The sequence below is a fragment of the Alligator mississippiensis genome, chromosome 1 (genome assembly GCF_030867095.1).
Source record: "Alligator mississippiensis isolate rAllMis1 chromosome 1, rAllMis1, whole genome shotgun sequence".
Classification (NCBI taxonomy): Eukaryota; Metazoa; Chordata; order Crocodylia; family Alligatoridae; genus Alligator; species Alligator mississippiensis.
The window spans coordinates 298,520,350-298,582,160 of NC_081824.1; the positions used below are offsets into that span (position 1 = coordinate 298,520,350).

The 61,811-nt window shown below is 43.2% G+C and overlaps 1 long non-coding RNA gene across 2 annotated transcripts; it reads left to right on the forward strand.

Annotated features, from left to right (window-relative positions):
• Positions 1-227: 227 nt before the first annotated feature.
• On the forward strand, positions 228-44,932 carry LOC109280402 (uncharacterized). 2 transcript variants are annotated; one of them, XR_009459089.1, is made up of 3 exons: positions 228-651; positions 28,055-28,196; positions 43,598-44,932. It is a non-coding gene; the product is annotated as an uncharacterized LOC109280402 (long non-coding RNA). The 2 variants fall into 2 exon arrangements; XR_009459088.1 differs by lacking the exon at positions 228-651 and adding an exon at positions 1,017-1,371.
• Positions 44,933-61,811: the final 16,879 nt, after the last annotated feature.

Below are 61,811 nucleotides of genomic sequence, written 5' to 3' on the forward strand. Positions count from 1 at the left end.
TTTAAAAACAACACCATAATAAAAATAATTCTAGGCTAAATTAATTACAAGTTGAATGAAAAAAATGTGATCTGTACATGTTAATGTCTTTTTCTGCACACCTGAATACCAATGAAACTGATATAGTGCAGTAATAAATACCATGGAAACAGAAATGGCTCTGGAACCCTAACATATTTATTTCCATCAAGAGAGCATTACTGGAAAACTTATTTACAGCTGCAAGGCAGAAAACCTGGTATAGAAAGGTCCATCTAAAGAACAGAGGAGTTCTAGTTGAACAGATTCTGTTTTACATTTGCAAACTTCCCAACTCATGTTACAACTCACATTACAAACTCACGTTACTCACTCCTGTATTGAACGTGAACTAGCTTTGGCCTCCATACTGCAAAAACCTGAGCATGTCTCATTGAAACTGGTAGATTTGTGTACGGAGGTAAAGTAACATGTTGAAAGGTTCAGGAATTATAATATTGTGGATCCCAGTCACCAAAATGCACATGCACCTTTTTAACTTCATACATATCAATATTCCCATTGATGTCACCGAGACTTCTCACATGATTGTACCTATGCACTCATTTACATATTAACAGAATGAGGTTCTGAATGCTTGGTAAAGAAAAGAAAACACTTTCTAGGCTAAAGGTAAGAAAGTACTTTACTTGACTGATATCTTGTGAAAAAGCTTATAATCTCACAGGCACCTGCTGCTAGAGAAGATTAAAATGGAGGAAAAGAATTGATTTTTGTCCCCAACCTGTTATTAACAGCTAATGAATATACATCCGGGAAAGTGCTTGTGGGCTTTTATTCCTGGCTTTGTTCTCATATTAACAGTATTACCTTTTATCTTCACCCTTGTACATGCAGTCTGTGGTTACTTGAATAATATTTAACTGTACACTCAAAGGAAGTTTTTAGCCATTATTTACATGGTGCATTTAATGTCTTAATTTTTAGAATAACGATTTATAGAAACTGTTAAAATGTTATATGGATGAAATGTGGACATATCGTCTTACATAAGCTGGAAAGTATTATAGAAGTTAAGCCTACAAATCTGTTTTTCCCTTGTAAAAAAGGAGCTTACTTTTTTCCCCCTATGGGCGTGTGAAGAAAATTGGATTTTAGAGAGTTAGCCAAATACTGCCCTGATTCACATCTATGCAGCCTCAGAGAAATCTGAAATTGCCACTTCTTGGAAATTACTCGGCTTTATAGGGGCTTTTCCTTGCATACTAGTTTTGCAGAAGGCATGGCAGGCTGGCACCTTATAGACCAGTGGTCACCAACCAGCAATCTCAATCATCTGGTCGATCGTGGAGCCTCTGACAGTCAACTTCCCTTCCACCCGGGCTGGGCTGGGTGAGTGAGGTCAGAGTCTGGGCAGCTTGTCCAGGAAGCAGTGGGGCAGGGCAGGGGTTGGGGGTGGCCAGGAGTGAGATAGGGGGCAGTGCAGGGAGGGGGGGCGCAGTAGATCATGGGGTGCCAAAAAGTGATCTTCACCATAAAAAGGTTGGAGGCCACTGTTATAGACTAACTCATTCAGTGTGTCATGAGCTATGCAGGGGTACTAAATAGAAAGAAATAAGGTCATTTTAAAAAAAAGGATAGGGAAATGGGGGTGAGAGAAGGGGGCACAGTTGAGTTTTACTTATATGAGCAATTCTTTATTGAATTCAGTAGGAATTCTTACACAGCCAGAGATGTTATAACACTTAAGTGATTGGAGGTTCAGAAGATTGTGCCTGATATTTCTTGCCCCCTGCCCTTCTCCTCCCCACTTTCCTCCCCCCCTTCCCCTCCTCTGCCTTCTATCAGTAGACTTAAAGGTGATTGGTTTTTCTGAGAATCAGGCTCTTATGTCTACTGAAGCAAATACCTGTGCTGTGTGTTTTGCCTTGAAACCTATTTAAGCATGACACTGACTCACTTCATTAACTCCCAAAGAGGTTAAATAAACTTTTAGTTCAGCAGGCAGAATGGGGGGAAAGTTGCATAGTTATAATGAGAAATGCATGTTTATTAGCATACAACCTACTTTTACCTTTTACTTGAAAGTAAAAGTCTGTAGCTCTTAGGCCTCCACCTCTCTGGAAGAGTCAGAAGTTAAAAGTGGAGAATGGCATGAATGGATTTTTAAAACCTGTTATCCATTAATACTAATTTATCCAAGGTCTCTGGAAAAAAAAATCACATCTGTAAATACCAGATCAAATGACACTGTAAACCATGCTGCTCCCCTAATGTGGTTCCATTGATGCTGGTGCAGCAGGTATGCCCGGGATTCATTTGGACCATTATGTGGTATGCATGACTTTATTAGTCCCTCCTATATGTCTTAACACGGGGGTGCCAAACTCACCTGCGTCCCCAAGCCAAATCTGGACCATGGAGTTCCTCATGGGCTGGATCTGGACTGTAAGAAGCCTCACAGGCCAGAGCTGGGTCCAGAAGTGGTGGCAGAGTGAGCAGCAAGGCGGTGGTTAGCAGGGTTTGAAATACGGGGGCGCTCAGGAGGGGCTGAGCCCCCCCCCCCCCCATAAGAGATGAGAGCCCTTAAACCCCCCCACCCCACAAAAGACAAGAGCCCCCGGCCCACCCCACACCTTTCTAAGCAGCTCAGGCAGTGGCAGCAGCAGCTCCTTCCAGCTTCCACCGCCGCAGACCCCCTGCAAGAGTCCAAGTGTAACTCAAAACCTGGCAATTAGTGGTAACTCAGGTTCTGCAGTGACTGAGTTCTCTGTGTGTGTCCCACACTAAGGATTGTTTGGTTACCGCATCCCATGATGCCTTCTCTCTCTTGCCTACCCAAAGCACCTGTTTTTTGGGGTCAAGAATTCAGTTTCTGTTCCTTATGCAATCTGTTTTAACCCCTGTTTCAGGTCAATGAGCCTGTCTGTTGACTTTAGTTAGATTTGGATTATGCTTCCAGTCAGGTTGTAGAGTGTTACTGCAGAGATGGCACAAGGCCTAACTAGCCAGTTGGTCAAGTGCTCTGAGATTTTTATAGGCAGTAGATGAGCAACCTGCTTGTTGTTTACTTACAATACGGTCAATGCTTAAGCCCCCAAATAGTGAGTTTTGCAAACAGTTATAAAAGGGAGGAAAAAAAGGAGACTTCTCTGGATGTGTACTTGATTGCTCAAGAGCCTGCTGGAAGATGACAGAGGACAGTGATGCTTGCAGAGATCAGGCTGCATATTTTGACATGAAAATTAATTACAGGTTTCCCTCGCTTTATGCTGTACATGTGTTCCTGGAAAACAGCGCATAACTCGAATTTGCATAAAGGGAACCCACTTTACAATGTTACAAGTAGGGATATGTTCCAACACCTTGACTGTACTGACCCCCCCAGACCCATTTCTACCACTTTTACAAGAAAATTTTGGTACTCATCAGCAACAGAAAGGTGGCTGCCGCTGCGTGCTGCACTTTGTGCACAGGAGCAGCTGCTCCGGGAGCAGTGCCGCTGGGCTGCACCGCACCCCCTGCCTGCCTGGTTGCAGGATGCACGTGGTGTCGCGCTGCTCCTCAGGCAGCTGCAGCTCCAGAAGCATGGGCACTGGCTGCCCTAAGTGGTGGGCTTCCACCATACCGATCACATAAAAGTGAATTTATGCCACATATAACGAATTTTTGCTATAAAAAGGGTCATCGCATAAGAGCGAATTCACACACAAAGAACCTGCATAAAGCAAGGGAAACCTGTTACTTATAATGCCAGGGTCAGCAACATAGGGCATTTTTACAAGTGCTCTTGGGTGAGGGTGGGAGGCACTTTAATTGGAGTGGCTCTTGGGAGCCGCTCTAGTTAAAGCATGCAGCGTCTCGGGTATTCAGTGTCCCGTGCTTCAAAATGATGATGGGGTGCTTTAACTAAAGCTTGTTCAATGAGCGGTGACACTGAATACACATGGCACCAAGGCTGCTGAAGCATGCTAATTAGCACGCTCCAGCAGACCATTAATCAGAGCATGCATTGGGCAAGTAACTAGAATGCATTGGAGCAGGTGTCTGGCATGTGTATAGGTACTGATAGAGTCTGTGAAGTCACTTGGCCTGCAGAGTACCAGGACTTTGCCTACACCTGTACCCATGCTGAGGCCAGGCCACTTCCAGCTGTGTCCTTGCCACTGCTGTTTCTCCATCCTGCCTCCTAGCCTCCCCAAGCTGCAGTATGGGCACAGCTAACAGCTGGCAGGGAGCTGTGGTGGATGCTGAAAACTGCATCCAAGTTGATACCCTTTCTCTCCACACCCCAGCTGCAGCACAAAAGTGGCAGCAGTGTAGACACAACTGTCAGCTTCCTTCTCCTCGCTGTTGACATGCCATGGAAACCACCTGGCCCATGTTGGACTGGAGTTGTGTTGTTCCAACCTGTGCCTGGCAAATGTTACCATCTGCTGTCATAATGCACCTGAACCCAGGATCTAAGCAATAGCATTTTCTTCGCTACTTGATTACCAGTATGATACCTCTTAAGTCTGACAGTGTTACAGTAATTAATCACCCAACTGCATTCCTCCTTAGTTATAGCCTAGACAGTAGGCATCTTGCCAACTACTTGCATTTTTTTCTTCTTTCTTGCCCTGTAGGCAGAAATTACACTTCACATCATCTGACAGTAAAAAATAATGTGCCCTAAAACCAGGGGTAAAGCTAAGGACTGGGTTATAGACAGTTTGGTCTAGTGGGTAGGCCATCAAGGGAAGGGCTACGGTCAGGAACTGGTGGAGCCAGAAAGCCAAAGTCAGAGCAGACCTTCAGACAGGACTGTTGTCTGGCCTACAGCATAATGCATAGTGGGACTTAAATGAGAAGACTGCTTTCCTCAGCAGCCAATTAGGAGGCCCTAGTAGTGACCATTTGGTTCATCAACTGGGGTAGGGCCAGTGGTGGATTAAGATTTATTGGGGCCCTGGGGAAACAGAAAATTGGAGGCCCCCCAAATCCAATTATAAACATGAATGTATCAAAAAGCATTAATAATTAGACCCATTAAATGTTTCCATGGTGCATTAATAAATAAAGCACAACATGCAATGTCAAAAGTAACTATACAATTTTGCTACACACAAAACTGAATGAAACAATTATCAGGGGCCCCTGGGCACAAGCCTTCTGGGCCTGCACATTAATCTGCCCCTGGATAGGGCTGCCAGTTAGAGCCTCAGGCAAGTTTGGCTGACTGTAATTAGTCCTGGCTGCCTCTTAGGTCCCCCAATACAAAGGTAGCCTTTTTTGGCCATGGACTGGAAAGACCACCAGGCAGGTGACCACCACCAGCATTTGTCCCCATAGCAGCATGAGGAGAGCACATGCACCTAAAGCACTCTTCAGCCGAACGCCACTGAAGCCCCACGTCTGCAGGCCAGATCCAAAAGTTCTGTGGGCCAGATCCAGCCCACAGACTGTAGGTTGCCTCTTCTAAACAGCCAGGGCCTGATTCTCATGTGCGTGAATGCTCTAGTATAAAGGATGATTTGGTTCTTTATATATTCAAGTGAGTTCTAGAAATAAATACATACTATTGAATCATAAACATATCATACCATGTGCTAGACTCCTGGGCCACTTCTAGACTACTAGTCTGTCCTGCCCACCTACAGCACTCTTGAATGTGATGTATTGCTCTCCACCTTCCAGTGGAAGCAGCATAGCTGTGCATACCCAGTGAACTAATTAGCTGTATCATTTAAGCATTAATAAACCCACCCTTGGCACCACATGCATGTAGCTGCACTGCTCCTCATTGGGAAGGTATTTCTCTTAGTGTGCAGAGAGTGCTGCTTAGTGTTTTGTGGTCTAGAAATAGGCTTGGAGATTCATAAGCAACGTGTCCTGTGGTATCCTGTAACTTCCTACACCGTCTCGTCAGTCTAGATTCCTCTGTTTGCCACAATTTTTCATGTTCTTCCTACTTAAAAATATGTAAGTGAAAAAAAACATGCAACAAGAGTCTCTAGAAGGAAGGAAATGTCTGGGCAGCAGAACAAGAATGTTCCAGGATGAGTTCTCTGCCTTGGTGAGACCTTGTGTCAATGTCATGTTCCGCTGTGGACAGACCTAGAGTTGTGAAAAGGGGGGGTGCAGATGGTGAAGCTGTTAGGCCCCAGCTCAAGTCTGGGTTCGTGCCCAGTATGCAAAGGCCAATAAAGATACCAGGGGTGAAAGTATAAAGAAGATTTATTGCTAGCAATAAAAGGTGCAAGCGGAATAATCTCACAGAACAAGCACACCAGATATGCAATACTAAGCCCCTTATATACAGGGGTTTGAACCTTCATAAGCATCCTTGTTTGCTAATTGGCTATAAAGGAGTGACGCAAGGAGTTCTTTACTGAGCATGTCTCTATACCCGTGTTTTAGCTATGTAGCTCATTAACATACATATATGTTTCATTAGCATATTTCTTCCCCACCTAGGGGTGTGATTTTTAGTATTTTAATGAGCTCTTTGTCCCAGTACTTCTGATTCTGCTTTTGTTTTCAAGCCTCCTCTATCTAAGACTGTCTGCTCCTTATCATTGCAGATGGGCATTTGTCACATAGCATTCACTTTTGCTTAGGCTTTGCATAGTAGTTTCTAGGTCAAACCTCACAAAGTGAGTCATCACATATAAAACAACACATATTTTTCTCCAGTTAAAATAAACTAGAAGCCAGGGGCCTAGGTCCGTATTAGTTAGTTTAAGATTGAAGCAAAAACAAATATAACTTAATTGGAATGAGTTAAAAACAGTCTACAGGACTATGAAATAGGAGCTTCACTGCCAGGAGCAGCTAACAGACAGCAGAATTACAGAACAAACGATAGCTTGATGGGTGGAACATCAAGAGCAATAAACAGAAGAGAGGGTGGTTAACACCTACGGCATGAAGTGTTTAGAAAGGATCGGGTAGATTATGAGCCACAAAGTCAAGTGACTCCCTCGGCACTGACTGACTAGAAATGCTGTTGCCACCCCCAGGCAGGTGATTTTAAACTTTGGGCAGAACAAAAATCAAAGCGGGGTGCAAGTGCACCAGTATACCTGCCCCCCTGGATCCACCCCTGTGTTGCCACAGACCTTATATATGACTTGAGTAAAATCCTAAGAGTGCAAACCTTTGCAACATAAGGCATTGTGGTACCTAACTTCTAGTGCATTGCCACCCACTGGAAGTCTGAGACCCAGATCAAGCGTCTCTGTACAATGCAGAGAGAGACTGTGATACCTATGAATGGGATTTTCAAACACCAGCATGCTAACAGGGGAGCAACCTATGCTAGGCAGAAGGAAGTGCCAAGAAGAGGGACTTGAGTACCAAACTGAGTTTGGAGTTAGATACCTTCTTTTTTGGGGTAGAGCAACTGCCTCCCCCTTTATATTCAATAGTCCAGTGATTCGAGCGCTCTCCTTGGAAGTGAAAAACCTGCTTTCTCCCAGATCATCACTCTGTTTTGACTTGGAGCAGGAGCACAAATCCAGGCCTTCTACAAGGATGCCCTAATAACCTGTTGAAAGTGTTTTCCTTTATAATTTAAATATTCATAAAACCAGAAAATGTAAGAGAGTGATTCTTGATTTTATACAAAGTAGAACAGCTCTAAGTCACGGACTGAAAGAGATCTACCTCAAAATAGTTAATAGCCTGGGGTCTGAGCACTCTCCTGGCCCATTGACTTCAAGTCTTTGCTCCAAATTGAGGATATTAGAGATTCAAACTGGCTGAGCTTTTGGAAGAAATGGGAACACCACCCCATATGATGTGCTGATATCTAGATATCTTTTGAGTGAGTCTTGATTCAATAGGCATGCTGTGAAAGCACCGGCTGGATTGGGCCTCACAGGTCAGACAGACAGACAGGGAACACCTGCTATGAGAATACTGCCAAAATTTACCATGGGGTAGGGTTCAAGTCAGCTCAGTAGCATCAGGCTGTAGGAAACTTGGATGCCATTGCCTAGGTACTTCAGACACGTGTTAATCTAGGCAGCACCTGACCAGGGATTGGAAGGGTCTCTGTAACACCTAAATGTTGGACTTTGGCACCTAATTCCCGCTGTGGATCTATACCTTGCCTCAGTTCCTGATCTGTAAAATGGTGAGGAAGATGGGATGTTGTGATGGCAAAGGCTTCTCAGAGGGCTCCAAGTCTGGTGCCTCCTCTAAGTCAGCACTCAGGGCTGGTGCCACCCTTGTCCACCCTTAGTCACTCTACTGACTCCCTGCGTGTTTGTGGAGCAATTATACAAGAGCCTTTTGCTATGCTGTTAGCATGGGAATGTACTAAGGCATTATGAAAATTGAACTATTGTTATAGTATTTGAAATTTAGTAGAAGCTGGAGCTTATCCATGAAGACAGAGTAGCCTGGAACAGCTTGGATCTTCAGCTAGAGTAATGAGGGATAGTTCCTTTGAAGTCAGTTGATCTGAGCCGACTTAACCCAGCTGAGGTTTTGACCCATGCTGTGTGTTAGAGCAAATACATAAAACTGAAGTTCTGTTCTGTAAAAAAACAGAACGCATCACAGGAAAGCAGTGGCCACTACCACATTCACATAGTTTTGGAGTTAAAATCCATTTTGTGTTTTAAATTACATCAGAGAACTGAATATCAGAACTGTTGGTGCTCACGCAAATTCTCTTTAAAGACATAAAATGGTTGTGGGGGTGTGGGGAGAGTTGAAAGTAAGAGTTATTTTAAGAAAACTAATTTTATTCATACATTATGATAAGGTGAGGAAAGTGTAAGTATAAGAAGCCAAAGGTCACCTTTAACAACATGTGTAAAGGTGGCTGATGAATATTATGGAATGATGTTCAACTTCTTCATGGACAGCAGACTGTAGGACGTAACCTGAGAGAATTACTCTTCAGGGAACAACATGCTGTTCATCGTCAGACATCTCTCATCTCATCTGGAATGCTGCTGGTACAGCATTCTTAGGATGACAGACTACAAATTCAATTTCTCTTTCCCCCTATTTTAATTCAACCATGGAAAAGATGCTTCTTAGAGAGGCTGGTGGTATATTTGTAATGATTTTTCATTTTATTAATATTGTTGGCACCGGTCTTTATAGAACCGTTCTATTTTCTTTATTTCGTGTTGAGACTGAATATAGTGCAATTGATGGAAATTAATATTGCAGTGAATAGCCTATGAAGAGAAAAAAATAGTAGAGCTTATTAGCTTAAACTGTGGTTCTGCTCTGAAAAGTAGTAGTTTAAAAGCAGCAATTTTGTATACATCAGCTATGTATCCTCCACGTATTCACCATGTTGTCACCCCCCATGTAGTCACTAAATTAAATAGCTATGACAGAAATAAGGCTCCACTATACTAAAATATTCATGTATGTGTTTATAAGATCAGGTCCTAAGCTTTTATTATTATTTCTGTCAAATCAGGAGAGCCATTACAGCAAAGAAAGGCTCATTCTATTACAAATTACATATGATCAACATAATTACATTTCCTATTTTAAGACTAAATCCTGCCTTCTGTTCTATCTGGGCACAGCTACATGAGATACTTAACTCTACATGAGTATAGTTTACTGCAAAGTAAGCATGTGTGTCTACACGTGCATATGCTTACTACACACTAAACCTCCCTAATCCCAAGTAAATTTGCTACCTGCAAATGCAAGTAGAAAATTTACTTGAGATTAGTAATGGCACAGTAGCACTCGTGTAGATACCTGACCAAGAGCAAAATCTGCTCCTGGTCAAGGGTCCACCGGGGGCAAGAGATAGCTCCCTGCTGCCAGGGCAGGGTCCACCACAGGAGTCCAGGTGGGGACTATATCCTCATGCCCTGGCAGCAGGGAGCTCCAAGCCTCCTGCTCTAAGATCATGATTGGGGAGCGGAGGACTGGGAGACCTTTATCTCCCAGCACCCGCTCCACAACCATGGAGCCGGTACTGGGAGATAAGAGTCTCCCAGCACTGGCCCCAGTCATGGAGCTGGCACTGGGAAACAAGGATCTTCCAGCACTGGCCCCACGATTGCAGAGCTGGCTTTGGGAGATAAGGGTCTCCCAGCACTGGCCTTGTGGTTGTGAAGCTGGTGCTAGGAGCTCCCTGCTGGTGGGGGCAGAGGAGTCTGTTCCCTGACCAGTTCCATGAGCACGGAGCTGGGCGAGGAACAGGCTGAGGAGCTTGTTCCTTGTTTAGCTCCACACTCACAGAGGTGGTCGGGGAACAAGCCCCCCAACCTGTTCCCTCTCCAGCTCCAGGCTTGCAGAGCTGAGCGGGTAACAAGCTCCCCATCCTCTGGTACGCAGGGCAGGGGCTGGGACCTGTCATGGTCAGTGATGGGTCCCATCCCTATGCCCCAATGAGGTGACTGAGGCATGGTGATTGGAAAGAGCTGCATGGGTGCGATAGGTCCCAGCCCCCTGGCCCAATTACCAGTGGGGCAGCTAGCAGTGAGCTAGCTGCTAGCTGCCCCACTGACAGATTGGGGCAGGGGGCTGGGACCTGCCGCTCCCCTGCAACTCTTTCCAAGTCCCCTGCCCCTGATCAGGCAGCCAGGGCCAGGAGCTCCCTGATGCTGGGGCAGGCGGACATAGTCCCCACCTCAGCAGCAGGCAGCCCCCTGGGGCCAGGAGTCAGCTGTCTCCTGGCCCCGAGCTCCCTGCCAGTCTCTGGGCTAGCACTCAAGGGGAGCTTGGAGCTCCCCCCAGTGGCAGTAGGTGCTCATTGCAGGACTGCAGGAAACCTGGTGCACAGAGCAGCAAATCTGCTCCCTAATTCCCACATGTGTAGATGCCTGCCTGTAAGCACTACCCCCAGAGTAGCCTACACCAGAGTAAACTTAAGCCAGATCAAATGCATGTGTAGACATGTCCACTATGTAACCTCTTCTTCCTCAGAGCTGGTCAGAAAAAGTGCTTGAATAGCAAAATATGGGTTTTTTTAATTCAACTATTTTTCACCAAAATGTTGTGGGGGTGGGGGGAGCTACTTATTTTTAGCTTTTGTTGTTTTGTTTTGTTTTTTTCAAATTTTCAGACCAGAGTGAAGTCTTGAACAAGAACAATGGGGGTTGCATAGATGTGACTGAAGGAAGAATTCAGTCTGCAGTATCTTTATGCTGGTGCTGATAAAGAGGTCAATTTTACAATGAAACTTTAGAAAATTACTTGCAGGAATTATTTGGAAAAGTATTATCTGCACCCATTGGTGTAAATACATCCATAGTTTTAACCCCTATACTGTTCAGGTTCAGTCAGCACCTTCGCTGATCCAATATTTGGTCAGTCGCATTAAATGTAAAACCCAGACTATCACTGTTACCTATAATTATTCAGTTTGGGGATATCTTGGCAGGTTTTAGTTTCTGGGCTGTAGGACTGGAAGCCACTTGAGCAACCAAAAGGGCAGAATCAGAAAATTAGAGCTGGAAGGGACCTCAGGAGGGATCTAGTCTAACCCCCTGTTCAGAGGAGGGCCAGCCCCAACTAAATCATCCCAGCCAAACCTTTGTCTAGCCAGGTATTGAAAACCTCCAAGGATGGCGATTCCACCACCTCTCTGAGTAACCTGCTCCAGTATTTTACTACTCTCCTAGTAAGAAAGTTTTTCCTAATATCTAACTTAACCTCACCTTACTGCAACTTGAAACCATTGGTCCTTGTTCTGTCATGCTGACCTCTGAATTAATCTGTGTAAGGATCTGTTTTCTTTGCATTTAACTTCAGAATTTCCATTACCACAAATAAGAAAACCTATGGCTATTTCTCAACGCGCTGCACTGAAAATGGATCTTAAGTAATAAATGAATTCATTATAAAAGCGCCTCTGGATATGTACACAATTTAATCTCCGCTTAAGCAAACACTGCAGTTGTGTGACTTTCTGTAAGACTGGAGGAGGGTATTTTTCCACTGGACAATTCTGTAAAGCTAATTTAGTGCTTGCATTTTGGAGATCACAGTAGTGGTCAGATTTTCTTGCCCACAACTGTAACCTTGCTGGCACAGGTATCTTCTGTCCCTCTTTTTTTGTTCATACACAGAAATAGCAGTCCTGTGACAGGTTAAAGCAGACTCTTTGGATTCAGGAAGAAGAGAGCCACTTTTTGCAGTAACCTATATGAGGGGCAAAGCCAATGTCTTTGCCTCAGAATATTGAGGGTGATGAGACACATTGCTGACTGACTACACTTCCCAATACAATTATATGTATCAAATTAACTGCAGTTTCCCCAGCCCGGAACCCCTCAGGGGTTGACTTCACCTCAGAGTTAAAGGCCCAGTGTACAGCAGATTCCTGGACCAGCTCCAATGCAGAAGGACAGGGAGAGTCTGGGGTTGGAGGCAGGGGAGACTGGGTTGTAGCTAAAGGGGAAGGGTGGATGCTTACCAGGAGTGAGAAGCAGAAAATGACAGCAGGAAACTGGAAGCTGGACAAGTCAATGGGGAGGCCAAGTCAGAAGTGTATCCTGAAGGTCAGAGAGGGTTCTCATAGAAAAGTAGGGTTGGAAGGGTCATCAGGATGTCATCTAATCCAACCCCTGCTCAAAGCAGGACCATCCCCAACTAAATCATCCCAGCCAAAGGCTTTGTTTAGCTCAAGGCAGGCAATTATTTCAGGCGGAGGGCCGCTTACTGAGTTTTAGCAAGCCATCAAGGGCCACATGGCAGGCAGCCAGGGGCAGATAAATATTAATTTTCTAAATGTTTTATGGTCCCCGCGGGCCAGATAGAATGGCCTGGCGGGCCACATCTGGCCCATGGGCCGCATTTTGCCCACCCCTGGTCTAGCTGGTTCTTAAAAACCTCCAAGGATGGAGATTTTACAACCTCTCTGGGTAATCTGTACTAGTGCTTTACTATCCTCCTAGTGAGAAAGTTTTTCCTAATATGTAACTTAAACTTCCCTTGCTGCATCTTGAGACCATTGCTCCTTTTTTGTCATCTGCCACCAATGAGAGTAGTCTAACTCAGTAGTTTTCAACCATTTTTCATTTGGAGACCCCTAAAACATTTCAAATGGAGCTGCGGACCCCTTTGGAAATTTCAAATGGCAGTGTGGACCCTTTTGAATTTTAATGTGTGTATTCACATACTTTTGATTAATCATAGTCATCTTTCCTGGACCACTTAGACATAGTCTGTGGCCCCCCAGGGCATAGGCACTGACTTTTATTTTTGCTGGGGGGGTGGGGAGGAGCTAAGATGATGGACATGTGGAAAGTTATATGCATTTCAGGTAACAGCCCTCTTCCTGAGGGGGGCCAGGGGCCTGAACGCGCTACACACACAGCACCTCTGCCCAGAGGTCTGTGGACCACAAGTTGAAAACCACCAGTCTAACTCTATCCTCTTTGTAACTATTGAAAGCTGCTGCTAAATCCCCTGTCAGTCATCTCTGCTCCATACTAAAAGAGCAGGTGGATTACTTGATCAGGTGGAGCAGAACTTGTTGCAAGTGGTCATGAAGAGGCAGTCTAGAAACTGGAGTAGTAAAGGAGACAGAAGCCCAAAAGTAAGCACTGCCGGTAACTGAGCTTCTGTGAAGAGATGTAAGATAGGAGGAAACGACAAGTTAAAATGAAGGCTAGTTGAAAGGGAGGTACCAGGAAGCAGGGTTGTAGCAAGAGGGCCAAACTAGGCTCAATAGCCTGGGTTGGAATAAAAATGGCAGTTACTGGGAGCATCTACACAAGACATTTACTGTGGAGTAGACTAATTAACTCCACAGTAAACATCTTGTGTCTACACGTGCAGGGCTATTAGGCCACAGAAAATTAATGAAATCTGCCGCAGGGTAGTAATTGTAAATGCAAGTACTATCCTACTGTGAAGTTATTTACTGTGCAGCAACACACATGTAGATGCTGACCCAGGAGTAAATTGCTCCCGGTCAGGCTAGCCAGCAGGAGGCCACACATGTGGCCCTGCCTAAACATGTGGCTCAGCAGCTACAGGAGCCTCATGGTCCAGCCAGCTCCTCCACTGCCTGATGCAGCCACTCACTGCCCTGGCCTGACCCCCTGTGGCCCCTGCCAGCCCAGGGCTGCCCCCAGGACCCCAAGTCACACTGCCACTGCCAGCCAGAGCCCAGGGCTGACCCCTGTGCCCCTGGCAGCTGGGGACCAACACCCAGTCAGCTACAGCCAGAGCCTGGAGCTCCCCCTGACTGCTGCAGGGAGGCAGAGCAGGGCAGGAGCACCCATGGCTTAAACCTGTTTCTCAACCCATGGGTCATGCCCCAAAATGGATCACAAGAATGTATGAAAGAGCCATGAACAAACTTTAAAAAATGATTCTCCTTTAAAGGAAAAAAATGTAGGAAACCATGGGTTTTCCTTTGCAAGCTGGCAGAGTTCCAGCCTGCAAGGGGCTACTTGGAGCCCCCCATGTCCCACACACCCACCCTCTGCCCCACACATTGGGGGGCAGGGGCCTACGAGTGAGGGACAGCAGGTTAGGAGTGAGGGGCACCAGCAGGGGTAGGTAGTTGATTTATACTGAAACTATTTACTGAGTCAGGACTGGCCATCAAAGTTTACAAATGGGTCCTGGTTCAAAAAAGGTTGAGAACCACTGGCCTAAACTGCTGTCCTGGGCACACATGTAGATGCTGAACCTAGGAATAGTTAATTGCAAAGCAAATTGCTCTGCAGTTTATTCATGCACATTAATTGCATGTGTAGATGCAACCAGACATGTTGCAACCCTTTGACCTAGGGAAGGCATCTAGGGTACAGGCACGGCTGGTGAACTCAGACTGGTGGGGTGGGTGGAGCATCCCATGGGAGTTGAGGGGGTGTTTTGTAGCCAGCCAGCAGCAGGGGGTGGGGGTTGCAACTCCCCCCCCACTCCCGGCCACCTGCAAACCCCACCCCGCTCTCAGACAGCTGCAAACCCACCCACCCCACCCCCCAACCACTAGGGTATCAGTGCCAAAATATTGGTCCAGATACTTACACAGTGCCAGCGATACTTCCAGGCAAAAAAAAAAGTTCAAAACAGGCTTTGACAGGTGACCTCTAAAAAGCATGTCTACATGAGACATTTACTGTGCGGTTGACTAAATAGCAGCACAGTAAACATCTTGGCATCTACACATGCACCCCTATTAGGGTAAAGTAAACTAATTTACTCTGCAGCAGGATAGTACCTGTAAATACAAATACTATCCTGCTGTGGAATAAAAAATTCTGCAGCAGCGCCCATGTAGAAGCTGCCCTAGCTGGCTGAGACATGAGGGTGCTTTGGTGCAGGGGCTGCTTGCTGGCTAGCCCCACACTGAAGCTCCCTTGTGCCCCAGCCAGCCCCTCCACAGCACAATGAGCTAGGTCAGAGCAGCCCTGGGCTGGCAGGCTGATCCCTTGGATCCCATGCCAGTTGGGGCTGCTCCAACCCAGCTCCTCATGTTGTGCATGGATAAACTCTGAAGGTCATTGCTCTGGAGTTAATTCCTCCCAGGCTCACATTCAAACAGTACACCCATAAGCAATTAACTCCAGAGCAATAAGCTCCTCAGTTTATTCAGGTGCCATAACTGCACATGTAGACATGCCCAAAGTGTATTTATTTACTGCTATGAAGTGTATTCTTCTAGTACACTGCCTTGCATTGTGCTTACCACCATTCTGCTCAGGCGTTTAGAAAGCATTTCGGTTCACATTTGAGTACCACGTTCATTGAGAAGATTCTATTTTGTGTGCATATCTCCACTTCCTTTAAGATTTGCTGAAAGTTAGGGCATGAATTCTGATGCCACTTTAGACCAGTCATTCCCCATGGGAATTCCTAGATCTGGAGTTCTATGTGATACCAAAGCATTCTTTAGACTTCCATGGGGGACTCCTTCCTTCTAGTCCAGGGACAGGCAAAATACAGCCTGCAGGCCATATCCAGCCTGCCAGGCAATTTTATCCAGCCCGTGGGTGCCCACCAACTAATTGTATCCAATCCAGCCCACCAGCCTCGCTCTCACCCTTGTGCACAGAGGGCACAGCCGGGCCAGCGCACAGTTTCTGGGCAGGGCTGCTGCGGTCACTGATGCAGCCGCCGGAGGACCTGCTTGGCTTCCCTGGCATCCCACTCACTCCAGGCAGCAGGTAGGGAAGCAGCGGGGCTTGAGGGGGAACTGCAGCTGGGTGGGAGTGTAGAGCATGGGGCTGGGGCTGATGGCAGCATGGAGTCCGCACCCAGGGGGGCAGCAGGAGAGCAGACCTTGGGTGGGCAGGGTGTGGGTGTGAGGGAGGGTAGGGGGTGTGCCCCCCCCACACACATTCCCCACCCATGGCACACAGCCCTCGCTGGCTGCAGCAACAGGCAGGGGTGCTTGGGGAGCTCCTGGCCCATGCAGGTGCTGCTGCCTGCCAGCGTGTAGTTCCAGCCAGTGCTGCACATGGCATCAAGGAGTGCAGCCCAGATGGTCCACCTCTATCACATGGGACTCCGTGCGGCACACATGAAGCTCAGTGCCACCAGGGGAAGCCTACATGATGGAGCCAACTGCCTTCATCACTCCCTGCCATGCAGGTCCTAGGACTCTGCTGGAAAGCAGGAGGCAGGGCTCCTCTCCACTTCTGGCAGAATCCCAACCACATCCCACACCCCCCCACACAATATACAAGAGTAAGACTTTATTTTTGAGTTATTATGCAGTCACATCTATATACACTATGTAAACACAAATCATGACAAAAATATGTTTTTAAATAAAATTAAAATATGTTATAGTAGGTGTTTCCAGTGGCAAAGGTCAGGGGTTAGGGATGGGACTTCCAGTCCCAAGATGGGGACCAGTAGGTGGGGCTACCCTTGTGGCCCTCAAAAGCTCACCAAAACTCATTAAGAGGCCCTCCAACCAAAATAATTGCCTGACCCTCTTCTAGTCCATCTCTTTACAGTGGTGGCATGAACTGGGCCAGGCTTTCAGGAAATCAGCATGGATCCCAGGGCAGGACTGTGGAGGGAGAAGCAGGATATTAATGGTGTGGTCATGCCCCAGTCGTACTTTCTGCTGAGCCTGGAACACCTCTGAAAAGCCAATAGCACTGAAGACTCCTCCAAGGACTAAGAATAAAATTACAGTTGCTGCCTCTGTGTCAATGAGGAAGAGCCCCTGCACCAGGAATATTCCCTGGTAGAGACTTAAGGGATTTGCAGCTACCTGGAGCTGACAGAACCAGCACAGAGTGGATGCAGTGACCCTGCAATCCATCCCCATTGTGACTATAACAGCCTCTCAAGTCTTCCTGGCCACAAGATGCCATTACAGTAATTCCCCTACCATCCCACACACCCAAATTGTCCTTTCAGGGTCTCCCCACCATACAGGACCTGTCAACATACTAGTGATACTGCAAAAAAAACCCAAATAGTGTGAATGAGAACAACTTTTATTTATCTGAATGTGGGTCTGCAGGTGGACAGTCTCTTATTTTTAAATACATGTGGTTAAAGCTGGTTTAGCCAAACGCAATTATTTAGCTAAGCCTGGTACTCAGAGCTGGTCTTAGGGAAAATGGCACCCTGGGTCAACTTGTATTTTGGCACCCTTCTCCCGCCTGAAGTCAGTGGTGCAGCTGCAGGCAGAGGCAAAGGCAGAGACAGGTGGGGTGCAGTCCGGCGGGGAGGAGGAGCAGCATGGTGCACCAAGCAGGCCCACACATGTCCAACCCAGCTCCTCCTGAGCAGTGGCTGGAGGTGGAGGGCGGACTGGGCTGGGCACCACTCCTGCCTGGGGCAGGGATCTACTAGGGCGGGTTGGGGCAGGCCGGGGCAGGGCAGGGCAGGAAGGGTGGAGAGCGCTTCTGTGAGCACAGACCGCTAACACATGTGTGTTTAGTGCCACCCCTGATTACAGCACCCTGGGCAGTAGCCCATGTTGTCCATCTGTAAGGCTGGCTCTGCTGGGACCAAGTAGACTTGGTAGTTAACCACTCTAAAATTAGGATCCATGCATAGACTTGGCCCTAAGCACCTGCAGCTGAGATTAATTTAGTTAAATCAATACAATCCTGGAGCAGATCACTCTTTACAAGTTGTTCAGGCTATTTTACCCATTAGTCTGTGTCATGATGGTCACCCTAGGCATATGCCAGCTGTGTATGAAGCAACCAGCTGATTATAGCATTACCTTTTTTTACAGCCCACAACAACTTAGGTCATGACTACACTTAGTTGAGTTTCATAAGACTCATTCTGATAATGTTTTTTATGCTCATGCTAATGATGGTCCTACACTAGGCCTTGTCAATACAGAATGTTACACAGATTAAACTGAGCCAATTGGATCTAGCTACACACCAGTGGCAATGGAGATGCACTCAAACTGTTCTAAGCAAAGGTTAAACCAGTAAAACCTGCTTCAACAAATCACTCAATTTAATGTAAGCTAACTTAGGTGATGTGCAAACACTTAGCAGTTTAATCTTGCATCATTAGAATGAATAAAAATAATTATATGGGTTAAAAACTTTCCTAATACACAGGAGACCTATGGCTGGAATGTGTTTACCTCCTTGCTGTGGCAGGCTATAAGTAGTAGAACTGAATACTTCTTCACATTCTTGACAATACTACAACCTTTTTAAAGGTTTTTCTTTTTATTAGACATTGTGGGCTATCTGATAGAACACTTTTCCTTTATCCTATAAATCAGGAGTGTCCAACTCACCATGGGCTCCAGGCCAGATCTGGACCACGGAGCTCCTTTCCTGGATCTGGACCATGGGTTGAGGGCTGCCACAGTGGCAGCACCAGATCCAGCAGTGGCAGTGATGGGCTCAGGAGAGCAAGTCCAGACGCTATGGCACTGAACCAAGCTCATTGTTGATGGCCATACCCAGCAAAGCCAAAGGGCCCTGGATGCTGCTGCAGTTGGCCATGCTCTCCAACTTCCAGTGCCTGCTGGTAGGATATGGTTATGTCTTTACCAATTGTCATAGAGCAGTCTACTGTTATGAAACCTTGTGTTTTTAATAATTTGACCCTGGGCATGTCTACACATGCTATTAGCATGCAGCAAGAAACTCCAGCACATATTACATCAGAGTTTATTGCTCCTGAGCACACAGTTTACACATGTGCCTGGAACTACAGCATGTTGAGCCAGGTTGGAGCAGCCCCAGGCTGGCAGGGGGCCCAAGGGGTCAGCCTGCCAGCCTGGGGCTGCTTGGACCCAGTTCAATGTGCTGCAGAAGGGCTGGCTGGGGCACGGAGGTGCTCCAGTGCAGGGCTAGTCAGCAGGCAACCCCCGCACTGAAGTACCCTCATGCCCCAGGCAGCCACATCAGCATCTACACGTGCAGTGCTGCAAGGTAAAAAAACCTCCTCAGGAGGGTAGTACTTGTATTTACAAGTACTTGTCTTTACAAGTACTACTCTGCTGCGGAGTTCATTAGTTTCCTGCAGCCTAATAGGGCTGCACATGTAAATGCAAGATGTTTACTGCAGAGCTAATTTGTCTAATCTGTAGTAAACGTCTAGTGTAGATGCATCTCTGATATGTTGTAGACTAGAGCAAAATTGAAGAACAACTCCTGTGAGCTGGGGGTGGAATAAAAGATCTATAGACGCCAGGGGGCGCTTGTACCTCAAGAATTAGAATCCAGTGTAAAGATGCATTTGAAAGATTCCTCGTCTCATAATAAGTCATATGGGGAGCAGATCAAGCTTTCTTAGGTGTTTTATCACTCTGAAAAACACTTCAGCACATTGGAAAGCCTATGGTAATGAAGTCACAGGAGTGAAGATAACCAGGGGCAGGTGTTTGTAGAACTGTAGGGTATTTTTGGTGTTGTTGTTAGACTCACCTGTATTCACATCCTTAAATTTTAACCCCAAATGCCTATACATTTTTGTTCTCCCAACTAAAGATATTTTTCCCCCTAAAATTCTCAATAATGAAATAAAATAATAATAATCAGTAGTAATTAATAATAAGCTCAGTACTCTTCATCCATAGATCCAAACACTTCAGGAAAATGAGTAAGCATTTTCGTCTTGCGGTAACAAAACCAATTTGAGCTAGCTCTACCTTAGCCACCCTTTAGCCAATATGAGCTTGCACACAAGGAGGCAGTACCTAGTTTTACTACATTGTTTCACAAACTAATTTATGGAAAACTTTCAAAAGCAGGTTCAACAGACACTTGATTGGGATGGTTTAGTCAGAGATGGTCCTGCCTTGAACAGGGGCCTGGACTAGATGACCCGCTCTACTTTCCTATGATCTTATGATCCTAAACAGCACATTTGTTTGTGTGGGTTCTAAGGACATCAAAGCTGACAGGTTGCACCAATTAGCCCAATCATGATGCCAGGCAAAGGCAGCTATGCAGCTTCCAGTTCTGGACCAGCAGGGCCTGTTTCAGCATGACACTCCCTGGCATAGTGAGAGGTACGGGCATGTCCTTAGTTGAAATTAATGTAGTTCTCTGAACTGTTGATGGTAATAACTTCCTGCCTCCCTGCTTTCTCCACCTGCTGTGCCTTCTCATACAACAAGAGATGGCAAATGCTCTGTGGCACAGACTACCTCTCTTTCTGTATGTACATTGTCCACCACAATGAGATCCTGATTTAAAGCTGGATGAACTGTTTTGGACAAATTGTTCATTTGCTGAAAATACCATTTGGGGTTAATGGAAGCAATTTGCCAAATTCAGAATTCATAAATAGCTTCAGCAGCCAAAAAGCGGGTAATTGAAATGTCAACATTTTCAGATGATGCATTTTAATGTTTCGACTCTAAATTAGATTTTTCAAAATTTGCCAAAATGTTTTTAAAAGGTGGGGCGGGAGGCAGGGGAAAGGACCTAAACCTCTTGGTCAGCCAAAAGCCATAACTGTTTTTTTTCCAATTTACAAGAGAAAGTGAAAGATTCCCTCTTTGTCACACAGTATTATTTTTTAAAATCATTTTCATAGTTCAGCCAATGAGTTGAGTCATCATGCATCCGCTCATGTCTAGTGTCTCCCCTCCTCCCCCACTGAGGACCCAGAACACTACTGTAATATAAATAATGAATAGAAACAAGAGCCTTGGATGTAATATTTCGATATTTCTTTTAACGTGCTTTCTTTGCATTTTGTTTTTTCATGTCTTACACAACTTTCTATAAAAGGCAAATTGATTAACAATGAGAAGGGTCTTGGTTTCTGATAAGCATTTATTCAATCAAAATGCTTGAAAAAATGTTCAAGTCTAATCCTTTATACTTTTATTCTGCCCTAAGTAATGAAATTGTGATGTACATACCATAAAAGTGAATCAGATGAGAATTGCTCTCTGTGCCTGTGTTTAATTGAGTACTTAGCATTTTGACACCTGATAATTTTATAATAAGAAGCTCAGGGTAGTAAACAGCTTTAGCTGTGAAGTATATAATCTCCATATGCGATCAGAAAGCAAGGTATATATTAGCCTATCTCCAGCTGACTACCAGGCAGATTATGTCTGTCAATATGATTTTTTTATGTGAGCTATGAATAGAAATTTTCTTGATGAGAAAACTGTACAAGTTGGATTAACAGTTTGACTATGTTTACTCGACTCTTGGGTAAAAATCTTCATTACTTTTGAAGACTTTCCTAGGGGGAAAAGTTTTTTCATTAAATATTGTATACCAGGCAAATTTATATTAGGCCTAGCTCAGATCTAAAAATTATTCTTAGAGTAGCATCAAAATTGCTCCACTTTTTATATTCTGTAGAGCATCAAATGTTGATATTTTTCCATGGGAAAGCAGAAATGTTAACTATTTTTATATTAGCTTGTCAACCTGAAATGAAATGTTTTGATTAAAACATGTTAATAGTTCATTTTGGTTGAAAATCTCAGAACAAAATGTTTCAACTTTTTTTAACCGGAATATTTTTTCTGTGAAAAAGGACAGTATTTCAACTTCTCACCCAGTTCATGATATCAATTTTTCTGTGGTTATTTTTTTGATCAACTCACATTTCATATCTCTTGCTACATATGTCATAGGCAATACCTCTTAATGCAGCTACTTTAATTGTTGCTCATACCTCCTCACACTGATACCTGACTGGTGCACATCCATTTCTGCTGATGCCGGATTTAAGAAAAATGAATTAACCTGGATGCCAAACTAACTATGTGAGAAAACCTATAGAGAAGGGCCATGTTGTAGATAGTCCCTTGGATTTTTCAATCTGAAGGTCAAACAATTCTTAAAGCAAAATCTAGAAATAGAGTAAATATGTTGGAAAGTGGCATTAGCCCTTTCACAGAAGGACTGCTGGCAAAAATGAAGGATGACTTCCCATGACTATAAGCAGTGAATGTGTCCTCTCTCCTGTTGCCTCACTCTTCTCCATTAACTCTTCCTCCTTACCCAGCTCTTTTCCCCAGTCTCTCACTAATTATCTTTGAATGTTCAGTTTTGCATTATGACTTCTTCAAATCTAATCAAACCTGCATCTGGGTTGGCACCTTGGAAAATCCCTCTTCTTAACTGAAGGTACAGCAGGATTTTTTAAATGCTACTTTAGACATTTGTCTGAAGAATTTCAGAAATAGACATAAATCAGAGAGGGAATGATTGTTAGATCATCTCAGGGCCCATTCCCCTAGCAATGTAAGATTGTTCCATTATGGGCATATTTTGTAGTGCCTGTGTGCAGGTCAGTTGGAGTTATTTCAACCTCTAAACTTTGCTTACAGTGTCTTACAGAAAGAACAGTGTAGAAAAAACTGTAGTATAATAAAATCTGCGTTCCTTTTTTGTGTTTTTGGAATGATGTTTATTTAGAAGTATTTGAAAATTTGTTGGAATTTAACAGGCCATGCCATGAGCGCTTTTCCTCCGTGGCCTCAAATGTATGACTTTTTGGGTGTCAACTGGGTGTCTTACCACCCACACCACCCCAGTCCCCTTGAAACCTGTGTTGAAAATAACCCATAGGAAATGTGTGTCAAATACTCAAATACTGTAATCTAGTATAATCCCTATGAACTGGTAGGGTGCTTCAGCAGCCCAGGAAGGGAAACCCTCCCAAGTCTTTTTAGGCTTTGCTGCAGAAGAAAATGTATTGGCCATAGAAGACCTAAATAATGCAAAATAACTTAATTAATTACTTAAGTAACCAGCATAGGTTACTTTTCCCAGAGGCTCATCCCTGGCTTCTGCCAACAAAGGGAGAAAAAGCTCTACTCCTTCCATTGCTCCCTCCTGATTCCCACTACTTCTCTCTTAAATGTTCCTCCCAAATCTTGCAGTACATAGGGAACCCTTGCCACTCCTCAGGCTGCCACTTCACCTTGTCATGCTGCATATTTTGGATGTCCTGAAAAGTACACCAAGTACACCAAGTTGTTGAAGCCCATGTTACCAGAATTGAGCCAGTGATCCTCAAGCATCTACTTGGCCAGACCGGACATTGTGTGTGGATGCTCAAGTCTTGACTCCCAAAAGAAGTGCTCTACTCCCAGCTTAGTAATGGCTTGAGATCTTGTGGTGGCCAGAGGAAGCGCTACAAGGACACATTGAAGGCATACCTCAGGGAAACAGATGCTGACATCAAGAGCTGGGAGAGGCTGGCTGCTGACCAACTCCAACAGTGCCGCAACTTCAACTAAGCAGCAGCCCATTTTCAGGTAAAGCGTCTTGCTCTCAAAGCAGAGAAGAGAGAAGGAAGGAAAAAGAAAGAAATCCTGGTCTACAGCCTACCCTCCCTTGCAGAAAGACCTACAACTCCTGCAGATGGGTCTGTGGTTCAAGGACTGTACTCTTAAGTCACCTGAAGACCTATGAATGAGCTGTGGTGGAGATCATCCTTAATCAAAGGATCGCCGATGACAATAGAATATTTACGCTACCTCTAAATCCATCCTTGACTTCTTCCTATGCTTTCTAGTCTCTAAGGTGCCCTCCTGCCCTGTTTTTTGCTTGACTTCACACTAACACAGCTAACTACCTCTCTCTGATCTATGGAACTGCAGGAACTGAAAGAAACCAGATGAACGCTTTAGAGTTAAATAATTAAAAATTTCATATAAATATAGCCAATCATCTTGACACAAAATTAGGCTTACAGGTGGGTACCTAGCAACAAAAACTAAATGTATATAAATAATGGATAAACTAATCCATCTAGTCAATAAATCAAAGCAGCAAATCCGCCCCTTGCTCTTTTCAAAAACCTTCTCAAATAAACCTGGCCTGTGAAGTCCAGGAAGTACTGGGTTTTAACTATGTATGAGGATTAGTTTCCTGTAGGCATAAAGAATATTCCGTGAAGGTACTGTAAGTGCAATTGTAGAGTACATTATGGGAGAGAGAAATGAAACAATGATTTATGATAAGATTCTAGCTTTTTTGACACAGTGGTGAAATTGGTCTGAAACAGCACAGAGGTTAACCAGGAACTGATTCTGCTCTCATCTATGCTAGCATAAATTCTTAGTGACTTCACTGAAGACAATATGGTCACATTGGTGTAAGAGAAGAGGAGCAGGGCATCTGTCTGTTCCCAATATAAATCTCTAAGCCAGGGGCAATTGAACTGTTTAATTATGAGGAAAGCAGTGTCAGCCTCTTATGAAGTGCCTATGAAAGAAAGCATGCTAGTTCCTTACCTAGTTCTGTTTTTGATCATCTGTGTAATTGCATGCATCAAAACCCTTTGCAAACAATGTGAGACGAGTCCTGAATACTGCATTTTGATCCTAAATCTTACCTAAATAATAGCTAGATGCTTGTGCTACTTGGAGCAGCTTTAGGGTTGCTTTACAATGCTGCACTCTATAAGAGGCCCCAGGAGAAGTTACTGTGGCCTGAGTGTAGTGCATGTGGACCAAACCCCTTTAAATCCCTTTCCTATCTCTACAGGCACCCTATGCAGGCTAGGAGGAGAGAGGCATAACACTGGTTTATACCATGTGAAGACTTTTAATGCCAAAGGATTTTGTTGTTGCCAGTCAGTGCATCTACACATGCATTTCCTGCTGCTGGCCTGCGGCCTGCCCAGGGAGACATGGGGGCATGGAGTGGCCTCAGGCTGTCTGCTGGTGTGCCGCAGGGCTCAAAGTACCTGCAGACTTTTAAAGGCCTAAGGCAGAGGTTGCCATAGAGGCAGCCCAGCCCTGGGGCAGGAGAGGCTCCCAGCCCCGAACCCTGGGGCTAGCCTAAGGCCGGGTCCCTAGTGGCAGGGCTGACCTAGCAGCAAATTTGCTCCTGGGTCTCATCTACATACGTGTTACTGCTCAGTAACTAATCACGTGTAAATTTGATACCTGTATTTCCACGTACCAAATTTACTCGTGATTAGGGGGTTTTACTGTGCAGCAAGCATGCGCACATGTAGACGTGTGCATACTTGACAGTAAACTACGCTACTGCATCTTTAAGCATCTCGTGTAGACACGCCCAGTTTAGAACATAGTAGGCAAATGCAGCCTTAGCGTGGACTAGAATTTGGGGTATTTATATATGAGAATAAATGTGATGCAACCCTAACACTGAGACTTAGCTGCAGATATCAGGAAATATAACAGTTAAGATTTCTGTAGTTATGTTGACACAGGGACATCACACATTCACAATACTCTATTCCTGTTAGCCTAGCTAAATGCATTAATGTATGCCCAGTTAACAAGGAAATGGGACACTGCATGCAAAGACCAAAAAGTTAATGCAACAATGAGTTTGAGATTTTAACTGCACAGTATTCAGGAAGTTCAGAGCTGAGATTTCCCTGTGACTAAGTCTCAAGAGTCTGGTTCTGATTTGGTTTGCATTCACTGTGGCATAAAGTAGGTGTTTGGTGCTGGCCACTGTCAGAAGTTGCACATTTTGACCTGTTACCTTGTCCTCCACTCCCTCTTTCTTCACTATTTTTTACCTATCATATATTACCTAAATCCTAGTTTGCAAATACTGTGAGTACTCCATAGCAGGAGTACACCAACCTACAGCCCACAGCCTGTATCCGGTGTATGGATCCATTTGAGCTGCCCCATGGCTGTGGATCTTTGAGAGGATTTGGCAGTGGGAGTCTTTGGTGCTCTTTCCATGCAGCCATGGTACAGGGGCATAATGAAGTGGCCGGGTGCCTGGGGCAGCTACTACACACAGGGACAGCAGCAACCTTTGGTTGCTGCCACTGCCGTGACCAGGGGGCTGCAGCAGCAGCTGTTTTTTTCAGCATCCCCGCACCCTGCAGGTCAGCACCCACGGTGGTTGCCCTGGCCTCCCCTAGTTATGTCGTGGAAGTGGCAGCAGCCAGGCCCTAGCACCCACCCACCCACCTCTGACCTGAGCTGGATCATTCTGTCCACAACCTGAAAAGATTGCTGACCACAGTGCTCTGGAATGGACTTTGTGGTGTTTGCTTCTACATTGTGTAATATAACTGGGTCTTAATCCTTGCTTCAAGATCCCAGGGGGTTACTGCAGTAAAAAAAAAAAAAATAATATATATATATAGCATGTTATTAAGAAGAAAAGAACCTTTTAGATGCAGTAACTGTATGAATACATTTTTGTGGGAACTTATAGTTGCTGTAATGAAGCCAAGACACCTGTAGATAACTTCTTAGGTGTTTCAGCACTATTGTAGCAAATAGCTCTCCTGTGAGAACAGTGAAGCTGTTGTTGAACTGAATTTCTTTCTGATGCCAGTGCTTCACTTAGTATGCATTTTCTCTCTCTAACACAATGCGATCAGTTAGAAAAAGATCCAACCAAGTTGAGTCAGAGTAGATGATTAAAGAAGATCCAATCTCCATCCCTCATTTGAATGCTATGTAAGGGCCCTGTCATAAATAACTGGACTCCTTAATTTCAAAACTATTTGAAGTGCCTTAACACAATGTTGGTGCCACATAAACAGACAATGAACCTGCTGCTACTTCCATGACAAGATTTTTGAACAGTAAGTATGTCTTATTAATCGTGAATCCCTTTTGCAGCTAAAAGTTAAAAAATAGGAAAGATTACCATTCCTTTCCAGATGAATTAGATTTATTTCAAATTATGGTACTTTGAAAATTTAGTGTTGCACAACCCTAGACATTCAGAAAAAAAGTCAGACTCCCTCCCTCCCCACCATCAAGATATTGGCCTAAAAGAATAAGATATTTTTCTTTTTTAAATAATTCCATTTCTGTTCTTTGCCTTCCAATTTTTAAGCCTTCAGGGTGTATTTGTCACCATTTCAAGCTTTTCATACCCATTAGGAGAGCCAGATGCTTATTCTGTTTTTTAAATGAAAACTGAAATTCCAATATAATTGCTTGTTTGGGGAAGATGAGGCTTTAATTAAAACATCAGGAAACTCATGATGATAAAGACACAGTAGTTGGCAGCACTGTAAAATTTCTAAGTCATGGAGGGAAATGAATCACAAAAAAGACAAGCTGGATTGAATTTCCTCTGAATTTTACTTGCCTGCCTTGTCAGATTTGAGCACACCTGCTTTTCAGACCAAAGACTGTGACTTCATTTGCCCTTTGAGGTGCCTGACCAACCTTGGGGTACAGATAGATTTCATTTCCAATCTGTCACTTGAGACTTTTTAAGATTATGCTGGATAAAGGCCTGGAATACATACTCAAGGACTGTGTGCATCCAGGCAGTTACTCAACAGCAGCTGGCACCCTGCAAAGCCCCACTGCCTCTTATTGCACGATAAGTTCTTTCTGTGTCCCTATCCTAAATCTATGCTTTGAAATGTGTGTGTTAAGCAAAGCTGTGCAGCATAATTCTCATGACCTAATTTTTCTCTGTTAACTTGAAAAGTGTCCTAATGGGTAGAAGCTGTGCACATATCGTGAAATGGAACTGCCTGGCATTTGTGCTGCTTTGCAAGGATGAGAGGCGCCCATGAACAGCACCTTGGGCCTGCATTCATAGTCCAGCTCTGCACTTCTCTTGCTCTGTTCTTATTTTGTTGTTGCTTGTTCTGCAGCTCTTATTTTCTTATAGGAAAGTGACCCACTGAGGCAGAGTACCGATTAGTGTCATATGAATCCCTTGATAAGAGTTGAAAAATAGGCGTCATTGTTAGCTCAATATCTTACTGTTATCATATGGACTTTCATTATCAGGTGCTGATAAAGTAGTGCCAACTGCACAGCAGAGGGGAGGTAATGCTCTCTGGTGCAGGGCAGGATGACTCATGGCAGGAGAAGGAAGGGAAATGCCACAAACGTGCATTTTATGACTGTTCTCAACAGGAACAATATGCAGGTAAGTCTAACATTTACCTCCCATGTTTAGGCCCTTAACCATCCTCCTTGGCCTCAGGGCTATGGTGCACCAGCCAGGTCGGTAGCTAGTCCATTCACCTACCGTTCTCTTCCTATTAGTATTATTGAATTTCTTGCTTTTTCATTGTCCTCCATGTACTCACTGTTTCACAGATAAAACAAGAGAGGTTACAGCAATAATGTCTAAACTATGTCTCCCCGTCAGCAAATCTCTCTGGACCATGGACAAATTAATGCACAGAGAAAATAATAATTGGCCTAGCTGCAAACGTGTTTCATCAGAAAACCTAGCTAAATCTGTCTGTATGGGGTTCTGTTTCTGCCAAACAACCATTTCTTGTCCATGATACAGCGAGAACATGCTGTAATAGATTATAGCGTAGCCATTCTGACTATATTACACTCCTTTTGGGTCTGCACTAAATTCCTATAAAGCTTTCCTGGAGTTTGAGGTGTCTCTGTCCATCCCGTACTTCCCTTTAGTTATGTAAAATATAGAAGATTGTCCTGGTTGCACAGTTCTACATGGTTTGTAAATATTAATACATGCAGGGAATACTATGACTCACATCAGTTGGGCAATAGATGGGCATGCTGGGACGCAACCTGTGGAATGCAGCCTGTGTTATCAGTCATCACATGAGACAGCTGAAGTATGAGGCTCTATATAGCCACACAAATACACTCATAATATAAGACAGATGTCGAGCTGGGGGTGGTCCTGGCAGATTCAGGGGGGCGGTATTTATCCATCCATGTTGGTTGGTTTAGCCCTGTACAAACACAGTTTTGTTGTTCTGGAAGAGTCACATATTGGAGAGTTTCCCTGTCTTAATGTCTCCAGACTTCTGGTCTGATGGAACTGATTTTTCTCAAAATAAAGCAAAAGAAGGCTGTGTTTCAAAGCGAGACAAGGCAGTTAACCACAGTGCTTCCACTCATTTAATGGTTTAGCCTCCTGTGCTACATTTCTAGCCTCATCCAAACATTTCTGCTGTGGAGTAATTTCCAAGATAGAAATGCCTCAGCCACACAAAGATCTGGTATACAATTTCAACCTCCATTTTTTCTTTCTAGTCTACCCATATGGCAAAAGTGAAACCATGAACCTGTTTCCATGGTGTCATTCGGCCAAACCCACACAGCCACATCCATGTCACAGGCTGGTCCATTACATGTATTTACTAATTATGGTGATTTGAAAATAGTTTGCATAATATGGGGTTCTTGTGTGCATGTTTTGTTTTTGGCAGTGCCCACAGTTTGGTATGGTGATCCTTACAAACAGGTATGAAGATAAGATTCCAGGATCCTGGGCCGGATTCAGACGCGCAGGCATGTGTGGTTTGTGGCACTGCAAACCTCTTTGCAGTGCCACAAACTGCACACCTGGCACGTTAAAATGCCCTGCACTGCAGATTTGCAGTGCGGAGGCAAAATTTGCTACTGGGAAATCCTGGTAGCAAAAAAAATACTGCAAAGAAAAGTGCCACACCGCACGCCACAGGAGTGTGAGCTGGCAGACACGGAGGCTCAGTCGTTCAGGGAAACGCTCTGGCTGCTGGCCTGACCATCTCCCCTCCTTTAGTTCCTCCGTGGCTGCTCCAGCACTCCAGGAGCTGGGAGAAGCAGGGAAAGGGCAATTTGCCAGAAGGAGGGCCATTTGCCCTGCACCAAAGCACACGTGCATGGGCATATGCTTGCAGCTGCCAAAATAGTAGCAGCACAAATTTATGCTGCTACTTTTTGCTGTTGTGCACGCCCCTCTATGTGGGGATGCACTCAGAGAGTTTTTCTAATCTCAATAAGTGATGCGCAATGTGTCAGAAGGCAATGGGAAGGAACAGCCGTGGCAACATTTAGAATGGAAAAACCTGCAGTTTTGTATGCGTCTCCTGTTTGTTTTTAGGCACGCATTTAGTTAAATTAATATTATTGAGGCAGATGGGTTAGGTAAACAAGAGTAATTAGGTAAGCAAAAGTAATTTTGAAGGTAAAGTTAATGTTTTTGATAAATTAACTCTCAAGATAAACAACTTTATACTGTGCTGTCAGTACTTACAGTAAATCCCCACTAGGTGTCCTCAGGAAGTAACACTATGCAACTAGGGAACTCATTTTTCATAGAACTAGTTTGGTCTGAGTTTGGGAATAACCTGAAATGTCTGGATATTTTTGGGGATGCCATGAATTCATTTCCCAACATGCTCTACCTAGCTGTACCACACCTGGCTGCACTCATACCTATTTCCTGCTGTGGTATGAAATAGCTGGTATGTTACATTTGGAGATCTCCCCTAGAACAAATTTTTAAGAGACAGATTTTATTTCTATGCTTGGAAGCTATAGAAGTAGACGACCTCTTTGTATAATGTATGTTAATGGTCTCATCAAAATAATAGCACTTCTAAGCATTGGCGGGTTTTCAGTGTAACACATCACTAAACCTATGTTAATTTGAACAGCCAAGAAACCTCAGTCTTTAGCAGTTTGAACTTGGAAAGCTTCCAGACATTTAGGTGTTTATCCACATCTTATCTTACGTAAATTAGGAAATTAAGCTAACCTCCTCAGTCTGCAAATTGAGCTGGAAAACATGAGACTTCAGCTATTTATTGCTTCAAGGCAGGTTAAGTACCATGAGAACAACTTCCCAATCAGAATCTCAGCTCTTCCTCTTCCAGCCCCTGGAGGTGCATGGGAATGTGGCAATAACTTAAATCATCCAAAAAAATCTTTCATGTCATGTAAAGTTGAGTTTAGGTTTCCCTCTAGTTTGGGGGAATGATGGGTCAAGTCTGTGCTTGTTTTACTTAGATGGGTTCTTCCATCTCACTTGCTACCTCCTGGAATGTGTTGACAGCAGAGGCTCAAAATCCATTGGATGTAGATATGGATGACATTTTTCATGCAAAAACTTATACTGTTGACAAATACAGTTTAGGTTTTCTTTATACCAAGAGCTCTCATTTTAGGCTTAAATATAATGAACACTTTCATTTTGACATTGCTATATTTCATTTTTAAAAACTGAAAAATTCTGTACATTTTACATGGTGTCAAAATGAATTTTTTTTTTTCAATTGAAACAAAAAGTCATTCTGAGTAGGTATCTCAACATTAAATCCTATTTTATTTTATTCCATGATTATTTTTAACATTTCAATTTTATGTTCCAATTCAGAATGGAAACTTATTTCTTATGGGACAAAATTTTGTTTATGAGTGGTTCTGGCCTCAATGCCCTCTTTGCAGTGTGGCCTGATATTGAAGGTTCTAATAAAAGAAATAATTGAAAGTTCTAATATATATTGTTATGTACAGGACCTGGCAGCCTTTTCATTTATAAAACTGCTTATACATTATCATTCCAGTATTCTGAAATCATTTTGTACTCCTAGAAGGAAAATGGTTTTAAAGGTTAGAAACTGCACAAAATGCAATCATTGCACATTTTAAAACAATATATATATTTTAACAGGAAGAAAAATACTCCTGGAAAGGGCAAACTGGAACTTTTGGGAGATAAACTATTCTATACATCCACAGGATAGATATAGGCCCTGTCAAAATGCCGTGACCTGGATCCTTCATAGCTCAAGTTCCTTGTTAATTTAACTGTTGGATTTTTTTGCTAAGGTTTGAAACATCACACTCCTTTTCCTCTTATTTTGATTCTTTCAAAGAACACTGCAGCTCTACATCTTTTCTTGGACAATGTTTCTGTTTTTCCCCTCTCTTCTTCCACTCCCTTTCTCCACTCAGTACTGACACGCTAGAGCTCTTGATCCCTTTATATGTAATTGATGTGTCTCTAAGTATGAGCCAATTTAACACACCAGGGAATTAGTTAGCATTATTTCAACAGAGGTAGCTAGCCGTTCCTGTAGGCATCAGATGGGGAAACCTAATACACTTAGTCCTTCTAAGAAGGAAAAACACTTGTTCAAAAAGACAGGAGACAGTATGGCTAGGGACAGAAATTACACATAAATCAGAAACTGGTTCAAATCTATAACACAACAAAAGTTCAGTGCACATAGGCCACTTCCAAATGGCCCCAAACAGTTTAAGATAAACCTGGATGGATATAGTGTCATTTAGGTTAAATCAGTTTATTGAACTTCTGTCCCAGATCCCCTCCAGATTCAAGTTAACTCACAGTCCCCCAGCATCCCATGCTGCTTTGCACCTCCCCTGCAAGGCCCCCCCCCCCCCACAGGGTGAGTGGGCTAGCCTTCATCCAAGCTGTCTGCTCCAGCCAAGCAGGGAGGCATGCTCTAGCTCACCCCAGCTGCTGGCCTAGGCCACTGGAGGCATGGGCTGCATTTCCAGAAGCAAAAGTGAATGTCTGTTCACTTGCTTATTGGTTCAATCTAAGCAGTTTAGATTAACTTGCAAAGATGGAATCAATTCAGCCTTGGGCTTTTTGACTGTCTGTACTTAGCCTATGATTTAAGACCATGCCCTATGAGCATTTATTCTGCTTTAACTAACTTCTGTCTGACTGGTTCTAGTCAGAATGACTTTTGAATCCTTCCTGGCCTTTTTTACCCAGCTCCATTCTCTTAAGCTGCCCTTTGTTCTTTTAGTCATCCACCCACAGCTTTCCCAGTTTTATTAGTGGCAAAATGAACACTCCCATTTCTTTAAGCCACTATTTACATACTGATTTACCCAGCCTCAAATATCCCTTTTTGTGCCTTGATGTAGGATTGTGAATCAATTTCAGTTTAGATTCAGGATTTAAACATCGGTCAACTCAGAACCCTCTTGTGTATGCTAGAGACAATAAGCCCTAGGTTTCTAAATCTACAGTGATATTTCTAGCATGCTGAGGACTTTAGGGAGTGTTCTCCTTATCCTTAAATGCTGTAATCATCCCCCGGGGCTATTGTGAGGCACAAGGAAAGTCCATTGTGTCGTGGGAAGATATCCAGAAGTGTGATAAATAGGTATCTTTAAAGCAAAAGCAGCTTGGGTGTGGGTGGTGGTTCGTGGGTGGTTCCGCACTGGAAATTGCTAAAAAGAGAACTGAGGCTGGCAGTCAGGGTTTTGACAGTTCAGAACTGATTGCATTAGCAGACCTCTGAGGGAGAACCTCACATAGCACCAGTCTGCTAACCAAGCACTCATTCCCACCTTTTCTGTATCCCTACCAGTGTATTTAAGCATAGCCTATTTTAAATACAACAAATATGCATTTTTGCCGCTTCCCCCCACAACCACCACCACCGCTACAAAAAAGAGTTGCCTGGTTGAGATGCCTTAAAGCAGGGGAGTGTTTACCTCACTTACTGGAGTGGGTCAAATGCCATGTTTGCTTACTGTCTGGGAGCTGAGGTATAAGTTCAAGCACACATAATACCCTCTCTCTAGATCAGAGGCTACTTTGATATCAAAGGGATGCTTTCTTCTCTCTTCTGCTTCCCACTTGACCTTTCCTTTTCCTTCCCTGCACCATTTTGCACCATCCCTGTTTTTCAGTCCATAAAAGACTGGAGTCTTCGATAATGCTGACACTAGTCTTCTGGGCTGATGCCCCAATGATGTTAACGGGAGGCAGGGGCTCTGTAGCTAGCTGCAGACTTGACAGACAGCACTGCATCCGCTTACACTCAGTTCACATTTGGAAGGTCCTCCTTTTCAGCCAGGAGAATTCAAATCTAACTCTTTTCTGTTATGAAAGCTTCATCTAGATAATATGAATATATCTCAGACCTCATAAATTATATCAGGCAGGCTGAATTTGCCTCACAGGCCATACATTTGACACCTTGCCCCAAAACAGGTTCATCCCAACTTTCAATTGAGTCATTATGTCTCTTCATCATCAGTCTTATTACTGTCTTATTCATAATGCATCAGCTAGCAAGAATCTTGACAGTGCTGAAAACATGGATTAAAATGGGGCTGAATCATAAAATTCACACTTAAGAATTGGATCGTCTTCTCAAAGTTCAGGAGAAAATTAGCCATTTTCTTGCAAAAGACTTGAAACAAAAAACTGAACTTTGCACTTGAGAGTCCTGCATTTCCAGAGGATATGCCCATGTAATGTAAGACTGCCATGCAAAGAAATCCCACATCCCAATATATAAATGTAATAACGATTGTCAGGGAAAAGGACAACTTTAAGAAGTTTTTGTTACAAAGTTTGCTTTCAAAAAGGCCATTTTGATCTCCCTCCCCCCCCCCCCAAAAAAAAAGACATTTGGAGAATTTTAGCTGGTTCTGTTTTAAATATTAGTAATTAACAATCCTTTGTAGGGTGGGTTACTATAATGTTGCCTTAATGCAAAATTGAGATAAGAGTTTAAATGACCTGTCTCAAGCTGCAAATTGTGGGCTCTGGAAGAAAAAGACCTGACCTCTCTCATTATAAAATTCAACTTTGTGATTTTCTTCTGTCCAGTTCCACAGGGCAAAAGGCTAAAGGGTCATCTTCTATAGAGACTGATTGGATACTGTTTTGACCTTTAAATACTCATGATAATACACTTGCTGTACAAAAAAAAATATTATCCAATTAGGACACAGACGTATCCAGTGTTCTCTTCTCTTAACAAGCGGCATTGAAATCCTTATTGACATTACTTATGTCTAGCTGCATCACTCCTTTTTCCAAACAGACCACTCCTTCACACAATTGTTTCTGTGAATACTTATTTACTTTTAGTTCCACCCCACAATGTTACAACAAAGAAACAGCGCATCACTTTCCAGCTGGTGAGGCAAGAAAATCATAGTTTTGCAGGGGGTGAGATGAGGGAGGAAATGATTGATAAATTGCAGTTGGTATTTTGTTTTCCACTGTTTAATATGCTCCTTTTGCAGAATAAAATTTACAAGAAACTCATCCAATGGCTGGCAAACTTGACTTCACTTCAAAAGTCAATTGCTCAGAAAAGCCATTTACTACTATGTGTATTTTTCTGCCATAAATGCTATCTCTATTGGAAGGACACGTCTGGTTACTTCATTGGGTCAATATTTCTCAGGCAAAGCACTCTCCCACATGCAAAATTCTTGGAATTTTTCACATGGGAAAACTGATAAAAACATCCCAAGATAATGTCAGATATGCTTATCAGGAGTGCTGAGTTATATAAAAGTGCAAAACAAAGGGAGCCATTCATGCACGCGCAGGCTTATGTCAGGACAGGAATGTTTTGGAAAGTATGGAGGTCAGTGTGTGGGCTAGGAAACAATATTCTGTATCCTTGTAGATATACATAGATAGCTGGGGATGTATTCCAGCTGAGTTAAAATGGGAATTTTTGTTGTTTGGAAAGTCTTGATATATTTGATGTTTTGTTTTCATTCTGATTGTGAAAGGGAAAGTTGGAGAAAGCAGTGTGTGCATGTCTACACTGCCCTGAGGTTATGCTGAACCTAAAGCTCAGGGGGTTTACTGTTGAACTGACTTGAAATGAAGTGTTTTGACGATGCTGTGTGTGTGTGTTGTGTGTGTGTGTGTGTGTAGAAACACAACTCCCATTAAGTGGGTGCACATACATACACACACACGCATGCATGCACATGCGCATGCACATGCACACGCACACATACACACAGCAGTGTTAGAAGAATTTCATTTCAGGTCAGTTCAATGATGAACTCTATGTGCTTTAGGTTCTACATGACCTCAGGGGAATTCAAATTCAAGTGTCTGCTCCTCGCTTTCCCTCTGGGCCAGGCTGTCTGCCCAGGCAACCTCTCCCACATAATAAGCTGAAATAATAGGATTCCACTGATTTTACTGAGTCTGTTCACCTATTAAAGTGACTTCCCATGCATGTGGTAAACCAGGCAATCAAACAATGACAAATTAAATAAGTAAGGTTATTAATAATGTAACCCTGGTCTGCCTTGCTAGGGGCAGCCTACTGTCCCTTTGGATCCCTGGGGTGCCAATGGCCTTGGTCTTTCTCCCAGGCCACCAAAGGAATGGTAGCAACAGAGCAGCGGAGTATCCCAAGTTCCTCTCCTCCAGTGCAAGACATGATTCAAACTGATATATATACAAATATTAATACAATATCTATATATATATCTATATATATAGATATATATATAGATATATATATATGTGTGTGTGTGTGTATGCGTATGTGTGTATACACACACATATACATATACACGTGTGTGTGTGTGTGTGTGTGTGTACACATACACACACACACTGGATATACACACACACAGATATAGATAAATTATAAGGACTTGAATTTATAAATGACACAAAAAGGAAAATGCAAAACTAAGCTAATAATACCGACTAACAAGCAACAATAAACAACCCGACAGTCACACATTCACTAATTGGATTTCAACATACTATACTTCACATTGGTAACATAGCAATTCAAATACACAAATGATTTAATACCTCAAGGCTCAGGGTGACAATAAAGTGCCTTTTGCAGTCTCTCCAGTGGTCTGCAGGGGAGCACAGCTCGGGGTCTGCTGGGCTCAGCACACACAACCCGGTCTTCAGCATGGTTTGCAGGCTGGTAGAGGATGCTGGTAGAGGACGCTGTGCCCTCTGGCTCCTCTGGTAGCTGACTCTGGCTTCTGATACCCTCAGCCAGTGTTGTCCCGCCCCTGGTACAAACCTGAACTCAAAAGCAAAAACAAAACTAAGCAACGCAAAAGAACACCACACTTCCCAACCTCTCTCAGTCTTCTATAGCCCTCCACTCTCCCTCCTAGGGTTTCCTATCACACAGCTTCTCTGCGTAATGCTCAGTACCCCCTTCCAACCCAACCACTCACAGATGCCAAAGATGACCCAAACTATCTCCCTCTGGCCTCACCTTCTCTCCCACCCTGCACAGGGCTCCTGCGCTCTTGGTGGATGAGTCCCTGTGGGGATCAGCCTGTGATGTCCTGAAGCCCCAGCTTGGTTCTTCAGGGCTGTGCACTCCCGGGTCCTCTAGAGGTCCCCTTGCACACTCCAGCTGCCCCAAGGGATGGATCTACCACTGCACGGCTCCCTATCCCCTCTGGTCCCACACATGCACCTTCTGTCTTAAAGGATTCCTCCCAGCCAATTAGAAGGCTGGGATTTTTTGTGGGATCGCTGAGGGATCACTTTTGTTTGCCAGCCTCCTAGCAGGACTTCCCTCTTCTAAGATGTCTCCACTGGGGCAGGTTTTTATTTGCCCTTATTCTGCTGGCATCCGTTGACGGACAAACTTCACCATTCCCAATGGTGCCCGGCAAAGGACAAACCTCTTCTTCTGCAAGCCATGCTGTGTCTGGCATGGAGCACTTTGCTTTGAGGTATGTGCACTTTATTGCTTGTTACATTAATAATACTATTGCAATAGAGAGAAGAAGTTATATAAGTCCTGTTGAAATAAGGCCAAGTTACCATGAAGGAAACAAAGACTTCAGGAAACAAAGCCTCCTTCCCAGTTAGCTGAAAGCAAGCAGGTCTACACTGCTTTTGTGCAAATTGATAGCTCACCAAGTATGCACAAGCCTATTAAAATAAGATTTTAATTCTAAACTGTAGGCTGGATTTTCACAGTTGAGTTATGGCAGTGGTTCCCGAACTTCTTGAACCCACAAACCACTGTCAACCCTCAAGTGTTTCCCAGATCACTAGGTCTCATCGTGGAATTTTTCAAATGAAAGGAGCATGGGACCGGGGAAAACCATGAACTACTTACAGTGGCTTTAAAGACCCAGTTTGGGAACCATTGAGGTAGGGGATTTTGCCACATGGCTTCCACTGAAATGGGAGTTGTTTTTGTTGACCACCTAGTCAACTGAAATTTCAATCTGACTTCCTCCAGGTGTTAAAAATAATATCTGAATGCCTATATTAGACACTCAGGTCTCCACATAGGAATTAAAATGGGAATTTGGTCACCCTTGTGATAATTTTGAGCATCTCAGCCATCAAACTGAGTGCCATAACTTAAGCGTCTGTGGATCGAAACCGTGTACATCTCAAATGTAGCATTGCAGATGCTCAGTTTATTTTTCTAGATCAAAATTAAATTTAAAAGGAGCAAGTGCTGCAGCTCATTCAGTACCTCTTCAGCACAACAAACTTGTCAAGACAGGCAAATTTTTGGACATCACAATGCATTGGGTTCAGTCCAGTTACAGTGTTCAACACCAAATGCTTCAATGGTTGTGGGAGAACAAATTAATCCTCCTATTTTACTGAATGATGAGAATGTCTTGGTTTGCCTGAAGCATGCATTGTACAGAGTGTAATGTGGTTGGATCTGTTATTACCACTTAATTTTATTTTGCAGTGAGGACCATATTTAGCTTAGCATCAGTAAGTATGTATCTGTTTCATCTCCAAACCAAAGAACATATTTCTGTATAATTGCATAGAGATGCATTTTGTGGATTTAGAAAAATCTGCTAGAGGCAATCATAGCTTTATATTATGGGCTAAATGCAAATTCGTCTGGCTTCGCATCAAGCCAGTACACATCAGAAGAGGATCTGATGTGTATTTTCCTGTGTGTGGTGGAGGTGATGTGTAGTGATTGGTATTGTGTGTGTGTATGTTGGGGGCTGAGGGGGAGGGTCTTTTTTTTTGGTTGGTTGGGTGGTTGGGTGGTTTGGGATTTGATTTTTATTTTTTATAAATACTTTTTATGTAATTATTCAATTAATTGTTTATTATTATATTTTAAAGGAACATTTTTTTAAGGAACATATTATTGCATTGCTATTTCTTCAGCCTCACTCTGATCTGTTTTATGCTTAACTTTTGAAATCTCATCAAATATCTGCAGGTAGGATGGAGGAGGATGATATTCACAATGAGACCCCTTTCTTAATTTTGCAGTGGTAAGGGAGATGGGACAAAAAATGTTGTTTAATGAGTTTTGTTAGCTGAAGGGTTATGTCTTGACGGGTGGGGGGAATTAATAGTTAAAGAAAATCAAGCATGTGGAAGGAATGCCATAAGGGTCTGAGAGTGCTTCTGGCTTTAGCAGTTCTTGACTAGGATGGAGTGGATATAGGAAGGTCTGGCATCTGACAGCAGAACAAAGTTGGAGATGTTTTTCATGGGATATTAGCCTTTACTCTCTATAACATCTCTCCTACTCAGTCTGTAACTCAGCCTCTAGCAAACAGCAGATTAGACACAATGACAATAAGTGGCCTAGAAACACTACAGGGTATTAAATACCAGAAAGAAAACAAGAAAATATGTCTATCTGGTACACTTCTGTCACCATATCAAAAGGACAGAAGAAAACTCATAAAACAAAAACAAAAAAATCCAGATGACTCCCATTTGTTGGCAGAACACATCTGCTGACTCTCAGAGTCATCACTCTGAGCATACTCAATGGGAACTTTACCTGAATTACAGCTGAGTAATCCTTTTGGAGTTTGTTCTATTTATATTATCATGCATTTCCATAGGGTTTTGTATGGGATGAACTCAAAAGGGCTTTATGAAACATTTTTGGGCGTGTGTATGGGTACCTGTGAACATGTGTCATGGTCAGTATCTTGCAGAGCAAAGACTTATTGCAGTGCCTGCATCCAAATCTTCCTTTTCAGCAGTGGGTCTAGCTTCATAGTGCTCTGCGCAGCATCCTCCTTCAGACCCCTTGTTCAAATGCTCCTTGAAACGGATGCCTACAATAAAACCCCTCAGCAGTGATTTGGACATAACCTATTATGCTGAGCATATTGTCTTATTATTACCTTGTTCTGCACAGCCCTGTCTGGCTATATCCATTGCTTGTATTTAGGCTGTAAGCCCTTTGAGGCCAGAGCTGTCTTTTTTGCTGTGGGTTAATACAACACCTAACACAGTGGGGTTCTGATCTAGAGGGGCTCAAAGTGCTACCATAATACAAATGAAGAATGCTACTACAGAAAGTCTTAATTTCTACGCCTTTCCAAAGGCTTCTATATTTACAGCCAATTTATTTTTGTTCTGCAGTGAAGGCCCCAGTCCTTCCAACCCATGCACATGGTTGGGACCTTACAGCTGTTCAGGCTTCCACAAAATTTAATAGAGCTATAGGCAGGCAAGCCTTCCGCCTCTGCCTTTAAGCTAACTTGACTTCACTGGGGCTCCACTAGCATGGATCAGCTTTCAGGAGCAGAAAGTAAGACCCTGATATTACTAAATGAATACAAACATAGCTTACGCTAGAGGGTCATGCACTTTATTGCCACTATTGGTACATACAACAGGGGTTCCATCTGCTCTTACCGTCGCAAGTTGTCCATGTGTCATCTTCCCTCATATTCAGGAATACTGTGCCATCCCCTTTTCACCATTTCCCTACTTTCAGTGGTTCTGTATATCCTCCTTCCTCTCTCCACTTACCATCAAAGGGTTTCCCACTCTTCCAGGGTTTCTTATGCCAGGGGGTTTGTATCTTCTATACCCTCTCTTCCCCTCTTTCCCCTATGTCCTCCTTCTTATATTAAAGATGTAGGTAAGCCTTTGAGTGTTAAGACATTTCCTCACGTGGCCAATCTTCTTTAACAGGTTCCCTGAAATGCAAGCTACTACAGTGAGTGCAATTTAAAAAAAAATAATGTTTTTTAAGGAAAGTGTGGCAACCTTTATCTAAAGCAGCGGTTCCCAATCTGTGGTACACGTACCCCCAGGGGTACTCAGACAACCTGTCAGTGGTGCACATTAACAGATTTATTATAATTACTTTATATGACAAGAATTTGCTGGTGGTGCTTAAGGTTGTAACATTTTAAATTGGTGGTGCACAATCTGTCAGAGTTTGGGAACTGCTGATCTAAAGAATTCAGATACATATTCAAAGAGAAAAAGAAAATATGTTTAGTTTAGAGCAACAGCAGGCTAAGACCAGAACTGCTAAGAGTTAGGCAGGAGACTAGTAACAAAAGCCTAATACATCTTGCCCTGGATCCATCTGTTGCTTACTGCTCAGCGTTCTGAGAAATGGTACTAATCATTTGAGTACTAGTTACCAGTGTTCCCCACAAATTTGTTGTGCCTTCACTAATTATTCATAATCACAGTAATTATTCATAATTACTGTACATTATTTATATTGAAAAGAAGCGCTCATGAGACAGAAGATAAGGAAAGCCATTTATACTAAAGGGAGAAATCCCGTAGCATTTAGTTTCCAACATGATAACTTGTTTGTGCCTTTTGTTTGAGCCGTTGTCACATATTGGATATACTTTGGCTTAGCCAAACTGACAAGTAGAGCAAAGGCTTGTCTACAAAGGGATGTTAGTGTGCAGTAAGCTCGAATGTGAACTCACAGTGCATTAGCTACTCCACACGAATCTCTCGTGTACACTCTCCACAACGGCTTCCCAGAACGTGACTGTAAATAAAGAGCAATTCTACTGCAGTAAATGGAGTTACACTGTAAAAGTAGAATAGCACCTTTTTAACATAACAAAATAAGTCCCCCTAGGTCTCCCACACCAGTCCAGATCTCCAGCTGCATGTCAGACTCTGCAAGGGACCCAAGTGTCCAGGACTGCAGGGAATTGGAGCCACTACCACAAGACCTACATGGTGCTGGAAGGGGTGTGTGACTGCACCAGTGTGCTCTCCCTGGATTCTCCCCTTTCCTTTTCTTTCCTTTCTCATGTCTTTGTCACAAGGTATTTAGCAGAATTTGCAGATTCGTTGGAATCTGACATGGCCTCACCATTAGTGCTTCTGATCTGGCCTCACAGCAGTTTGAGTGACTTCCAGCCATTCGCCCCAGTGTCCATGCCACCAAAACAGGGTGGATCCTCCCCTGGAAGCAATAAGTTTATTGTGCTAAGGTCCTACCTGCTTCATCCTACCAAGTCTTTTAGAGGGTGCTAGAGCAAGATGGTTATCAAAAACTAATACCACACCTAGAAATCCTACCATGTCTACATGTTTGGAGGGATGGAGAGTCTTTTACTCCAGAATAAGGTATTTCCACCCCAGAAAAAGGGTAGCCATGTAGGGAATTAAACCAGAATAGCTGATTACAAATAGATCTGCTGGAATAACTCGCCACAGGGAAAAACTCTTTGCACTCAATAGCTGAACCTGAATAACACCATATGAGAGCACACATTCCAGAAAAAGGACTTGTCTATACACAGAGTTCTTCCTGCTGAGCTCCATAGTCTTACACCTTATATTGGTTTCACAATCCTGTATTTTATCTTGTTACTTTATGTAACCGTGATGTTTCTTCATGTGCTTGGGACTGAAAAAGCCCACATTAAAAAGTATGTGGCTGTTTCCAATGATTGCCAGCAATAGGAAGGGCTTCTCTAAGAAGAGTTTCCTGTTACAGAAACCAGTTATTAACAGACCTATATGGACAGGGCGTGGTGTCTCGCCACTCCACCCACCTCTGCATCTAATATTTTCCTAAAGAATGTATCACGGTGATATCAACATTTGTTAATATAATATTAATCATTGCAAATCTAATGTTACACCATAGGTAACTCTAACCTGTGATGCTCCCTGTAGTCTGCCTGGTCTAAGTGCTAGAGGAATGATTAAATGAATTGTATTAATAATGGCAATTTGAGATTTCTAGAGATATGTAAATGTATATAATTTTATATTATTAGCCAAAACAAAGTGAAACAAGCCAAAACATTTACTGCTATCAAATCAAAACCTTTTGACCTCAAAATAAAGTATCCTAGATAACTCCTTTAGAGTTTGTTTGCCCCTTGACATCTTTATCTAAATCAGTGATTCTCAACTAGGGTGTTGCAGCACACTGGGGTACCATGAGATCCTTTTAAGGGTGCTGTGGGTACCACTGTTAGGTGTGCAAACATGATTCACAAGATAAACCCAGACATTTCAAATAGATATCTGTAGTGTTAAAAACATGCCAACCAGTTGTGACCTTTCTGTGTTCTTTACAACACAAAATTGCTCTACATTTTTTTTCTTTAATCAACAAATGAGTAAAAACCAAAAGCTGGCCTTTTCTGACATGTGCCTCAAGTCAGCCACTGGTCTAAATCTACAAGTTCCCAAAAATGTTTTGATTTTGTTGAAACTACTTTTTAAAAAATGCCAACCATTCCATCAAATAGTTTGGGGTGGTCAATTTAGTATATATTTAGCCTCAGCACCCATTTTTCAAATGGTCATCTGTATCTCTTTTTAACTTCAGTAACACTGCAAGTACTCTGCACTTCACAAAATTGCGCCTATAAGTAATGCCTACTGATCCATGCAGTTATACAGGTAAAAGACTATTAAGTGGGCAATCAGTTGTCCTAATCATGAGCTAGAAGCCAGGGTATAGCAATGCACAGTTTACAATACAGGCAATCCTTGACTTACAACATTTTGAGTTAAAATGTTTCACACTTACATTTATTAATTGACACCCTGTTTCAACTTTATGACATCAGTTTCGACTTACAACGCTTGATCCGATGTGACGCCACACCAGTGAACAAGTTCGCTGTATCGCTTATCTCCCTGGAGAACATCTGTCCAAACTTCCTTGGACACTTTCTTTAAGAAAGCAGCCAAGACTCCAGAAAAACCTGCAGCCAAGACTCCTGAGAAGACTCCAGCCAAGAGCCCTTCAAAAAGTCCAACTGAGAGCCTTTCAAAAAGTCCAGCAAAGTCACCTCAAAGAAGTCCTTCCAAATCAATGATTGCTTTTTACAATATAAATACATTAATACAGCTATATTACTCATCTATAATTGATCAAATACAAAATTCTGGAGTATTTTTTGTGAAAATAGGACATCGGGCCTTGGTTCAGGAACAAATCCGCCATTTATAACCTTGTTTCTTATGAGAAAATTGGTTCCAAGTTATGTTTCAACTAATGACGCAGTTTTCAGGAACCAATCATGTCATTAGTCCAAGGACTGCCTGTATAGGATATCCATGTTTGTACACATACAGACATCATGGGTGCCAACAATATCACATCCAGGCAGTGTCTGGTCTGGATAGGCAGGCTTCTAAAACCTGTGTCAAAGACATAGCTATCAGCATTTGGATCTGTTCATATGACTACCATAGTGTGTCAGTACTTAGGAGGAGCAAGACATTGACTGTGAATTCAGTACACTAAGCATTGTAAAATGAGTAAAAGATGAATGTCTCGTTGGGGTAGGGACTAATCCAGCAGAGTTCAATTCATAAGGGGTGCACTTCTAGAATTATGAAATGAATCAGCTTCTCTGAGTCTACATGCCCTAGCCTGTTATCCCAAACACGAGCGTAAACCAAGAGAACAAAATCTTGAGTCCATCCTTTTGCTTTGCTACAGCAGGTGAGAAAGTGTTTTTTATCCCCTTGTTAGCCAGCTGTTAAAAAGCAGTGACACACCTATCTGCTCCTGCCTGTCTATAAGGAAGAAGACATTTAGAGGGGAATTTGAATTCAATTCAAGTGTAAAGAGAGGATAAAATATGCTATTTCTAAGATGGAAGACAAACAGAAAAACTGGAAGGTTATTAATGAAAGAAAAATACGACATAAAACAACCCAACCAGATGCCCTTTGTGCTTTCTTCATTCCTTGAAATGTACCCAGCCTTTTTTTCCTCTACAGATCCCATTTAACTGTGTGAAGTCAATACGATCTTTAGAAACGAATTACCCAGGGATCAATAATTGGAATGTGCACTTTGACCAGTATTCCTACTGTTGACCTATTTACATGATGATCGTGTCACTCAATATTCAAATAAAGGTGATAAATAAGTGATGTAATTCCTAAGAGGACTGTACAGGAAATGTGTCAGTTATTAGCTAACTCGTTATGCATTATCTTCAGCTCAGTAGACATGGGAGTGAAAATTCATCACAGGCTTCCCAGCGTGACAGGCAGTTGTGGGAAATTTTCCTCATCTTTACCCTCAAGTTCTTAAATAACCTCCCTCTTACTCAGCTATATCTCCACTCTTGTTTTCTCCATTTGCCTGTCTCTCAGTTTTGCATAGTTTCCAGTACTCTTGCCTCCCCATTTCATCCTTCTTTTTCTCCTGCTTTTAGTCTTGTGCTTCCATTTGTATTCCCTGTACACATGTAGTGGGCATCTGTCTTATTTACTGTGTTTATATGTGGCCCTTCCCAACAAGGCTCAGAGTTGCATACAATAAGAGAAATAGGTGAATGAGAAGACAATTTAAATGGGAACCAGAGCATTATCGTAAGACAGACACCCACCCTAAACCAGGGGTTGGCAACTTACAGCCCGTGGGCCACATCTGGCCTGCAAAACCTTGGATCTGGAGCCGCAGCAGCTCAAGGAAATCAGTGACACACTCCAGCCACAGCAGCAAAGGAGATATTGCCAGGGTACTAACTCCTGTCTTCTTCTATTTAGTCCCTTTGCAGCATCTTCCTACACTGGGGAAAATATAGAGGTAGAGGCTGGCTTCCAAACTGCAGCCGTTGGTGGCAAAATGTTGCCAGCCTCTGCCCTAAATAATATCTAGCCTAGCTTTCTTAGCTAACTGCCTACCTGTCAAGCATCCTCCCTCCCCTGCTTTCAGCTCTGGCCTTAAAGCTAGTGCCATGAGACCTAAAGAAGAATGTCTTATATTCAAAAGCTTGTCGAACTTTATGCCAACTACATAGTTGGTCCAATAAAAGATATCACCCTACGAAATGTTTGCCCCTCACATGATTTCTAGAGTGACCACCATAGCTACATCACTTTTATACTACCTTCATACTACTGCTAAGCCAAAAACAAAGGAAGCAAATTGGAGATTTTTTAAAACACTTTTTAATAGATTTTCTATTTTTAGTTGTTCTGTATTTTTCAAAATTGTATTGATATACTTAATATATTTAGTAGAAGTAATAGTTTTCTTTCATTTAGAATTTCATTTTCAAAACTTAAAAAAAAAAGTTGAGTTGTTTAAGTGTAGATTCTTGTTAAAAAAATAAAAAATTCTACCTTGTGATTAAGTTGACCAGCCAAAGTACCTAAGTGGCAAAGAAAAGAAAGCAGCAAGAGGATTTTTTTCCTTTTCAACTTCCTCATCTTTGCTTTATCACTTTCTTAACTTTTGATTATTCAGCTTGGTCATATGCTGTAGTAGTTTTATTTTTTTAAAACAAATAATAATGAATTATTTTTTAAAATTCAAACATCTATAAAATTCTTTTCTTAAAAAAGTCAGTTACAAGTATTGTTAGAATTGACACAATTCAATACAAATTTTCTGAAATATGTTAAAGAGAACTTTCACTCTGGAAATTTTGCAGGAAATATAATGCTGATATATTACCGATATAAAAAATATTACTTTTACTTTTGCAGGTAAAACTACATTTTCAGTAAAATAATGGAAATATTCTTAGAAACATTTTTACTATTCACTTTCCTGCTTGGGTTTCTTCATTAGTATCTCTGCACTTTATCTTAACTGATGCCTCTTGTTTTGACTTGTTTGTATTTCCCTGTAAGGAGTATCTGCTTCTAACTTTTCTGCATTGTGTGATGCTACATCTACTGTAATTATACAAAGATTTAAAGATAAGATTTAATAATAGCATTTAGCATAGGATACCACAACTCAAGAGTAATGATGTGTAGAGGTTAAAAACCTCAGAAGACAGCCCTTCATTCCGTGCTAGCAATATAGCTGCAATCAACTATCCAAGTGTGTTAATTTAAAAATAGTACAGGTAGGTCTACTGGTCAAACTTTGGTGAAACTGCAGTATACACAAAACCTTTTGATGTTACTGACCCCACACTCCTAGTTGACTGGGCTGCTACTTAGAAAAAAGATTTTTTTATTTTTTTTTTAGGTTATGTATTTGTTGCTTTCAACATGCCTTGTTGCATACCTGGGCCTCTTGTGAAGCCACTGCTGCACTACCTTTGTCTGCTTACAACACTGTCGGCATGTCTACACATGCCAATTGAAGGCACATTAGCCATTTTGAAGACACATTAAAGGCACGGGTCTATACATGCATGCCCTTAATGCACCTTAAAAATGTTGATTTTAGGCTAATCACACCTAAATTTGATATCTGCATAAAGCAGGTATCGAAATTAGGCATGATTACTTAAGGCACCTTAGCGCATGTGTAGATGCCTTAAGAGACCTTAACGCTGGCTATGTCAACTGAGTTGGCCAGAGCCAAGGCCACAGGGCCCTGCGCTGCTGCCAGGCACCACCAACAAGAAGAGATGGTGGGTACTGGTCTCCAAGGTGCAGATGCTGGAGCCATAGCCTGTTGGTATGCTGACTGACTTGGGACTAAGTCAGCAGAGGAGGCAGGAGGCACAAGAGCTCCTGTCAAAGCATTAGGGAAAGCTCCCCACCCCCATGACTCCTTGCAGAGGAAGGGTGTGGCACAGCATGGGCAGGGCCTTTGCTAGCAGCTCCTCCACACCTCTCCCTTGGGGTGGGTTACCTGGCTGGGCAGTGCAACCCTGCAGGGGCAGGACACCTCCCTGCCCGCCTGGAATTCAGGAGCCCTTAGAAACTTGCGCTGGGGCTCCCGCCTAGAGCAGCAAGCAGGCTGGGACTGAGTCTGCTCCCAGTACCCGGCACAGCTTTCCCTGCTCCACCTACCTCCATCCCAGACAAGCACCCGGCCTTCCTGCCAGACACTGCCCATGGGAGAGGCAGCATGAGCTCCTGATGGCTCTGCTTAGCTCAGCCCCATCAGGCTGGGCACAATGCGGGTGGGGACTCAGCTCTCTCCTGGGCCACCCTGATCCAAGGCTGAGCTCCAACCCATGTTGCACCCAGCCTGTCCAGGCTAAGTCAAGCCCAGGAGGTCACACTGCCTCTCTCATGGGCAGTGTCCAGCAGGGAGGCTAGGATTGAGGTAGGTAGAGCAGGGAAAGTGCTGGGGGCAGATGAAGTCCCAACCTGCCTGGTGTCTTGGGTGGGAGTCCTAGCACAGGCTGCTAAAGGTGCCTGAATCCCAGGCAGGTAGAGAGGTGTCACACCCCTGAAGGGCTGCATTGCCAGGCCAGCTAACCCACCTGGAGGAAGACATGTAGGGGGAGCTGCTAGCAAAGTCCCTGCCCATGCTGCGCTGCACCCTTCCCCTGCAGGGAGTCGTGGGAGCCCTTTCCCTTGTGCTTTGACTGGAGCTCTAGTGCCTCCTGGCACCTCTGCCGACTTGGTCTCAAGTTGGTTGACACACTGACAGGCACCAATGCCGCCAGAACCACTGCTTCAGCTCCACCGCCTGCACCTTGGAGAACAGCACCCACTGCCTCTTCTTGTTGGTGGTGCCTGGTGGCAGCACAAGGCCCTATGGCCTTGGCTCCGGCCTGCTCTCATCCGACACTGGGGAGACAGGAACATGGTGAGGTGGTTAGAGTCAGGGTTGGGCTGATAATGTCCAGGGGAACTGGAGGCTCCCAGCCTCTCACCCAGTGCTGGCATGTGCCACCCGGCTACAGGTTTCCAGGGGCTGTCCAGGGTGCAGCCCAGGGCAGGCTGCAAATGCATTTGCCCAGTGAACCGTATTAAGGCACCTTAAGGTGTGCACATGTAGATGCATGCCTAAATAATTTTAATGTACCTTAGGCTAAGGCACATTAAATTTAAGTGCATGTAAATTCATGTGTAAACACACCCTGTGTGACATCGCATGTACTTAGGAGACATAGCTTGGTGGGTAGATAAAAATAAAGGGGGAAAGGATGTGGGTGATGCCTTAGAAAGAGTCTACTATAGACCATCTAATCAGAAGGGGGAGTTAAATGCCCGAAAAAGTCTCATCCATCATAAGTATCCAAAAGACAGGTTTAGTCCAACATGCGTGTGTCAAAAACAGATCATATCAAACCAGTCAAATTTCCTACTCTGACCAGGAAACCAGCTGACTGAAAAAGGAGGAACTAGTAGTTCTAATATGCCTTGCTTCTGTAAGGCTTTTGGCACTGCTTTGCATGGTATTTAAGTTAAGGAAATACAGTCTAGATTTAATCAATAGGGTAGGTATAGAACTTAGAGCAACCAAAGAGGAGTTATCAAGTGTTTGTGGTCAGATATAGCAAACAGTTCATGTGGGGCTCTTCAGGGAGCCTGTCTTGAGTCCAGTTCTATTCCGTATTTTTATAAACGATTTAGATGAGGGGAAGAGAAATACCTGTATGCATCTAGCAAATAGGACCCATTAGGAAAGATGGAAGAAACTGGGTTTGTTTAGTTTAGATAACTGAAGGTTGAGGGAAACACATATCACCCATCTTCCCCTGTAGGTAGCTGATAGTTATGAAAGGTATGGTGATCAAATGTTGTCCATCTGAAGGGAGGACAAGAAGAAATGTCCATCTGAAGGGAGGACAAGAAGAAATCAGCATAATTTGCTGGAAAAAAAATACATTGAATATTAGGAAAATTGCTGAGGTGGTGACACTCTGGAATAAGCCACTGAGGCAGCTTGTACTCCCCTTTACTTTATGCTTTTAAGAATAGGCTATCTTATCCTAATAGGTGTTTTGTCTAGGTATACTTGATCCTGCCTTGGTGCCAGAGGTTGGACTAGATATGATCCCTTCCAACCCTACATTTGTATGATGGAAAGGCTCAAACCTTTGTGAAGTCGGCAGTTCTCTCTGAATAGTTTCATTAATTGTAATGGGACTTATATGAACAGTGGGATGGATATAATATTAATATTTTGGAGCCTGTTGGGTTTTAGGTACCTCCTGATAAATCACAGGTGCCTTAATATGGCACATCAGTAATCAGAAAAGTTGTATCATTGTGGTCTCCAAGATGAATGATCCAGTGTCACCTCTATTTATCCTTCCGTATTATCCTTCTAGGTGTTCTGATTGATTGGTTTGGAGTGAAAACATACCTTATCTCACATGTGGCTTCAGTTGCCAGTAGGAATGTCACTACATTGTATGTGTCCTAATCTTGAGATGTTCATCAAGATTAGGACATGTACAATGTAGTTGTCTCCTTACTGGGCACATCTACACATTGCCCTACAGAGACATAGTGGCACACTACGTCACCCTATGGCACACTATGGTGATATAGCAATCACGTGTGTCTGTACATGAACGCCGGCTACATCACCATAGTGGTGCACTCCCCAGCTATAGCACATCCTTACGGCAATGTAACCCATGAATCTAAGAGCGTGCCTCTCATGCACTACGGTATGGGCAGGTGCTGCACTGTGTTTTAGTACATCCGCATAGCAAGTACTAAAACATGGTGCAGTAACAACATCACCATACAGCAACGTGTAGACATACCCTCTAGGTACAAATAATGTTCCAGTTAATCATGCAGCCTCAACTCTGAAGTTTTTAGTTCACCCAGTATGGTTCCATCTGTAATGTGGACGGACTTTACCCCCAAACCAAACCAAAGTCTTTGCCCACAATGTTACTGCAATGCTACAACATGCATAAGATCTCATCTAATGCAAAGTAAATGCACACTTTGTGTCCGGTGAACTTCCTTTTTATAGTGAACCACTGCTCTATTAGCTGGTGTTAGTGGTTCCTTTTACTGTTACACAGTGGATTGCGAAAGCAAATATGTAACACATCCAGCTTTTCTTGTTCAGAGAACCATTTTTTCCATGACGACTGTGGGTTTTTTAATTTGTTTTGTTTTTTGCTGAATTATCAGTAAAGCCATACCACTCAGCCTTGGCATTCAGCCCACATCCACCCACATTTTTTTCCTTAACAATAAACAAGCTAATTATATGCCTTTGTATCTTAAGAGGCATTCCTTTCTTTCAGGTGGTTACTGATTAAAACTTTCACTCTTTTAAGAAAATGAGATGAATTGATATATCCACAAGCCTAGTTTAATATTAATCAAGGAGATAGAGTACAAAAGTGAGTGACCACACCAGAATCCTGGAGGCACAAAGGTAGCATGCAGGTCACTTTTACCACCTCCCCTCTTTGAGGCCCATAAGTGTATGTGCTACAATGCCCTAGAGGCATAGCACATACACTTAAACATATGCAAGGCCATGTGAACTGGAAGAGTAAGATCAAAGCTATGTTCACTGAACTTCACAAGCTTCAGATAACAAGTATATCCTCCAGCTCAGACAGACTTATGCAACATTTTGTCCCTTGAAAGGATAGCAAGATTCGATGTTGGAAAGAAACCCCCAACAATGAGATTATAAGGACTGTATTCTTGTAACATGCCTGAGGCCAAAATAAAATTGTTCTCCCTCCCATGTCCCTCCCATGTGTATTTTACTACCTATTAATATTCATGAGCATTGTGTTTGCACATCCATGGGGGATACAACTTCATGGATGAGGAAGCAGCATCTCCCACATAATGTTCTTCAAGAATAATATTGAAATTTGATGCAGAAATCCACTTTGTAGGCACTAATTCCGCAAGGTAATTAAGCACGTTCCTCATTTTAAGCACATGTTGTGTCATTGGCTTTAGTTGGCCTTCTCGTATGCTTAACATAGACATGTGTACGAGTGCCTTGGTGAATTGATATCCAGATTGTAGCCATTTTGGTCTAGAAGAAAAAGCAATCAGGACTTGTGATAAAGGTGATATCTTTTATTAGACCAACTAGATTTTTGCAAAAAAAGGTCTTTAATTGCAAGCTTTCAGGCACAAACATCCTTCATCAGGCATTGGAGAAAAGATTGTAAAAGTTCTCCTGGGTAGAAATGAAAGTTCATATTTCATAGAAGAGTTGAAGGTGGTAAAATCTCCTGTTTGGAGCAGCTCATTTTATATGCAGATTAGGCTGAGAGAAAAGTTGGAAGAGTCTGTTTACCTCAAAGTTGTTTGGTGGTAAGGAGGATGTAGTCATATCTCCTTCTGGTTATGGTGTTTCATATTTCACAGAAGAGTAAGTAGATGGGATGCTCTTCTGGCCAGGAATTTCTTACCCAGGAGAGCTTTTACAATCTTCCTCCAATGTGTGATGAAGGGTGTTTGTGCCTGAAAGCTTGCAATTAAAGAATTCTTTTTTTGCAAAAATCTAGTTGGTCAAATAAAAGATATCACCTCTACCACAAGTCCTAGTCCTGATTGGTGAACTGAGGACTTTGATTTATGAAATGTATCCTCACCCCACTAAAAAAAAATCTAAAAATGATGAGTCAGAAATAGAAAAACCCAAATGTGTTGCAAAGCCCAATTCTCTTCCTTCACAGTTAGGTGCCTACATATCTTTGAGGACCCCAGCCCTAGTCTGCTCCCCTCCCAATACATATCCATTCCTTAAAGTATGCAAAGTTCCTTACAGCTTGCAGAAAAAGATATTTTTTTTGTGATGTCTTAGTTGGTCTAATAAAAGGTATCATCTCTGAACCAAGAGTTCTAGAGTTGCATTTTGTTTTGTCTCAGACCAACACAGCTACCAAATATATCCCTGAAACATGGAAGATGCTGAATTTTAGCCAGTTTTGGATTTAAACTTAATTGCTGAACAACTAGTAAGATTTCTACACCTCCCTTCCTGTCTGCCATCTGAGACCAGTAGGGAAGGAATCCTGCCTGATCTGCAAATCAAAGAGCAACTCACAAAGACACTCTCATGGACCCAGAGGAACAGACTACCATCTTCAGGTTCCTCTGTGCAAAAATAACAGTTATTTCCTACCTATGGGGACTTTTTACCATCTTTAATTTTCCCTGAGTCTGATGAAGCGTGTGTGAGCTCAAAAGCTTGCAGAAAAAGAATGTATTTATTTATTTAGTTTTTGAGAGTTCTTGGTCTAATAAACGGTATCATATCTGAACCAAGAGTTGTAGAGTTTTGCATTTCCTTACAGCAGACATCTCAGTGTGTGGTCCATTCTAATGCGAAGTACTCCCAGGAAAAGGCCTTCTAGCAGTTGCTTTGAGATCATTCTATTGTCTCATTGTTGGGAGGTTCTTTCAAATATCCAACCTTGCTATCCTTTCAAGGGACAAAAGATAGCAATAAATCTCTAAATTGAAGGATATGCTTGTTAGCTGAAGCTTGTAAAGTACAGTGAATGTAGCTTTGATCTTACTCTTCTAGTTCACATGGGCTTGGGTACGTTTAGGGGTAGAGCCTGTGCCTTACCGGCCGTGCAGCACAAGGGTGAGCCTCAAAGAGGTAAACATGACTTGCAAGCTACCTTTGTGTCTTTAGGATTCTGGGTTTGGACTGCTGACTGGCACAGCCAGAGGCACAAGTTAGAGCAGCTTCACAGTAACCTCCTACAGATGCCAGTGGGCTGTTCTCCAGCATAGCAGAAAGTATTCCAGCCTCCCTTTCTCATTATTTTTTCATATCTAACCACTCCCCCAACCCACCTATATGCCTGGGGCTGCGAGGTGGATGAGAGAATATATTTAGGGCTTCTTCTCTCAGCCTTGTTCAGTCCTTACACAGTTTTCTCAGGAAGCTGATTTAACTGGCTTCATGACCCCATAATCTTATCCCTCCAATGTACAGGCATGCAGTGCTGACATTGGTAGTCTTATATGGCCTTGTCCCTCTCCTGTATAGGTAGCTTAGGGAGCCTCAGCAATTTTAGTTTTGAAGAAACGTAAATGGAACCATGAATTCTCGAACCATGACATTTCAAAAAGTTGATGCTTCATTCCAATATGGACCAGCGCTTGAATTTCCAGATCTCTTGCACAACTGGCATTCTGAACTCCAGCCCAACCTGATAGTCACTGTGAAGAGTGAGTGGAAAATTATAGTTTTCCAGATAAATGATTATTTAAAAAAAAAACACCCCCAAAACATTTGTTTGCAATTTAGTATAATACTGAAAATGTCAAACTTTTCAAAATCTGTGAGGAAAACCAAAACACTTCAGCAGAAAATCTAAATATGTCTCTCTTGGAAATGCTGCTACAGTGTCTCATAGGAGCTGTAGTTTCCTTTTGGTTCCCTTTCTTTTTTATAGCCAAGCTCCGAGGTTGGACTCCATTGCCCATGATATACCATGTCTTTCCACTTAGAGACTGTATATCATGGGAGTGCCTGGGTGTAATTGTGCTTCATGGGAGATATAGTTCGGCCAAGAAAAATAGCCCATGTAGAGAAAGAAGGGAATAGGGCAACCAAGCTCCATTTCCTGTGAGGCATAACAGCAAACTTGCATAGGTGCTGCATTCTCCTGCTTACAGCACATGCAGAGCAGGAGTGAAAAGAAATAGAGACAATAGGGAAATGCAGCAAAGAAGATATTTTTGCCAAGAGCATTGGAAGCAAGGTTGGAGAGCTGGTGTCAGTACTGAGTTGCCAGATTGCAGTCATCTATGACTGTGTAATCCTGTATTCACACAGAAAAACAATGTGTGAGCAGAACATTAAAGCTGTAATAGGTAAGCCTGCAATACCCAAGAGACAGAGAGAGGGAAACTAGTAAAAGCTAACAAAAGGAGGACAGGGAGAGAGAGAAATGAGAAAACAATTGTATTTTTTGTAATAAGGGGGAAAGCTAACCTGTTTTCCAGAGATGGGGAGAAGGAGAGCACTGGAAAGTGCCAGAAAGCTGTTAGTGCATAGTGTGTTACACTTTCCGAGAAGTGAGGATGAAGGATCAGTTCATGGCAGGAACATGCTCATCAGTCAGAAACAGTAATAATACATTGGAGTCTCTGAGTAATACAGATAGGTGAACTCCAATATAGTTGAAAATGGAACTTGTTGCTATGATGCAACAGAAAACCACAAAACAGCTGTCATCCAGCTGTCTTACAGTGCGAGCCCCTACCCTACTGCCTACCTTCTCCATTTCAGTGCATTTTCTGTTGGCTCTTTTTCCCCCTACAACAGGCAATTCAATAGCTCTTCCCATTTCCGATCACAGAGGAAGTTCCTTAACAATGCAACATAACAAAGATGGCAGCAAGCGTAAGAAAAGCCCCTTGCAAACCATTAGTAACAGATAGTAGAGCAGGAAAGAATAAAGCATTGCCTTGGCATGAAAAACAAGGAGAGGCTTAAAAGAAGTGGATGGGCGCTTGTACACGTGATGCCGTTATGATGTACACGTGATGAAAATGTCACTTTGTGTGACTTAATGGCATCACGCTGTACACACGCAGGAATTTGGGGAGCTTTAAATGAGTTTGCAGCATTGCAAACTAAACTAAATCCTGATGTAGTTTAGTTTGCAACAATGTTGCAGCTCTTAGTCAGCTTCCCCCCCCCCCCCCGCCCCCCAGCACAGGAGAAGCAGACAGGCTCCGCAGAAAAGGATTGGGCCCCTCGTCACTTCTGCCTTCAGCAGGCACCTGCAAAAGACAGAAGTGGTGAGGGGCCTGATCCTTTTTTTTTTCCAGCGGTGACTGCCTACCTCTCCTACAGCCTGGGGGCAAGCTGGCAGGGGCCGAGCAGCCCCTGAGCTGTGGGGGCCCATACCCTTCCCTCTGTGGTGGCAGCACCCCACCAGGGCCACCCAGGTGGGCTGCCAGTGGGCTGCGTGCTGTCCCAGCTCAGGGTCAGGGAAAAGTTGGATCGAGCCAGGTGCTGCTTTCAAGCTGAGGCAGCAGCCAACCCGCTAGCAGCCCGCCCGGCCAGCCCCAGGGGGCACTACCACCATGGAGGGAAGGACCAGGGCCCCCTCGCAGCTCAGGGGCTGCTCAGCCTGCTGGCAGCTCGACTCCCAGCTGAGGGCAGGCTCTGCCAGAAAAAAAAAGGATTCAGACCCCGCGCTGTAACAGTGATGGAAGACCCCAAATTGAAACAGTGAGTTTCAATTAAAAACCTGCCATTTCAATTTAGGGGCCACAGAATGAAACCCTAAAGACTAAACCCCCCTCACATGTACAAGTGCCTGGTGAGGCCAGTTGAGTCTCTTAAACTGCACCAGGTGAGCCTCACTGTGTAGGCCTATGAACTCTACAGATGGCAGTCGCCTTCCCTTTCTGTCCCGTAGAAGTGGTGCATGTGGACATCTGCTATGGGGCGTTTCTAAACATGTATCAGGTAATGGTAGAGCACAGCTGTTGCACACTCAGATGGAAGTAAAGCCCTACTTCTGCTCCACTCAGGAGCTAGGGCGCAGAGGAAGGTGACTGTCATATGCACTGACTTTCTATGTTCACTTTTTGGTCCCTTTAAAAAAAAATCCTTCAGTAAAGCTGAAGACCCTCCGATGTTTTCATAGTCTATTGACACTATAGCTTGTCTTCATATTTAGAGCAGCTCTGTGCATAAATTCTGTGTAACCAACTCTAGCATGTCACATACTATGCAGGAGCTTGACTGTAAGGATTTCAGGCATATCGGTGGTAAATTAGGGAAATTTTCCCTTAGCATGGTCGTTTTTCAATTCAGTTCAACCTCAGGCTATTCTGTAAGCCAAAGAACTTGCACGTCAGATATTTTATGAGTTAAACCTCTTGTGAGAATTATTTATCCATATGTAGTATAGGGCAGGCTCTGTCACAATCAGAGAAGCTGCCTGAGCCCTCCCTTCAACATATGGAGAAGTGACAAGGAGATTTTGTAAATCCCTAAAATTGGCCTGAAGTTGGTCAGGGCAAATAAAATAATGTTAGACCTGGAAGATTTTGTTTCTTTAAAGACAGTAGCAACTGCCCCATTGCTGGGACCTTTAAAACAAGACTGGACTAAGCCTTAGAGGGGGAAAGCCTTCAATGCCAGGGAGTGACTTATGGGACCCAATAGTTTGTTTTAAATTTTGTTTTCTTCTCTAATCTCATCTCTAATTCCTTTGCCTTTTGTGAGTCATACAGGCTGTGGCCCTCGGGTTCCAATAGTATTTATGGCCCAACATCTCAACAGGCAGAATCAAACAAGGAGGAAAGGGCAGCAGACACTAGGTACCAGCCTAGGGCACACCCAACCAAAAAAAAAGGTGGGTTGGGCAGCTGGCTCATATTTAATAGCTTCAGGCACACCCCTTCAATCAGGATGATGGTAGGTAGGATTGGTCAAACAGACAAGAGGGGAGAGTTGGCATCTTCAGTGAAAGGGAACATTTGAGAATTGTATCGACGGCAAATCCAGCACCGCACATAGTGGTAGATTTGCAATCAGCCCTGGGCCTGGCCCAGGGAGCAACGATCAGACCAATTGCATTTACAGATGCATAGTTATTTAAGGTATGGACTTACATATAACAGAGGCTATGTGAACCCCTGCTACCAAAGTAGTTTCTACATCAAACCTATAAATTCTGTTCAAGTAGGAAAGTCACAAGGGTTGGGAATCCACCATGAAGTAAATTGTTCCAGTGGCTAGTTATCCTTGCTATTAAAAAATGTGTGCATTTATATGTAGTGTGAATGTGTTTATCTTCAGCCAGATGGATGTAATCATCCTTTACACCTTTCTGTGTCATTGCAGTTGCTGGTCTTTCCCAGGCTGAGTCTGAAGGAATGACTCTGTATAGGTTGGTTGTACGAATTGAGAACAATTTCTTTTTCCATCTTACATCACACCTGTCTTTTGTTTGCAACATGATCAGCTAACAATGCAGCCATTCTTCACTAGATTCAAAGAACATAGGATCAGAAGGGACCCCACTGGCTCTCCACAGGACTTCCCTGAACTTAATTCCTGTTTAGAATTGGCATACCTTATGGGCTAAACCGCTGGCTGGGATGATTTATCCTTATGTAGTGGCGCCTATGCTGGCTTGGCCATCTTTGCAGGATGGAAAATGGGCACATCCCAAAGGACATCCTGTACGAACAAATTGCAGATAGGGAGAAAAGAGTAGGGCACCCAGAACTGTGCTTCCAAGATGACTGCAAGCAGGATATGAAGGCTTTTGGAATTAACCCAACCCTTTGGGAGGCTTTTGCAGGAGACAGGACAAAGTGGCACTCCCTGTTCAATCATGGAGTCCAACATCATGACAAGAAATGTTCACTCGAATTACAACAGAAACGTGACCAAAGAAAACAGCCTGTTGGTTACAGTAGCCCCTAATGCCCTGTATACCTGTGACCGCTGTGGCAGGACCTGCAAATCTAACATCAGTCTTTACAGCCACAAGAGAAAATGCACTGCCCTCAGTAGAATAGCTGTAACATCCACCATCACTCGCTGATGAACAGATGCCATAACGTCGAGCAGGCTGTCACAAATCAAAATAGGATCACTACAGTGGGGTTTTTCTATCATACCCCATCATGGAAGAAGACTGCTATCTGGGCAGTTTTGTAGCTTGAATGAAAGACTGGGCATTACATGAAGGAGAAATTAAGCCACAGCCAAGGGGTTGCTTAAAACATTATTTTAGATTAAAAAAATAGAAATTTAAATCCTCCCTGCTCCTCTTACACTTGATTGTTTCAGAATCCAGCCAAATTCCAGGGCCCTTTTATACTTCTGGAATAAAAAGGACATTTGTACTGAAAGCTGACTTCTCTGGTTAAAGCCTAACTCTGCTCAAATTCCCTTTGATCTCAGTAGAAGGACCAGGTCTTACATTTCCCAAGGAAGAATTAAAAGTGCTGGTACATGTGCACTGATCACCCCAGCATTTTTGTATATTCCTTTAATCAGCCCGCTCCCTGCTCCTCCCCGCTGCTTCTTTTGGTTTTCATGTGCGGCGTCTCCTCAAGACACAGCCCTTTTTACAAGTACTAACTGGTGAGTCTCCTTTAAAATGGGCATCTCTGGGAAAGCAAGCTGCATTCTCAGTTGACGTGCACTAGCTTGCTTCCCTGAGCGTGCTAATCTTGCCATAGTATGCCCTAGCATATGTGAGAGTACGACATGTTGCTAGAGAGGCAGAAATGCAGCCTCGGGTTCTTTTTAAGTGTGGCTATCCCCTAGCATTGTTGCCATCTCTGTGCTGAGCTTCTGGATCCAACTGAGGCCATTTGGGATACCTTCTAGGAAGCCATAATCCCCTGGCACATGCACACTTGCATGTACACCCCTTGCTGTCAGCTTAACTAGGAGTGGATAGGGCTTGTCACTGCCACTCCCCATGTTAGGGCTTGCCTCTGACACCCAGCACGTGGGGCAAACATGAGGCTGTACCCAGGACAACAGGCAATGTGCTTGTAGCGACCTGTAGTTGATCACGTGCTACAGATGGGGATGAGTCTGAGCATGCCGTAGGCATGTGTATATAGCAGGATTCAGGGTGAGGTCCTCTACAGGTATACGTTGATCTAAATCCATTGAGGCCAAAGGTCCCCTTGGCAAAGGGAGCTTTTCCTTTGCTCACAATTGTTGGCCAAGTCTGGCAGCATGAAATATATTTTTCCAAACATTGGAGGGAAACATAGGATTGTCATAAATGGCAGGAGGCAGGGCAAGACTGGCCTTTACGTTCGTTTTAAGAGTTTAGTGCAAAATATTTCACAGTTAAGAAAATTTTATGCAGAATTTAAATGATTTCCGTACCAGCCTTTGGGAAACAAATGTGCAAAATTTAAATTCTTTTTTTTATTCCTGTCAGGTGGTGGTGTCTGCACCTTCATTGAACTGTTTATATTCCAAAATGGATGTCTCTAGCTAATTCCCGCTCTTCAAAGCCTGATGTGTATATCTGTACCTCACACTGGCTGCATCTACATGAGTGGTGGACTGCGCAGTTGTTGCTTTGCACTCATTTAGTATTTAGCATAAGCAAGTACTAAATGACTGTGTAGTAACCAGCGGTACTGCTCAGTATTGTTACCGCAAGTTTTTTTCCTGATGCTACTGCACAATAGTTCATTACTACAGCTCAGTAGCATTGTGTCACAGTTAACACCCGGCAATACTATTGCGCGGTAGCAATGAGCTACTGCACAGTAGCTTGTTGCTGCTGCTCAGTAGCATCTCCTGTAGATGTGCCATTGGGCTTGATTCTGCTCGCAGATGCATTCCTGAGGTCCTCAACAACCCAGATGTCAACAGCTGATGCTTTAGGAAAAACAACATTTTAAAGGAAAGATTAAAAATACCTGAAAGCAACTTAATAATCCAAAAAACAAAGCCACAAAAATGAATTAATAACTTTTAAAGAAAATAACATCAGCACAAACCCTGTCCCAGCTGCAACCCATTTCAGTGGTGTTCAAGTACCTAAATTTTTGTATAATTCTGGGCCTTTACTACTGCTGTTGATTTTTCTATAGGAAATATTTGGATATTTGCAGGGATGGGCAGCAGTATAAACCTCAAAGCTAAGCTAAACATAGATATGACAGAGGCCAGTGGAAATGAGGATGGATATAAAGAAGGTGATTTTTAATTACTCTCAAACTACAAAAATGAGAGGTCTTCCAGTGGACTGGAACAGTACTAAACTTTTTAAACCTGATCCGAGGAAGTCATCTGTGGAACTCACTTCTAGAAGGAGGCGCGGGTGCCAAGACTATAGCAGAATCCTACAGAGGACAAGGCACATACGGAGATGACAAGAGTTCACTGACTAAGATGAGGAAGACCGTTTATTTCATAGCTGCCTCCAGCCAGGTTTTCTGCCTGTGTCTCAAACTTTTAATACTGAACATTGTCAGAAGCACGACACTGAAATAGTTGAACACATGTCTGATCTGATGTGGCCATGCCTTTGTTTCCTGAGTGAAACTTAAAATATAACTGTATTGTATTTCCTTACTGAATTTTTGGGGTATGTCAATTGCAGTCCATTTCATTCAGCTGAGCATGGTACCATCCATAAGCAAAACAATGTCAGATTAACACAGCTATCTATCTCTCGCTGCTTAATAGTCTATGCCAGTGGTTTTCCATGTTTTTAGACTCAAGGCACCCCTAGTTAGACTCAAAGCACTGCTTGGAAAATGCCAGCTCTTAGTTTTCACTCATTTTTGGACTATGGGAAAAAATAAATCAGTTTTTCTGTTGCAAAGAATTCAGAAAGATCACAACAGGTCAGAAAGCTTTTAACACCATGGATTCCTTTTTGAAATATCTGAGTTTATCTTGTGAATCATGTTTGCACACCTAAGAGTGCTAACATTGTGTGGTACCCTGCAACGCCCTTGGGAGGATCTCAAGCACCCCAGGGTGCCACAGTATCCTGGTGGAGAATCACAGGTATATATGATCACACAGTTATCTGGCTTTTGCCCATCTCTTCCCATCACAGAGGTGATCTTTAAGCTACCATTTGGCAAGGTCAGGTTTTGCTTTTGATGGTGTCTTCATGTGTGGATTCTGGAATGACTACAAGAGAGCTGTATTGTGCAATTGTTCATTTTCCTGGTGTCTGCCACATCCCAATGATATATTCAGAAATGTCTTTAATGCATTCTTCAAACTATCTAACAGATTTCATGAAGCCTGAAAAGAGTTTTTTGAGGAAGATCTGATTGATTTCTGTGCTGAATGCCCAATTATTGAAAAAGCCAGACTCCTTTTAATACTTAACTCAGGTTCCCTTTAGGACTTTGCAGTTCACCTTTAGTAGCAAAGATCTCTACAGGGTGCATTTTTTGTTGGTTTGTTTGCCTGCCCCATTGTAGGTCAACTGGTGAGAAGACCCCTGTGCTGGTAGAACCTATTTAGGAAATGCGGTTATTTCTCCACAGGAAACGAATACAGTAGGGTAGGAGTGTTATCAGCTTCCATTATATACATTTTAACTATCCTTATTTAGAAAGGACAGCCCAGATAACCCCTGTAAATTTTAAAAGGGATCAAAGTAAAGAAACAAAACCATTAAAAAGAAGACTTATTTCAGCATGAGCTCCAGCTGTGTCCCTATTGCC